A 72,089-nucleotide genomic window follows, 5' to 3' on the forward strand; every position below is an offset into this window, starting at 1 on the left:
TTCAGGTGTTTCACCAGATAGATAATGGAACTCGGCCCATCTGTTGCCGCCATGCTCGAGTCCTGAAGTTGCAATCATAGCAGCGCAATATAGGTGCCCCATACTGTCGCTCTTAATCATGGAACCATTTCCGAAAAAACAATTAAAAATAGAACCGCTATGCTATTCCATTATTCCTAGATGAAATATTCAAACGACCCCACCTGCTTTGAAAATTATAATTTTTTCAAAGTAAACGCTTCTGTCCCCCAGTCCCATTTTGGGTGGGGAGGAGCCGAGAGACAGGGGCTTGGACAGGCGAAAGCTCACCTGGCAGCGGACCGCCAGCTCCATCCCAAGATTAGGCAGCTTCAGAGGCATCCATGCATACTGCCCCTGCTGTTTCCTGTCTATTTAGCCTCCACAATCCTCCACAGTCTCCAATGTCTCCATGCGCAACTTTCAACTGTCTATACCCTAGACGCTGGAGCACGAGAGGAAATACAGCACATCTTCCCCTTATCAAACGAGCTGTGTCAGGCAGAATTTTCAGGTGTTTCACCAGATACATAATGGAACTCAGCCCATCTGTCGCTGCCATGCTGGAGACCTGAAGTTGCAATCATAGCAGCGGAATTTAGATGCCCCATACTGTCGCTCTTAATCAGGGAAGTCGTCTCCATGGCTTCCTCCACATGTCGTCCCCTTATCAAACGAGCTGTCAGGCTCATTTTTCGGGTGTTTCACCAGATACGTTATGGAACTTGGTCACTATGTCGCCACCATGCTGTGTTATTGACTATTTATACCGTCAACCTTTTGTTCACATAGGAAATCATTTCAGCGCTTCTTGCTCACCTCTTTTGGTTCCTCTCTGCCGCCTTAACCAGGCAAAATACTGATACATACAGTGCTACACGTTATCCTCGCCAAAAGGATTTTTTTAAATTGGTTTGAAGCCTGAGTCCATTTGTGGTATGTCGCCATGCCACTCTGTAGCCTGCCGCTGCTGCCGCTACCTCTGCATGCCGTCTTCTATAGTGTCAGGGTCAATTATTGGATGTTTTAGATGCTATCTAGCCTCATTCAGTCACTCTGTCATCGCCATGCTGTTGCCTATAATTTTGGCATAATGGTGCGATTAAGCAGCCTCAGAAGCATCCATGCATGCTGCCCCTGCTGTTTCCTGTCCATTTCGCCTCCACGATCCTCCACAGCGTCCACCAATGTCTCCATGCGCAACTTTCAACTGTCTATACCCTAGACGCTGGAGCACAAGATGAAATCCACCACATCATCCCCTTATCAAACGAGCTGTGTCAGGCAGAATTTTCAGGTGTTTCACCAGATACATAATGGAACTCAGCCCGTCTGTCGCTGCCATGCTGGAGACCTGAAGTTGCAATCATAGCAGCGGAATATGGATGCCCCATACTGTCGCTCTTAATCATGGAAGTCGTCTCCATGGCTTCCTCCACATGTCGTCCCCTTATCAAACGAGCTGTCAGGCTCATTTTTCAGGTGTTTCACCAGATACGTTATGGAACTTGGTCACTATGTCGCCCCTCAGCGTCCCTCCGAGGTTCCGCTCATCTTACCTACCCTGGCTACAGTGATGTCCTCTCCTACTCCTGCGGCTGGTAATTGGCGCTGGCCTGCTATAAGTTTCTGCCTCTTCCTGTGACCCTTGCCTGATCTTCAAGTCTTTCCCTTGAAGCTCTCCTGTGTTTCCCGTGATTCCTGCGTTCCTGTGATTCCTGTGTGCCAGTCCGTTCCTGTGTGCCAGTCCGTTTCTGTGATCCTGCATTCCTGTGTGTCAGTCCGTTCCTGTGTGCCAGTCCTTTCCTGTGATCCTGGGTTCCTGTGTTCCAGTCCTACTGTGCATCCATGCATGCTGCCCCTGCTGTTTCCTGTCCATTTCCGTGGTGTTTCCATCATTTTCTGAGGTTTTCAGGTGTTTGGCCAAGCTTCCCTGTGCAGACCCTTGGTCCCCTTGAAAAATGTTCGAGTCTCCCATTGACTTCAATGGGGTTCGTTATTCGAGACGAGCACTCGAGCATCTGGAAAAGTTAGTCTCGAATAGTGCTTGCTCATCTCTAATTGGCACCCTTCTTAGTGAGTGCCACGATGGAAGCCACGACAGTGGAGAAATGGGGAATAAACTGTCTATAGTAATTCGCAAAACCCCAGGAACCTCAGTATGGCTAGGAGACCTTCTGGACGTGGCCACTGAAGAACAGCAGACAGTTTCGCGGGATCCATCTCAAGGCCTCTGTCGGAAATTATTTACCCGAGGAATGTAAGACTGTGCTGGTGAAACTGGCCTTTCTCTAGTTTGGCAAAGAGATGGTTGGCACGAAGTCGTCCAAGAACTTGACGTACATGTGTCTGGTGGGATTCAAGGTCTGGAGAGTAAACCAAGATGTCTTCCAGGTAGAGCACGACACATGTATAGAGAAGGTCCCAGAAAATATCATTAACAAATTCCTGAAAGATAGCATGGGCATTTCAAAGTCCAAAAGGCGTTACTAGATATTCAATATGCCACGAGTAATAAATGCTGTCTTCCACTCGTCACCTTTGCGGATCCGGATGAGATTATATGCACCCCAAAGATCCAGCTTGGAGAATACCCTGGAACCGTGTAGGTGATCAAAGAGTTCCGTAATCAACGGTAGAGGGTATCGGTTTTTAACCGAGATCTTGTTCAGCCCTCGATAGTCGATACAGGGACGTAAGGAGACGTCCTTCTTTGTGACAAAGAAGAAACCTGCCAGAGAGTAGGACTTGCGTATGAAACCCCTCTGCAGGTTCTCCTTAATGTATTCAGACATGGCAGCCATCTCTGGAATGGAAAGCAGATAGACCTGACCTCTGGGAGGAGTGGCACCCGGAAGGAGATGCACTGGGCAATCATAGGGATGATGTGGTGGCAAGGTCTCCGCTTGTTTCTTAGAGAACACATCAGCAAAGTCCCGATAACAAGCTGGAAGACCCTTGAGGGTTGTGGAAGACGCAGAAGCGGTCATGACCTGAAGTGGTGCCACCATGAATCGAGATTCGCATTCCGGGCCCCAATGCAGGATCTCACTAGTTTTCCAATTGAGGACTGGAGCATAGAGTTGAAGCCAAGGAAGACCCAGAAGAATAGCTGATGTGGAGTGAGGCAGGACATAGAAGACCAGACTTTCTTGGACTCCAACTTGAAGATGGATGGGTTCCGTGTGGTAACGAACCGGATCGGAAATAAACTGTCTGCTTAAAGAGGAAATGACTAGCGGAGACCTGAGGGGAACAACCGGAATGTGGTGCCGGCAGACCAGAGCGGCATCCCTCAAAGTTCCCCGTGGAACAAGAGTCCAGGAATGCTGAGACTTGCATGGGAGGACCGGTACCGACACGGAGGAGCACGGGAACAGTCACGCGTGGAGAAGCTGAGTTCACACCTAGGGATGCCTCTCCCAGAAGCCCTAGGTGCTGGCATTTCCTAGACATTGGGGACGGACTGGACAAGCCCCGATGAAATGTTTGGGGCTGGCACAGTACAGACAATGGTTTTCTTGGAAACGTCTGGATCGTTCTGCAGGCGAAAGTCGAGCTCTGTCAACCTGCATAGGCTCTGGACCCTCTGGACCACCACGGGAGATGGAATGCACTGGAATGCACAGTAGGACTGACGTCAGGAATCGCAGGAGCTGGAACGGACTGGAACACAGGATCACAGGAAAGGACTGGCACACAGGAACGAACTGACACACAGGAATGCAGGATCACAGAAACGGACTGGCACACAGGAACGGACTGGCACACAGGAATCACAGGAACGCAGGAATCACAGGAAACACAGGAGAGCTTCAAGGGGAAGACTTGAAGATCAGGCAAGGGTCACAGGAAGAGGCAGAAACTTATAGCAGGCCAGCGCCAATTACCAGCCGCAGGAGTAGGAGAGGACATCACTGTAGCCAGGGTAGGTAAGATGAGCGGAACCTCGGAGGGACGCTGAGGGGGTGCCTGCGATCCGAGACAGGGATCGCGGGAGCATCCGTGACACATTATAGTATATTTTGTTAAAGAAAAATTCCTGTCCACATGAAACTTTTCTCCCACAGTCTTTAGTTTTTTTTGTCGGAAACGTCAAGCAGGCTTTCATATGTCATTAAAAGGCTTTTTCTTGCCACTCTGCCCAGAATAGTGAAATGCTACAGTAATGGTTGACCTGGACATTTCTGCTATCTGAAAACATAATATTTGGAGTCAGGAAGCCAGAAAGATCATTTATTTTATGGTCACCTTTCTTAACAAGGCTATTTTTCCCAACTATTTAGTTTGGTGGAATTGGCAGTTCTGCGAAGAGCCCTGGTGGTTCCAAACATCTTCAATTTATGAAATGTGGAGTACACAGAGCTCTTAAGCACTTTCAGAGCAGCAATTTTTTGTACCCCTTCTCCGTGTCTATGCCTCAATAGAATCACGTGTCTAAGCTTTACAAGTCTGGACCTTATGGTAGTATTCATGAATATAAGATTAAGGTCTTGGCAGGGTGATTGCTCATGAACAGTTAGAGATCACCAGAGAACCCTCAATCTGCAGCCATTTTATGGTCTGAAATGTCTGACTGATGATGTAAAAGACAGGAGACTTCACTTTACATATCAAGAAAGCGTAGCAGAACATTTGATAGATGTATATTGGTAAACTACCTAATATCCTGCTATCCACACATTACAAAAACATGAGGTAAAGTTGCCAAATCCTTAAAATTCTGCTATGACATCCTCATTATTAGGTATTGAGTGCAGATCTCAAGGTGTTTTTTTATTTTTCATTTTTGTGGCATTCATAAGGAGAATAATTATATATATTACTTATATAAAAATAAAATAATAGAAAATAACATTTTACAACAATGAATAGTTTGTTTTTCTGGTGCTTATGTAAACACAGATCATCTATCTTTATGAGAAGTAATGTGACTGTCATGATGTATTATTTGACAGGTGGTAAACAACGAGCATGCATTGTTATTATTTAGCCATTTCAGTTAGCAGTGAGTGTAGGCTGCAACAATTTTCAATATATTTATATTAAATGAATAATTAAATTAGACTTTCCCTGAGGTAATTCTAACATTCCATATTTTTCATACAACTCAGTAGTGTATTTTTCTTAGAGACATCTCTCGGTTTATTGATTAATGACAATTTACCCTGCGGTCTGTTCTAGACAAACAAAAATCCATTATTTAAGCAGCATTCTCTGTTAATCCCAGAAGATTCCTGCAGTATTTCTGATGTTTGCTATAATGCTGCTATATTATTTAGCCACATGAATGCTGGTTTTATTCCTATAACATAGTTGATCTACTGTACTTAATGTTAGCTCTTCTCTGGCAATAGGCTGCATTTGCTGTTATTGATTGGTTTAAATGAATAGTTCATGTAGGGTTAGTGCTATCTTTTATTCGATGCAGACATAAGCTAGCCTGGCACATTTGATTTATTAATCATAATTCATGTACCAGTAGCATATAACACAAACATGTACATCTATTTACTTATTCAAAGGATCATTCAATGTAAAGAAAGGAATGACCTCTTGCCAAGTCCAAAAATTTCTGGCAGCAAAGAAAGTGCTGTTTGTTTTACTTTTTATTCCGATGTATATTCAGGTGAAATTACAAATCTATACAAACCTAGTTCTGTTCCAGCTGATCAACATTCAGGCTAAACATTCCAACCAGCACACGCTGCGAGTTGGATAGATCCCACCCGCCAGTGTATAAGTAGTTAAAAATGTAAAGATAAAAAAAATGGTAAGCAGGTTTCATGCCGTTAAAGACAAACGCTGGTAAAATAAAATTATATTGTATTCACAGAGATATTTGGGCAACAGAAACAATAAGTACAATTATGTTCTAAACAGTAAACTACTTGGTAAAACTGCAGCAGAAAAAAGACTTGGGGGTATGAAGCAAATAAAATTATGGGATGTATCAAGAGAGAATTCCATTCTCTTTGAGATATATTTTACTATAAAAATTTTTAAAACTGAATATCAATAATACAATAATATTGTATAGTATAGACAAGGTAGGGTAATGACAGGTACTACTGACTACACAGAACACAAGTTCACTTGCATAACAGAGAAACTAGTATGTGGCAGCAGAAATGAAAAAAAAAAAAGTTTTCACCAACAAATGTAAGAAAAGCAGCTGCACTCACCTGGTTTAGTTTTTCAATGCTTTATTTGTTGCTGGTGATTGGTGCAGGAGGACTCCATCCACAACTAGGCTTGTAATAAAAACTACTCAGCTACTGCAGAACCTTATAATTACACATCTCAGCTGCTGCAGAACATCATAATTACACATCTTGACTGCTGCAGAACATCATAACACAGACCATAGCTGCTGAAGAACAACATAACACACACCCCAGCTGCTGCAGAACCTCACAATCACCCCTCTTCTGCTGGGGCCACCTTTTTTCACATGTAGTGAAACACATCTACTTGGTATGGACTGCATTCTCGCACAGCATTTAAATTGCATTTGAAAAACCAGTTCTAAGGCTGTCGGGCAGGAGCTTGGTCAGTTAACACAAGTGTTTACGATGAAATGCTTGCAATCTTGAACTAGGACCAAATGTTTTGCATATAGACAATAAAAAACTCATGGTCCGCAATGCATAGGCAGGTTGGTATTTGCAAATAGTGCCCTCTCCTGATCAGGAGCTGTTAGGGGGAGTCATGAACCCTCCAGAATGTTTCTGCCTGTCAAGGTAACAGTTAACATTATGATCTAATTGTCCAATGATGTGTCTGTAACAAAAGCTACAAGGTGATTGGAGAGGTGCTACCACCTCCATCTTGAAGTCAGTCTGTTCCACAGCCGCTGTCCTAATTCCAGGCCTACTGCCTAGCAAACAGGGCAAGTCTAGAGACTTGAGCCCAGAACTGAGCTCCACCACTCAGACTCAGTTTCATCTGCAACAGCCCAACCTGCACCTACTACCAGGCTGCTTGTAACCTTCCTGTGGACCGGCTCTCCATGACTCTTCCAGCTTGAGAATCTGCTGTTCATTGTTTTTGGCTGTTGCCTGCTGTTACTAAAGAACTATAAGTTGATTTGCACAATGTTGCCTCTGTGTGATCCCTGGATATGGTTGCTTACCACCACGGGCACCCATCCATCACCCAGGGACTCATCCTACAGACACCTCAGGGGTTGCCCCAGGGAGAAACCACTGCATCAGCCTCTCCCTTCTTATTTCTTGCACACACCACTTGCAGGAGACCTGCAGTCCCCATACCAAGCACCGTGACCACAGCCCGCCCAATGCCGCACTAGCCAGCCACTCCGTTATTCTGGGCCCTGGCTGCCTCCAGGCCACCGAGAAAAGGCTAGGCCCCGGTGGGGAAGTTGCACATGTAATTGTAAACGCATGTGTGATCAGGCCAAGTTCCACCCGCACAACCTTTGAACTGCTTTTCAAAAACAAATCTCATACTCTGTGGGAGATTGCCCCCTGCGCTAGCCGCACCTTGTTAATTATTGCAATTGCAATTATTAAAGCCCCAGTTCGAGGCGGAAACAACCCTTTGTGGAGACAGATGTTTGATCAGATCTGTACTGGGTCTGATCAGACCTAGAAATTCTGATTAACCCCTGCATATCCGGCGGACACCGCTGGCTCCTGCGTTCACTACATAGTGCTACTTTAGCACTATACAGTGAAGAAAGGAGAAGGCAGAAGCAGTTATAAACCAATGCTACCTTCTCCCTAGGGTCTACAGCTGTATCTGATTATTGGAGACCCGGTCCTGTTTCTGCAATTAGTGCTGGAGCAGGAGAAGCTACAAAAACGTCACACGTACACATATTACATGCAATATATATATATATATATATATATATATATATATATATATATATTACACTAATACTGCAGACATATGTCTGGTAATTGGTAATTAATTGTACAATGATCAGATGCAAAGTAACTAGAAGCTGATGGGCCCCAGTGCAATGTCTGTGCCAGTCCCCCGATTATAATGTATGCTTTATAATTATAATCTTTTCATATGGAACCCTAAACCTCTGAACAGTTATCAAAAGTCTCTGCAATGAAGCTTTATTGTTAATTCTGGTTCTTATCACAATCTAACATTTTTAAAATCCAATTGTCACATAGAACAAAAAAAAATTCTGTCTAGAGTTACGATTATAAAATATACAGTTATGACTTACATACAAATTCAACTTTGACTCTGGGACTGCCTGTACCTGGATATACAAACCTATGGGGAACACTGCACAAGAGCCAGTTCACACTAACATTCACAATAACAGTAATCCTACAGTATTAGATGCATATTTCAGAAGAAATGGAGCCACATTAATAAGCAAATTTCCCACTATTTGGAATCACTGCCCTGCAGAAAAGCTGCCACACTGAAAATATTGGTGGAGATTCATTAGAAGAGTCTGAGAACTGTTCTTGTTGCTCATGGCAACAAATCAGAGCTCAGCTTTCATTTTTTCACAGCTGTTTATAAATCTTATGTGCCTTCTGGACTGCAGCCATTAAAGGGGAATTCCATGAATAAGCATAATTCATATACAAATGTGTTCTTAAAATATAAGCTAATATATAATTAGGTGTTATTAAATTTTTTGCCCCCCTTAGCAGAAAAATGCTGTTGATATAGACTGTAATGAAGAACTAAAATGCTACTGGCTCTTTCATCAGTCCATTGATTTCCTTCTCGCGGAGCAGACATAAGAAAGAAGATGGCCGCTGGTCACATGTCCACATCACATGTCCTGCACCGGCCTGGGCAGGTCCTATGATCACCACTATCTTTGGCTGTAGCTGGTTGAATGGAGTCCATCCAGTATGGCCAGTGTTGTGGTGAGACATCATCTCAGTGAGGTAATGTGCAGTGATGGCAGTTACACATCATTACTATGGTAACAGAGCAGGACAGTCTGTAACATCACTGGGAGCAGAGCATAAGAGAGAGGAGGAGTTACTGAGAATTAAAGGCTCATGTGATTTGTAGTTTCCAGTGGTGGCCATCTTGGAGATAACTTTGCCTACTTTGGAAAGCCCATAACATATTGTGAAGCATATAATCAAACTATTTAACCTAGTTTTTTCATTCTTCGGATCTTGTGGTTTCTGACGGACCTTACCACTTTGTGTTCCTCTTTGTGCATTCGTAAAGATAATTTTTAAATTGTATTTATTCCTTTTGACTCTGCAATGCACCTGCTGTGTTTCAAGAGTTTATCAATGACTTTTTTAGAGACGTACTTTACAACTTGACACTATCCTGGTGTTCTCTACAGACCTGGAGTCCTATCAGGTCCTTGTACGACAAGTTTTCAGACGTCTAAGGGGCAATTGCCTACATGCCAAACTCGAGAAGTGCTAGTTTCACCAGAAGAGCCTTCTGTTCCTCGGGTATATCATCTCTGACAAGGTTCTACAGATGGATCCCACTAAGTTGTCTGCAGTTCTTCAGTGGCCTTGCCAAGTAGGACTTCGTGCAATACAGAGATTCCTGGGCTTCGCTAATTACTATTGGCAGTTTATACCGCATTTCTCCTCCCTTGTGTCTCATATTGTGGCCTTAACTAATAAGGACGCTGATCCTAAACTTTGACCTCCAGCGGCAGAAGAAGCCTTCTCTAAGCTGAAGTCTGCCTTTGCCTCTGCCCCTGTTTTCACATGGCCAGATACGGAGAAACCTTTCCTGCTAGAGGCTGACACTTCCCCAGTGGGAGCTGGAGCTTTTCACACCCAGAAGGGACCCAAAGGCTAGACTCTGACCTCTGACCTGTAACTCGCTTGGCTACCACCACAGACAAAGTCATGCCTCTGGAGCAACCTGGTGGTACCATACCACAGCAAGTCCAACCTGCTTTGTGGTGGGCTCTGGTGAAAACCTGGTACCACTCCCAGGTGTAGGCTAATGTCATCGTCCGCGGTGGTACAGTGGTTCCACTACCCCTGTATCCTGACAATGGGTACACTAAGCTTCCTGATGTATATTCTGAGCATATATTAAAAACGAGGTGTGAACCCAGCCTTGGGGTGAAAAATTTACAAAGATTAAATTGTGAGATATCAAAGGAGAACAAAGTTTTGTAGAGCGGCTTTTGTCCCAATCCCTGACTTTAAGCTCAGATGGAACTGAAACCAATGAATTATACCCAAGTGTCTTATCTGCATCCCCTAAAAGTCATGGTAAAATCATGGGATTACCAAATTTAATCTTTAGTAATTCTATACCAAAATCACATAGTCAGATATATTATCACCTTTCAAGAACACTGGTCCATTGTATTTATTGTAACTCATTAATTTCAATGCAAATGATTAATAAAAAAATATTCTCGAATAAATGCCATATACTCCATGCTGAGTGTTTTAATGGACATGAAGAAAATGTACACCTTTCCAATTTCTTGGAGATATTTGCCATTGAAACAGTAACATACCTGTTTTCTCTGCATTATTCCTTCTGCCAATCAAGTTTTTTTGTTAGTGTGCTCATGTCTTTTTGCAGAGAATCTGTTTCATTCTTTGGTATTATACTGTAATTTTAAGGATGCCACCTATAATGCCTGCTCTTCACAGCCATAATGGCTGCACCTGCGCTTTGCATACGCCTTAGAACTGGAGCAGCTGTGACTAGTAATTGCCAAGCATCATTTTATATTCCGCACTGAATGTATTGATGTTGGTGTGCCTATAGGAGCCATTTGTAATGAGTCTGGCCAAATGACCAATTACTGTGATCGCTACATAGCAAGATGTCATACAGTCTGAGGAGCTGTTAACCTCACAAGTACTGCACACATTCAAATAATGGTTATGTAATAATCGGCCTTTATCTCAGATATGCACAGCAAAAAAGCTTTAATTCACTCCACCTAGGACTCTTATTCTCACCAGCATTTGGTAGAGATTTAACAGGACTTTCAATGAGTTTTTACTGCACCTTACCGATGACTATATATGTATTCTTAATTTAAAGATATTTCTCAGTGCGGCTATGGCACAGATTCTCACAGCTGGGATTCAGGTATAAAGGGTGGAATTGTATATTGGGTTATTGTTTTCATTGGTAATAGCTTTTTAGAACATCCTATTATGTAAGTTCTTATGTTGTAACATAAAGGGATACAAAATTGTAAAAAGTCATCGTAAGAGTCATATGTCTCACACAAAAATGTGTTACAAATGAATATTCAGTATTAGTCTTCATATTATACATCAGCACACAGATTACCATGAAACCAGGCTGTCTTAAAGGGTCTATTTGGGATACATCTATCTTTAGATTAGTTTATCGATAACAGCCAGCGACCCCCTCCTGCCAGGTATTCCAACAGAGCTAGAAGCACAATTCCATTTTCTATTGTGACTAAGCTATTGAGTTACTTCCTTACACTAGAAAGGGAACTGAGCTTCCATAGACTTGAAAGAGAACTAAGCTGAAACCTTGGGCTGCATTTATTAAAGTGTTTGCGTCTGACTAAAAGGAACCTGCAAACTGCTTGCACATGTATTTATAAAGTGTCTGCGCTAGTTTTGTGTCGCGGCTGCACTTTGTCCAACAAGCCAGAAAAAATGTGCACCTAATAGGGTGTACCGTATTTTTCGGCCAGTGCGGCTTATATATGAGAGAGAGCACGGAGAGACCAGAGCTGCCATCGTGCCGACCACGAGGCAATCATCATCAGTAAACAATCCCCCATACCTGACAGCCCTGTAACAGGAGCCACAGGGAACCCCACAGTAATAACACCCTGGCTGAGGAGGGAAGGAGAAGGGGCAGAGGGAGACCGCTTAACCCCTGCTGCATCACCCTGCATTAACCCCCAGCAGCCATACCTCTGAGATCAGAGCTCTGTCACACGCTGAAGACAAGTTTCCCGGGAAGTGTAGCTGGCTTGAACTGTGCACAGGTCTGCCACCTGCCATTTGTAGGTATTGCATTTGATCCTGCGCCTTATACTCCAGTGCTCCTTATACATGAACCTAGATGTCTTAGCAGGCATTTATTAGAGGTGCGCCTTATACTCCAGTGCGCCTTATAGGCCGAATACGGTATTAGTGCTTAGTTAGAGTTTGCACCACATTTATTACTGCTGTGCACCACAATTCTGTCTGCGCCACAATTCTGCAGCATGAACAAAGTACACCCAAAAAAATTTTGCACACTTCCAGAACAGTGCAGGGGGTTCCAGTGTTCTAAAGACCTTGCACCAGTTATGATGAATCTGGCACACTATGCATTCCACAGGCAGACTGCACATAGTACAGGCTGAGCTAGTTTTGATAAATGTGGGCCGATGTTTGCAATTCATTATGTGAATTGGTTTTTAGCTATTAGTGGAGAACATCTGGTCGTGGGGGTGCCAGTTCCTGTTTCTTGTGTAAAATTTTCATATATTCCAGTCCATTGGAAATGTAAAAAGAAATTAAAGTGAAAATATTTGTTTTTATTTACCATTTAAGGTATTTGAAAATGTAAAAAAAATCTCTATTTCTTTTGAGCATTTTAATCTATCCACCCTCTAACAAAATGTGAGCTTGTGGCTCACCACTATGTTGTTGGTATTATTATTATTAAAGGGTTTCCCCAATGTTTTTAAAGGAAATCAATCATATGCATATACTACTGCTCACTTACAGGTTGGCGTGTTTCGGAAAATAACAGCCTGTATCAGGATAAAAAAGCCAACCTGTAAGTGAGCACAATATGAGACACCAGAGAGAAATTACATTTGAGACTCTGTGAGAGAGTTTTAGATGTGATATATTAAAAAGACCTACTCTTTTATGCACTGATTCTTTGTGGATATGATGGTGGATATTCTTTATGGTTTTATGACTCTTTTTTAGCTTATATATACTTTTAATTAGTGCATATTATTATATATAATTTTGTGCACATTGGCCCAGATATATGAAAACTGGTGCAATCTGCCTTAGTGCAGTTGCCTCACTAATGTGCAGTTTGCACCAGATATTGCAATAGTTTCACAGGCTCTTAGTAAATCTGGTCTGTTTTCAGGATGTGCACACAGTTACATTTTTTTGGTGCACTTTGCTTAATGGACATCTACCACCAGATATACAGATGGTAGACTCCTAAAATGTACTCATGGAGGTGTTGTCTTTGTGACAATGGTTTTATTAAATTCTGGAATGGGGTGATTTGGCCAAGAAAGCCTTTTATAAAATATGCTAATGAGCTAATGAGGCTTACGTCACCTGAACACCTCCTGGCTCTGGGGCCTGATAATTTATGCACCCCCCCCCCCACTGTTCTTTATACAGCAAGGTTATTACAATCATTCAGACTGCTGGTGATGTCAGCTGGCAGTCTGAAAATCTTGCGGAGGTTTTCCTTGCAAAGCTGGAATGTGAGTATGACGCAAACAGTACGACCACTGGTACTATAACACAATGCCCAGATATATGAAAATCTCATTAATAAATGTGGTACCAACTAGGAACACACTCTACTACTCCCCTTTAGCTTCAAAGTTTTCTAATGTGTTGGACAAAGTTCAACCACGACACAAAAGTTGCACATTTTATAATTACGTGTCCATAGACATTATTTTTTATGCACAATTAGACAGAAAACTGGCACAAGCACATTAACCCCGTAGTGCAATAAGACATACCTGTACGTTTTATTGCACATGGGGGAGTATGAAGAGGGCTAACGGGCTGAGCCCTCTTCATACTCACCAGGTGCTTGCTTCACAATGAAGCAAACACCCGTTGCTAACACCCACGATCGGTGCAAGCAAAGCTGCCGGCGGCATTAAAGAGCTGGCGGCGCATGGGCGCCGACATCTTGGCTCCGATCATTGATCCCCATGACGTCATCAGGGAGTGGCGATCCGTTGCCATGACAGCCTCGGATCACACAAAGATCGGAGGCTATCGTGTTTTAGGCAATCAATAACGATTTGCACATTGTAATAGATGGTGTGCAAAATCCCCATATACTGCCATACTGTAGTATGAAAATATATGATAGGATCAATCAGACATCCTAGGCTTAAAGTACCCTAGGGAGTCTGAAAAATAGTGAAAAATAAAAAAGAATAAAAAATAAAAAAATTACATAAAAAACCCCTAAAAATTAAAATCCCCCCCCTTTCCCTAGAAGTCATATAAATATAAATAAACAGTAAGAATCATAAACACATTAGGTATTGCCACGTCTGAAAATGCACAATCTATCAATAGATAATAACGTTTTTTCACTGCGTTTAACCCCGTGATGGAAATTAGCACCCAGAGTCGCAAATGACTTTTTTTGCCATTTTGAAATATATAAAAAATTCAATAAAAGTGATCAAAAGATCATACAATCCTAAAATTTTACTTTGTAAACGTCATCAAAAGTAAAAAAAAAAAATTACACCCTCCACAGCTCTGTACACCAAAGTATGAAAAAGTTATTAGCGCAAGAAGACAGCAAAGTGAAGAATTTTTTTTTGTACAAGAGGTTTAATTTTTGTATGAAAACATTATAAAACCTATACAAATTTGATATCCACTTGATGGTATTGACCAAATGAATGAAGTAGACAGCATTTAGGGCACAGTAAAAGACTGTAAAATCCAAGCCCACAAGAAACCGCACAAATGTGTTTTTTTCATCATTTTCACTGCATTCAGAATTTTTTCCCGGTATACAGCATAGAACATTAAATACCACCAGTATGAAGGGCAATTTGTTACACAGAAAAGCGGTCACACAGCTCTCTACATGGAAAATTAAAAAAAGTTATAGATTTTTGAAGGTGTGGATTGAGAAATAAAGACACAAAAACAAAAAAGGGCCTCGTCCTTAAGGGCTAGAGATGTTTATTATCATTATATATGCATTATATCTAGGTATTTAGTAGTTGAAAATGGCTACATAGAGATAGCTGAAACGTTGTATCTTGTCCACTGGTGAAATAAATATCACTATTCAACTTGGAGTGCTGCTTTCCTGTTGTTGGATTCCTGAACGAAAGGGTTTTTTGAGCCAGATTCCCTGAAGCGTGCACCCACACGGATCTCAATCCAGACTATCGCTGTGCCACTCCTTCAACTTCTTGTTACTTTGGACCTTTAGGTATTTAGTAGTAGAATAATTTTGTTTAGCAATTTGCACTTTAATTATGCAGTAATGTAAAATTATGAAGTGTTATATGTGTATATGGATATTATATTGCAATAAGAGTTGTACATTATTACATAGCTTCTAAATATAATTGGGATTATATTATAATGCATATAGCATTGTTTTATTGCTAATACAGTTGTATTCACATGCATTCCATGAATTAAGTTTATTTTTTTTTCGAAATAATGGGTGATGTTAGGTGTAGTCCTTTGTCCTTTGCAATACACTTTTTAAGGAAAAACAATTTGCATTCCAATTTATTAAGGGATGTTTTTCTCCTATAGTAAGCAGGGTTTCCGAAAGCCATCTTCAGTCCCTAAACAGCAGACAGATAAGGAGAGCAGGCTAAAGATCCCTCTTTACATACTAGAACACTTAATAATTCAGCTCTGTGTGAATATAACACTATCCGATGACTGTAATGGGTTAATTCAAGTTTCTTTTCTATCAGATGGCCATGTGCTTCACTAGGACTGGTACCCTAGCAAAGCACACTGTCAGGAGAGGATGGGAGGGGTAAAGAACTAACTCAACCCTCTTCTCTCAATAGGTTAGGTCACGGAATGGGGAGACATGGTTTGCTCACTGCACCGTGCCTGTGCTTCATAGGTCTCTATGGGGGTTATGAGCTGGCTGTATTTTGGGGAAAGTGAGGGTTAAAAGGACACAGGAACTAATCTACACAATCTAAGCAATTTGGTTAAAAATGTAGTTATACTTTAAGGGGTGCAGAGAAAGAATGTTATTTTGGATGAGATGTATAACATGCAGCATTATGCTGAATAGTAGGGCCTCTTTATTGCTTTTCCTCTAGCTTTCACATAACATGAAATGTAGCCCTTTATAAGCACCAGAAGTTCCTGTATGCTTTAATGTTCTTTCAAAGAACAACTGTCTAAAATTGCATAAATATGTTTATATGGTTATTTGGTTGTAAAGAAATAATGTGAGTGAACGTTAGGAAATGTGTATTGTTTATTTAACAGCATTTCTTCTAGCCACAGACAAAAATGTCACATTGAGTGGTAAAAAATAATGATAGTCAAATGCTGTGTCCATTGTGATCTGATATCATCATATAGGATACGTTATGTGGTGCAGCCATGACAGAAGGATAATTCATTGTAGGAAGATGGCCTTTTCATTGTCATTTTGTAAGGATTGTTGCCATGGCTGTCACACAACATGTGCATGCAGTAACAGCATGGGAATCCTGTGTTTTCATAACATGCAATTAGTCTATTGTCGTTAATATCATTGTATTGTAAAGAGAAGGCCATGCTATAATATATAGTGGTTTCAGATGAATAGGTCTCACATCTATTAAGTTACATTTTTGATTATGAAGTTTCCCTGTAAATAAGGAATATTATCATTCATACTAGGCAATTAATAGAATTTGAAAAATGAACTTTCTCTAGAAATATTGGGGCACATTTACTGAAAACAGTGCAAACTGCGCTATGTGCAGTTTGGCTGTGTAGTGTACAGAGGGCGCCAGATTTATGATTTCTGACGGCTGTTGGTCATGAATCTTAAGGCCCGGCACTGCCCTAACAGAGTGCACCACTTTTTGTTGGTTCACCTTCCACATATTTGCGACATATTTCATGATAAATGTGGCGCACTGTCCGACTGAGTACCAGAACGCTTATTTCAGTGCAGAAATTTGTGCCACACAAAGAATAGTGCATCCATGACACAAAACAATCACATGGGACACAAATGTGGCACAGACACTTCTTAAATACATGTGAAAGAACGTGCCAGAATTCTGCCAGAAAACTGGCGCACGGCCCTTAGTAAACGTGCCCCCTAATCTTAGCAATACGAATCTGTAAACTTAGAATTGGGGAGAGAATAGAGGACCTCTATTCATATTACTTTATACAAATAAAGAGACTGGGAGAAAAAAATAATTTACAACTATTCTACCATCTGGATGAGCATGAAGGCTCCCTATTATAGCAGACCCTAATGAGCTAAAACATAACATTCATTAATAAAAATACCACTATTTGTGGTCCAAAAGCTATAAAAGATCATAGTGTGATTGTTTGCCATTTGATAATTCATCTACTGGTTTTATCCATCAATTAAGGCAATTGGGACTATTGGATTATAACCCAGGAAAATATTTAGAGGCAGTGTGTCTTTTTTTCTGGCTTTTTTCTGGCTTCCTGTGAGGAAGGATCATAAGGGATAATGTATGTAGCATTTGCTAATACACCCATTATTTATAAAATAAGTTAGACATCAAGAGGGTTAGGCCTCCTTATGTATCCAGCAGTTGGTTGTGTTGGTGCAGCAGCTAGCTGACATAGCTTTTGCAAAAACCATGCAACGTTGCAGAGCATTTCATCATTTTATTCATTATGAAACTGTCAGTTTGGGGTAATTTATGGGGTTTTACTATTATTTAGGCCTTTCAAAGTCACTTGAAAGCTGAGTCTTACCTCAAAACTTATCACTTAAATTTTACAACTAACATGAAGTACAATGTGTCAAAAGAAAACAGTCTCAAAATCACTGGGATATGTTAAAGCATTCCGAAGTTATAACCAATTATCGTAACACATGTCAGATTCTAAAAAAATCGAGTCTGGTCATTAAGCTGAAAACTAGATTCGGTGAGAAGGGGTTAAAGGGAATCAGTGAGCTCAACATCAAACAAACACAGAGAATGCAGCAGTATACAGCAGAAAGTACCAAGCTACAAATATTAGACTGCTAAGAAACCAATCAAGCAGCTTTCAGCCCCTTAACAATCACAGAGCATTGCTGTGTTTGGCCCATTGGGACATGTGACAATGCTCCATAAGAGCTGTATAAGCTGTATATTGTGTCATACATACATGCAATCTTTATTGTACCAGTTTTATTGATATGTACATCATACCATAAGGCTTTATAGTACTGGTGTTATTAAAATCGGAATCTTAACATACTGGGGGTCATTTACTAAGGGCCCGATTCGCGTTTTCCCGACTTGTTACCCGAATATTTCCGATTTGCGCCGATTTCCCCTGAATTGCCCCGGGATTTTGGCGCACGCGATTGGATTGTGGTGCATCGCCGCTGACATGCACGTGATGGAAATCGGGGGCGTGGGCGAACGAAAACCTGACAGATTCAGAAAAACCACCGCATTTAAAAAAAGAAAAGTGTCGCGGAGCTTGCACTTACCTTCACTAGGAATAGGCCGGTGAACTTGAGTGCGTTCCGATGCTCTTCAGCGTAGCAGCGCCACCTGGTGGACGTCGGAGGAACTGCCTTAATGAATCCTGGCCGGACCTGAATCCACCACAGAGAACGCGCCACTGGATCGCGAATGGACCGGGTAAGTAAATCTGCCCCATTGGCTCAGATAAATTATTGTGCCTGTGCCAGTTTTTTGTCTAAGTTTGGACTAAAAAAAGTCTTTGGAGCTTGCACCTGTATTTATTAAGTGTTTGCGCTACTTTTGTGTTGTGGTTGCATTTTGTCAGACACTTTTGAAAACTGTGAACCTGAAGAGGAGTGGTAGAGTGTGTTCCTAGTGCGCCACTATTAGTGCATATTACTGAGGCAAACTGCACAAAAGCAGATTGCACCAGTTTCCATATATATAGGCATTCAACAATGTGTCTCAGGTTCTGCCAGTTTCTAGCTGGAAAACATTTGTCTTTCCCTGCGCCAGATTTATCACTGTAATAATGAATTCTGGTGCAGTATAAGACTGTCGGTTCCTACTTTAGACCTGCTTTTAGTTGGTCTAAACTGTGCGCCAGAATTTTGGGTGCACAACCGATTACCCGCAAGCCACTTCCATTTCTCGTGGGGCGTCGCCCATCTCACGGGGGCCACACCCCCTTAATCAGACAAGTCAGAAAACTGCCAAAAAACGCTCTAAAAGCCTTGATAACTGTGTTGCAAGGCATTTAAGACAGTGTTTTTGACGCAAAACCACCAGAATTGTGTGACAAGTGCGTTAATAAATCCCCCCCCCATTGTGTTAACGTACCAGTTTACATCACACTTACATTCCAGCTTTTCAGTACCAGTGTTATTAATATCTGCATCATACCATGCTGTTTTATAGTACCAGTGGTCATAATGTTTGCATCATACATACAGTGGGTACAGAAAGTAATCAGCCCCTTTAAATTTTTCACTCTTTGCTTCTTTGCAGGTTGTTTTTTTGCTCATTAATGTACACTCTGCACCCCAAGCTGCAGAAATTCTTTTGTAACCTTGGGCAGATCAGTACTTTGCCACAATTGCCACTGTCTTGAGCTCCTTGGATAGTTCCTTAGATCCTCTGATTCTCATGTGCAATGTGAGCTGTGAGCAGGGTCGGACTCGCCCACTGGTGATCCTCCTGTCCCGATAGTGAGCCATGGCAGAGGCCTCTGCACCAAAAGGAGGCCTCTGCTATTAATAGTGATCGATGCGTCCGAAAACGGACAATTGAGTACTATCCATGTGGCGAACAGACAATGATCTACACCTTTAAGATACAAATGCATTGTCAGTTGAGTGTGACACGGCCACGCATCCTGTTCCCTTTCGACCAGCTGCAGCGTGGAGAAGACGGGAGAAAACGCAGGAGGCGACTGAGGTGAGTAAATGTTTTTATTATTTTTAACAGGCACAGTTTGAGGGGGAGGAATGGGCCTCTTACTTTAGAAACTTGTACTGAAGGGGCCTAAATGTAAAATAACTAATTGGAGGGGCTACATGTAATTAAGTGATATGTGGTGGTTGGCTATGTATGCAATTTATTAACTTTGGGGGCTATATGTAATGTAACAAGTTTGGGGATCTTATTTGTATTGTAATAATTTGGGGGCCTATATGTAATTACTGTATATACTCGAGTATAAGCCGACCCGAGTATAAGCCGAGACCCCTAATTTTACCACCAAAAACTGGGAAAACCTATTGATTTGAGTATAAGCCGAGGGTGTAGTATACAGCCAGCCCCAAGTGGTATACAGCCAGCCTGCCACCCTAATGTATACAGCCAGCCTGCCCCCCTAATGTATACAGCTAGCTTGCCCCCCTAATGTATACAGCCCCCCTAATGTATACAGCCAGCCTGCCCCCCTAATGTATGCAGCCAGCCTGCCCCCCTAATGTATACAGCCAGCCTGTCCCCCTAATGTATACAGCCAGCCTGCCCCCCTAATGTATACAGCCAGCCTGTCCCTCTTAAGTATACAGCCAGCCTGCCCCTCTAATGTATACAGCCAGCCTGCCCCCCTAATGTATACAGCCAGCCTGTCCCTCTTAAGTATACAGCCAGCCTGCCCCTCTAATGTATACAGCCAGCCTGCCCCTCATGTATACAGCCTGCCCCCCTGTATGTTGAGCACATTAAAAAAATAAACTTAATTCTCACCTTCCGGCGATACTCACCCCTGATCCTCGGCGCCGGCCGTCATGGCCGCCGGCGCTCACTATGATGCGGCGGTGTCGCCGCTGATGATGTCACACCACCGCATCATAGAGGATCGGGGGTGAGTAACTAACTTTATTTATTTAATGTCCTGAACTTTGGGAGCCGCCGCTGGGTATCGGGAGCCGACGCCGGTGGATCCGGGCACCGGAGGATGAGTATTAAATTTTTTTTTTGTAATTCACTTGTGTATAAGCCGAGGTGAGGTTTTTTGTGCTGAAAAACTCGTCTTATACACGAGTATATACGGTAACTAACTTGGGCATGGACTACATGTTATGCCATGTATGTAATGTATTAAGTTTTGTGGGCTATATGTAATTGAACAATTTTGGGGGGTCTTATTTGTAATGTAACGATTTGGCGGGCCTATATGTAATGATTTATGTAATGCGGTTATTGCTCAGCGGTTATTGGTCATGGAAGTGTGCTCAGCTTGTTCTCTGACTGCTAGACACATTTCTGAAGCTCAGTTCAGATTTTGGTCCAGGGACAGAAAATGGTCTTGGTGCCAGAAATATATCTGCACAGCTCCACAATGATAAATATGTATCTTTCCGATAGCAAGTTGGTAACCCAGCCAGTGCAGACACCAACACTTTATGTAAATGTCCTCCATCTTTAGATGTATTTCCTGAATATGTCACAACAGGAAACTAAGAGGGTAAAAGATTTATCAAATTTCTCAGGAGCATATGTTAGTGGCTAACAGGGATTATTACACAGAAAATGGTAACAGATGCTGGTAAATAAATGCTACATTTGTTTCCAGACAGGAGTATCCACAATTAAACATGTTTTAGGTCAGTAATATGTGACATGACAAGAGTTGACAAAGGATCACTTAATACAGAAGGATAATTTTTAACCCCATGTGTACTATGAAGATAAATTTCAAAAATGTAAAGCATACTTGTGTGTTTGATCTGAAAATAATCTGAAGTTTATGAATGATCTCAGTGCTATGATAGAAGATTATTCGGTGCCATATGCTTGATTTTTTAGTGCTGACTACAGCAGTGAGAATTCTCAGGTGACAACTATAGAATTAAAAGTGAATAAATGTTAGGTATGGGACAGGCATTGGCAGATGGAGTGCTGACGAAAGAAAATACACTCTTTAATGATTGCCTTCTACTTTCTATCAATGTATTGTGAAGAATTTTTATATGATAATGAAAATCTGTAAAGAAAACATTTAAGAAATTATATCTATATAATATTGGACATATTGGCAGATTGGCGACCAAAGAGCCAATTCAGCAAATTAGCAACTAGCCATGGCTATGATTGGCCGGAGGATGCTATCATCAGGTCCATTCATCTCCAACTAAGACTAAGACACATATAAAGAGCAAAAAAATAAATACATTTAAAGTTATCCGCCAGATCAGAATGCATTATCATGCATGGGGGATGGGGGATGTCAAAAATTGTTGTTTTTCCATCAACATGCCACAATTTGATTTTTCCTATAATGTATTGGGAGACTATAAAAAATATTTGTGGCGTGAAATGAGAAAAATGACATTTCCACCATGGTTTTGGGGTGTGGTTTATCAGCATTCATTGTTGAGTAAAATGTCACTTGTATAGTTTTACTTCAGTTTTACAACTTCTAAAATTATAAAATGTTTAAAGGGGTTTGCCAATGAATAACCGTCATGCTGCTTATTTCATAGATCAGTGCTGCTTATTTCATACAGAATAGTGTATAGTTCATCTTAAAAATATTTATTGAATATTAGAGATGAGCGAGTATACTCGTCCGAGCTTGATGCTCGTTCGAGTATTAGCATACTCGGTATGGCTCGTTGCTGGGACGAGTATTTCCCCTGCTGTTTCTATATATCTGCAATGTGTTCTTCACACATATTGTTCTTCACATACTATTGTAAAGAACACCATTCTGCAAGTGTGTCTTCGGATAAGTTAGCAGATGTATGCGAACATCTGCAATGTGTTCTTCACTGTGTTCTTTCAATGTGTTCTTTCAGTGAAAACATCTACAAACATCTGCAATGTGTCCTTCAGTGTTCTTCTTTCAATGTGTTCTTTCAGTGAAAAATGCTTGAGTCTCCCATTGACTTCAATGGGGTTTGTTATTCCAGACGAGCACTCGAGCATCGGGAAAAGTTCATCTCAAATAACAAGCACTCGAGCATTTTAGTGCTTGCTCATCTCTATTAAATATACATAATAATTATCATAGAAAGTTTGGTAAAAGCATAGTCCTATTATTCACCCTAAAGCTTATCTCCGATAACTCAATGATGGTCATTGTAAAATTCCAGGGTGTGGGTGGGCACTCTAGAAGCAAGCACACTATGATCCCTGTGTGCTGAGAATGTGGTTAGAATATGAGTTTTCAGGTTTATATACATTTCATTTAGCTTCTGAACATTCACTAGTATCTGATACATATAGAGAGATGAGAGATGAAGAGATCCATGAGATGGATATAACACACAATGACACTCTCAGCTCTACCATCTCAACCATAACATACACGGTTAGCTCTGCTGTGGCTCCCTCCCCTGGATAAAGACATTATTTTGCCTGTAGCTTGTATAGTATGCCTCCTCACACTGTTGCTTCCCGGCAGGAAGTGTCTCTGTGTGAATGTGCTTATCTTGGAATGCAGGGGGGAGGGGCTGGTGCAGAGAAGAGCTCACGGCAGCGTCAGACAGGAGAAGAATCTGTCCTACTCGATCCTAGACTTCTTATTTATGGTAGGAACCCGGGGCAACTGAAATTATCTGCACTAGGTTGGAATTATATCTGTGAAATGCTGTGTATTTGCTAGTAACAGTGAAACAGAGAATGTGTCATTTTATTATCCTGAGTATATTTAAGAATCCAGGGACTGTATTTTGTGAAACAAACTGTAGGTTTTATTGGTAATATTGTGGTGTGTTGTCAGAGTACTGTTGCCTGACTCCTTTTTCACATTTCTCATTCCTGTGTTTTTGCAGAAAAAGGTTCTGCAGATCAGAAGATCTGGTGGGGTTCATAGCCAAGTGTGAATCCCTATGGGTGGCTGGTAAAGTGAAAGGTCAGCAGGCTTTCTGTACAGGGGGTGTGCTGGAATGCTGCACCATCAGTTTCTTGGAGCAATGTACGACCAATTCATTTAAACCTGCCAATTTAAAAAACCTCAGCCTTTAATTGTTTGTTTCCATAAGACGTGAATAATTGTGTTGCAGTGTATGATGTTTGTGGCAGAGCTGGAAAGTTCCAGAGATATGTCTATGGTATAGGTGGTTGCAGACTGCTTCAAAAACGTATGCTGTTGTTTCCAACATGTGCGTCATTTGAGAGCCTGTTAGTGCCCAAAGCATCATTTTCAAGGAAAATCAGAGTTTTGAAATTTGAAAGTACTGTAACGTCAGGCAAATTATCCCCAAAATGTATTGGTCTTTTTAAGATCTTATCATGTCACTTTCCATCTTCTTCTTCCTCAGTTACTTTCAGAACTCAAAGTACATTTCATTAATCTCTGTTAAAAATATACTGTATGTCTAGCTGATAGTACCTGAACGCACCCCTTGAGAAAGACCAGGCGGGTTGAAACGCGCGTTGGGGGCTAGAGGCACACCAGGTAGTATGTCCAACCATTATATATCATGCAATGTTTAACTTTGTAACCATTTACTAAGACACGATACTGCATCATGGAGTTTTAACTACAGGCCGATATAGGCAATATGTTGTCAATGGTATACATGTTGCATTGCAGTTTATCATTGTTTACACTGGTTGTTTACACTGTTTGTTAATATACTATTGTATGGACAGTATACTTGGTTGTGCCTCATATTTTACGTCTCTTCTGAGATGCTATTTTATACGATATTTTAATGAATTTTGCAATTAATAAAAATTACTTTTTATTATCATATTTGGCATGTCGTATCCTCTTTTTCTGTTTGTTTAAATTTTGAGTACCTGAACGCAGTCCGCCAGAACCAATTGTCATACGAGGTGAACTGGGACATTTCTGACATCTGGGAGGGTCCAAGGCTCTAGACCAGTGATGGCGAACCTTTTGGAGACAGAGTGCCCAAACTACACCAAAACATCCACTTATTTACTGTGAAGGGCCAACATGGCATTTTAAGCAGTAACTTATTGCTACCTGTTCTTCCAATCTTTCAATTGTATCGGCCCCTGAGGAAACCAATACAATTGAAAAAAGAAGGGTAAATTCAGACTCAGACATTGGGGCAGATTTATCAAGCTGTCTGAAAGTCAGAATATTTCGAGTTTCCCTTGGCTACCGATCACAGCTCAGCTTTAATTTTGCCAGTGCTTATGAATATTTTAAAGGGGAGCTGTGATTGGTTGCCATGGGCAACTAGAAATATTCTGACTTTCAGACAGCTTGATAAATCTGTCCCATTGTAGCTTCTCTCCAGGGTCTCCCAGTAGAGGAAGAATGGTGAGTCCAGCAGAAGGACCTCCAGAGATATTGCAGTTCTTTCAACACTTTCTCAATTTTCATTTTCATACTGGTCTCCAGTTGTGTGATGGGTACCAATGACTATTTTGAGCCTGTGTATAGATATGAGCAGTCCTGAACTTTAGGTTTGATGTCCTCCGAGCAGCCAATCAGGTATCTTTCCTCTCCAACACCTAGGCACAGCTGTGATTGGCCAGTCGGGCACCCATCAAGCAGCAAGTCTGGGTAAGGAAGACCAGCCGAACAGAGGACACTGAACCTTTACTCTTCTCTATCTGTGTACTGTCCATTTTAGAAACAGATGGCACATGGATCAAAACTACAATCATATAGGGGGTCATTTACTAAGGGCCCGATTCGCGTTTTCCCGACGTGTTACCCGAATATTTCCGATCTGCGACGATTGTACCTAAATTGCCCCGGGATTTTGGCGCACGCGATCGGATTGTGGCGCATCGGCGCTGGCTTGCGCGCGACAGAAATCGGGGGGCGTGGCCGAATGAAAATGAGATGATTTTCAGCGCAGCAGCGCCACCTGGTGGACGGCGGAGGAACTACCTTCATAAATCCCGGCCGGACCCGAATCCTGTGCAGAGAACGCGCCGCTGGATCGCGAATGGGCCGGGTAAGTAAATCTGCCCCATAATGTATGAATTAAAGGTTTCAATTTATGAAGACTTCAAATATTACATATTATGAATTAGAGATAAAAAAAAAAAAAATTTGAACTGAAAATTCTACTATCCCTGATAATCTGTTTATGCCTTACTCATGTTCGAAAATACTGAATACTACATTGTTATAATTCTGAAAGTTATTTGATTTAAAAAATATAATGCATATGTTATCAACTAAGTACGATGGTAATTACAAATGTGACATATCAGGGATACTGCTTAAGATAATATTTCATACTTTTTTTTCAGGCCTGTCATCTGAACGTCCTTGAGGTCGTTGTAGTTTACTCTATAAGCTTCATAGTCAGCTCAATGTCTTGCATTTTTATGCACAGTCATTTATGTTGCAATAATTAATCTCAATCAACTTAGTATTTGTTCCTTTTTGAAAAGCAGAGAAATAATATAGAACTGCAAAGTAATATTCATATTTTAAAGGAAAGCAAAGTAAAACCTAAATGAAAAAAAAAAACAATAAATGTACATACCGTATATACTCGAGTATAAGCAAAGTTTTTCAGCACAAAAACTCACCTCGGCTTATACTCGAGTCTATTAAAAAAAACCAAATCTGTACTCAACAAGGGGCTGACGTCATGGTGCGTACAACGCATGAGGGACCCGGAGACGAAGCTGGAGCATTGAAGGAACAAAGAGAAACTGCTTGGGGAGTCAGAAAGGTCTGACTGGCTATATACCGGGGTAGGGGCTCCTGGTTATATACTGAGGGAGGTGGCTGCAAGCTATATACTGGGAGCAGAGGCTGCAGGCTATATACTGAGGGCAGTGGCTGCAGGCTATATACTGGGGGGCAGTGGCTGCAGGCTACACACTGGGGACAGTGGCTGCTGGCTATACACTGGGGGCAGTGGCTGCAGGCTATATACTGGGGCTAGTGACTTCAGGCTATATACCGGGGTCAGAGGCTGGAGGCTATATACTGGGGGCTGTGGCTGCAGACTATAAGCTGGGGGCAGAGGCTGGAGGCTATATACTGGGGGGCAGTGGCTGCAGACTATAAACTGGGGGCAAGGGCTGCAGGCTATATACTGGGGGAAAGGGCTGGAGTCTATATACTGGGTCCAGAGGCTGGAGGCTATATACTGGGGGCAGTGGCTGCAGACTATAAATTGGGGGCAAGGACTGCAGGCTATAAACTAGTGGCAAGGGTTGCAGGCTATATACTGGGAGCAGTGGCTGCAGGATATATACTGGGAGAAGTGGCTGCAGGCTATACACTGGGGGTAGTGGCTGCTGGATATATACTGGGGCAGTGGCTGCAGGCTATATACTGAGAGCAGTGGCTGCAGGCTGTATACCTGGGTCAGTGGCTGCAGGCTGTATACTGGGGCTGGAGGCTATATACTGGGGGCAAGGGCTGCAGGCTATATACTGGGGCCAGGGGTTGCAGGCTATTTACTGGGAGCAGTAGATGAAGGCTATACACTGGGGGTAGTGGCTGCTGGCTATATACTGGGAGCAGTGGCTGTAGACTATATACTGGGGGTAGTGGCTGCTGGCTATATATTGGGGGCAGAGGCTGGAGGCTAAATACTGGGAGCAGAAGCTGCAGACTATAAACTGGGGTCAGTGGCTGTAGGCTATATACTGGGGGCAGTGGGTGCAGGCTATATAATGGGGCAGTGGCTGCAGGCTAAATACTGGGGACAGAGGCTGGAGGCTATATACTGGTTGCAGTGGCTGCAGACTATAAACTGGGGTCAAGGGTCAGGCTAAATACTGGGGACAGGGGGCTCGCTAGCTATATACTAGAGGGCATGGGCTGGATGGCTATATACTGGGGGCATGGGGGGGATGGCTAACTTTATACTGGTTGGAGGCTGTGACCAATGCATTTTCCACCCTAGGCTTATACTAGAGTCAATAGGTTTTCCCATTTTTTTGTATTAAAATTAGGTACCTCAGCTTACCTTCAGGTCAGATTATACTCGTATATACACTCACCGGCCACTTTATTAGGTACACCTGTCTAACTGCTCGTTAACACTTAATTTCTAATCAGCCAATCACATGGCGGCAACTCAGTGCATTTAGGCATGTAGACATGGTCAAGACAATCTCCTGCAGTTCAAACCGAGCATCAGTATGGGGAAGAAAGGTGATTTGAGTGCCTTTGAACGTGGCATGGTTGTTGGTGCCAGAAGGGCTGGTCTGAGTATTTCAGAAACTGCTGATCTACTGGGATTTTCACGCACAACCATCTCTAGGGTTTACAGAGAATGGTCCGAAAAAGAAAAAACATCCAGTGAGCGGCAGTTCTGTGGGCGGAAATGCCTCGTTGATGCCAGAGGTCAGAGGAGAATGGGCAGACTGGTTCGAGCTGATAGAAAGGCAACAGTGACTCAAATCGCCACCCGTTACAACCAAGGTAGGCAGAAGACCATCTCTGAACGCACAGTACGTCGAACTTTGAGGCAGATGGGTTACAGCAGCAGAAGACCACACCGGGTGCCACTCCTTTCAGCTAAGAACAGGAAACTGAGGCTACAATTTGCACAAGCTCATCGAAATTGGACAGTAGAAGATTGGAAAAACGTTACCTGGTCTGATGAGTCTCGATTTCTGCTGCGACATTCGGATGGAAGGGTCAGAATTTGGCGTCAACAACATGAAAGCATGGATCCATCCTGCCTTGTATCAACGGTTCAGGCTGGTGGTTGTGGTGTCATGGTGTGGGGAATATTTTCTTGGCACTCTTTGGGCCCCTTGGTACCAATTGAGCATCGTTGCAACGCCACAGCCTACCTGAGTATTGTTGCTGACCATGTCCATCCCTTTATGACCACAATGTACCCAACATCTGATGGCTACTTTCAGCAGTAAAATGCGCCATGTCATAAAGCTGGAATCATCTCAGACTGGTTTCTTGAACATGACAATGAGTTCACTGTACTCAAATGGCCTCCACAGTCACCAGATCTCAATCCAATAGAGCATCTTTGGGATGTGGTGGAACGGGAGATTCGCATCATGGATGTGCAGCCGACAAATCTGCGGCAACTGTGTGATGCCATCATGTCAATATGGACCAAAATCTCTGAGGATGCTTTCAGCACCTTGTTGAATCTATGCCACAAAGAATTGAGGCAGTTCTGAAGGCAAAAGGGGGTCCAACCCGTTACTAGCATGGTGTACCTAATAAAGTGGCCGGTGAGTGTATACAGTAAATATTCTTTACGTTTATATAATATTGTCATTGTTCTGCTTGCAATTTGCTGTTCCTGCATATTTTCTACAATGCAGCACAAAGTGGCTGTTATCTCCATCTCTAAAATGTTTCTAGGCCAGAAAATATGTCAGCTTTATGCTAATAAGATTTTTCTATGCAGGTGTCACTTGTCAGAAGTAAGCATCAAAACTCCAGTGGGAAAATTAAAACAAGAAACATGAAAGTGATGTGTCAGGGTCCAAACAAAACAGAAATTTATATTTACAGACATAAGCTGAAGGTGGTGGTGTGGCAGATAATGGAATACAGATAAAGATGAGTATAAAGTCCATTTTTATTTTTAGATATATAAAAAATGGATTAGAAACTGTATTTTGGACAACCTCTTTAAGTATGATATATGGAAACAAGCAATCTCTGGTGGCAACTATCTCAGAGGCTTTAATAGAAACAACATGCTAAAGCCAAAGAACAATTATTTGCAACATGGAGCAAATGGCAGTCTCTATCAACCACGCCTGGGCTAGGCATTTTGGTGCCCTACGCAGACCAGAAAAAATGTGCTCTTTCATCTCACAACCCATAGAAATAACCAATCAGCAATGACAGCAACAGTGGTAAAGAAGACTTTAATAAAAGTTAGCCGATTAAAAGTAGGATATGCTTCTCATATTATTTATGTTTAGGTCTTTCAAAGATAATGGGCATTTGGGGGAAAGCCCACAAAAGTCTGGTACCTGGTGTCTGGTAGTTAATTACCTCCTTCGCTCCAGTTCTGTCTGTTTCCCAAAATAGGTCCACAAGAAGGTGGTAGAAGCAAAGTATTGGGATCCTTGATATGGACAGCCAGAGTTGAAAGGTCAAACCCTGTATATGAACAGCAGTGTTCCAGAGAAGAGATGTAATAGATTTAATCCAATTGTTATTGAACACATAAACCTACTGTGGACCTCAGGGCATTCTGCATAGTAAGTATACCCCACACTATAAGTACAGGCACCCCTCAGAGTAACTGCGCCCCAAAATACAGGCCTTAGATCAGATTGCAAAGTACAGACCCTAGAATACAAACCCTTTAGATACAGACCTCTGAGGTACATACACAAGAAGAGAACCCACACAAACACATCCCTCAAAAAACAGCACCCCAAAAAAAAGACCCAAGACAAGACTTCAAAGTAAGTACAGACCCCAGAATAAAAAGATGTCCTTCAACAATTACCTTAGAACAACTGTACCCCCAAACACAGACTTTATTATATATGTATATACCCCAGGTTAAATAAAGAATCCAAATCAGGCCCCTCTAATTACAGACCCAAGATCAAAATTTCTGTAGATCAAAGGTCTTTATTGATTACATCATAAAAAGCCTGGGTGATAGCGTGTAGTTATAGATGCTATTTCCCATTGGTCTAAAAACATATGATGATGTCATCATGAAAGGAATTCAGTTACAGTAAATTGGGTTAACTAAACTGCAGATTTATTTAATTTGTAGTGGAAATAATGAGAGCAAGTCAAGTTAAGTCTCTTTAACACCCAGGGCCGACTCCAGAGTTCATTAGGCCCTCGGGCGACAGAGCCTCAGTGGGCCTCTTATCAGTACACTCACGTATTGCCATGTATTAATTGTATACAGCCCGGGACCCCTGACTGCTAATAGATTAATTTTATGCAGCCCCTCTCCCCCAGATGGATTATATGCAACCTCCCCCCATGGATTATATGTAGCCCTACCTCACCCTTCATGCATTATATGCAACCCCCACCTCACCCCCATGCATTATATTCAGCCCTCCTCTCCCCCACATGCATTATATGCAGCCCCACCTCAATATAAAATAGAAAAAAGAAGAAATAGTATGAATAACAAAGAAGAACCTTTCCAGCACTCCAGGAATGTTGTAAAAAAGTGGAAAAAATGTTTATTTAAGTACTATAATTGGTGTACATCCAAGTAAAAAAATAAAGTTGGCGGACCGCCCACCAACATTCCTGGAGTACTGGAAAGGTTCTTTCACAAAAAAAAAAAGGAATACTTCAGTCCTCCACTGGGCCTCCGCTCCACCTTTTTCCTCCTCCTGCTGGCAGCCGGATAGTGCAGAGACGTTGTGCCGGAAACCTGCCCGGCATGGAGAGCTGCTTTACAGTGCTTGCAGCACAACCATACTGTGGGGACGGAGATGTGGCCACGAGTGGGCCGAGCCCTTCAGCACTGGGCCCTGAAACTTGCCCAGGTAAGCCAGGTTCTGGTGCCGGCCCTGGTTACACCCAATGATATGTATAAAGAGATACCTAAACTGCATCTTTCTCATCACAGTCCCAGAGACAAGAAGATGGGAGGGGAAGCAGGATGAGTCGTAACTCTCCAGCCAGACATCCTCCTATTTAGCTGAGTTCAGACATGTGAACTAAGAAGGATGGAGCATCTGCTGGAGCACCGGTGGTGACTGCTGATGAACATTCAGGGATTATCCATGAGGCACATGGGCAACTTATGGGCAATGCAAAAACCCTCTTTAAGTAACTCACCCTCCCAATATTGTCACCCGCTCTAACAATGGCATAAAACACTATGCCAAACTCATAAGTGTTTTCAATTCTCTTGTCCTGAATTAAATGTCTTGAATTCTGTTACAAAGGCTGATGGTTGTCTGCCGCTTCTCAACTTAGTTCTAAATTGCTTGCACTTTGCTAAGCGAATTATCCGTCACTAAAAGTTGGTCTTCACTAGTAGTAACCCTTCAAGGTTGCACTGCAATGTTTGTGTAGCATGATAGACATGAAATGCAATCCCAGAAAGACAGATAGTTTTTGAAGTTACTCCACTGTTTGTTAACAATTTTTGAATGTAGATGGAAAGAAATAACCAATATGTTTGGCAGAAAGTTGGAGACAAAATCATTTTCTACAAGTACTGTGTTTCCCAATGCTTAGACTTCCTCCACTTTTACAAAGTGAAAACTCCTGTCCAGGCCGACAACTTTACCCATTGGTCAATAAAATGTAACTTTTATTGTTGTACATTAAAACAAGTACAGGCAGTCCCTGACTTAAGAACACCCGACTTACAAATGAACCCTAGTTACAAACGGACCTCTGATGTTTGTGAATTACTGTAATTTAGTCCCAGGCTATAATGATCAGTTGTAAGAGTTATCAATGGTGTTTGCAATGAAGATTTATTGTTAATCCTGGTTCTTAAGACAACCCAAAAGTTTTAAAATACAATTGTCACAGAGATCAAAACAATGGTTACAATGATAAAATATACAGTTTCCACTTACATACAAATTCAACTTAAGAACAAACCTATTACCACATTTTCACATATACAGACAGTGACAGGTTCCTATAGAGCCCTATTAATTAACTGACACCCTTCTGTTAGCTAAATATTATTTCGCTTACATCCACATAAATCACCTTTTATCTTATATTCCCTGGCATCAGAGGGGGCATGTCTTGCTCGGCCGGCCACTCCCATCTGTTCCTCCTCATGCCCTATGCCACCTTACTATTTAGCAGTTCAGGTCATATGACTAGGGTGACATCATCTCAGGTTCTTTAGCCTCTTAAAAATAGCAAACTGTTGCCATGAGTGCCCCTGAGACCCATGTCTTGGGTAACAGGCGCACCACTGAGCCTCCATGCGCCCCATCATGCGCGCGTCAGATCTGTGAGATTTAACCCCTTCCCGACATTTGACGTACTATTACTGAATGGCGGGAGGTGCGTTCCCGCAAAATGCAGTAATAGTACGTCATGCTTCTGGCGCCGGCTCCAGAAAGGAGCCCGCGCCAGAAGCTGCGGGTGTCGGCTATATATTATTGTCAGGGGCATTTGACTGCAATCGAACACCCCCGCGGCGCTTACCGGGGGGTGTAAGTGCCTCCGATCGCAGCCCCGGGACTGCCAGTGCCTGGGGCTGCGCGAACTCCTTCCGGGGAGCCGGGTCCTGCCAGAAGGCAGGACCCGGCTGTGACACACTGAGCATGCGCAGCATGCTCAGTGTGTCACATAATACAGTGTAATACATCTGTATTACACTGTATTAGGTGAAGAATAGCTTGAACAAGTGATCAGTGGATCACTTGTTCAAGCTAACCTGTAAAAGTAAAGAGAAAAAGTTAAAAACACAAAATAAACACACTTTTTAATAAAAAGAATTAATTAAATAAAGTTAAAGTCCCCTAAACACAAACATTCCCTATACACATCTAATAAAGTAAAAAAAACAGAAAATCACCAAAACCCCCCACATATTTGGTATCGCCGCGTCCGTAACAATCTTTACAATAAGTCAGAAATATTATTGGACCCATACGGTGAACGCCGTAAAAAAAACTGAAAAACTCGCCAAAAATTTAAATTTTCATAAAATCCCTAAACAAAAATGTTCCAAAAAGTGATCAAAAAAAAGTTATGTGCACCAAAATGGTACCAATGAAAACGACAACTCAACACGTAAAAAATAAGCCATAAACCAGCTTTGTCAACCAAAAAATATTAAAGTTACGTCTCCGAAACGATGGCGATGCAAAAACAAATGAAATTTTCTTTATATTCGTTTTTTCCTGTAAAATCGTAAAATATATAAAAAACTATATAAATGAGGTATCACCGTAATCGTAGTGATCTATAGAATAAAAATATTATAGTATGTTTAGTGTACGGTGTACGACCCCCAAAATATACAAAAAAAAGAAACCCAAAATTGACAATTTTGTTTTCCTCCATACATTAAAGAGTTAATAAAATCTCATCAAAAAGCTACAGACCCACTAAAATTTAGTATTTGTAAAGTGCATCTCATGTCGCAAAAAATAAGCCCTTATATGTCCAAATTGCCAAAAAAATAAAGATTGTATAGCCATTATAAAGTGACAATGCATAATCTGCTCTGAATGGCGCAGCTCCCCCCTCGATGCCCTGGCGTGTGCCCATACAGCAGGTTACCACATATGGGGGATTGTTATACGCAGGAGGGATTGGGTATCAAATTTTGTGGAGCATTTTGGTATTTTATCCACTGAGAATTTGTACATTTTATGAAAAACACATTCATTTAGCCCAAAAAAATTTAATTTCAAAATTGCATCCGATTTCGTTTTAACCCCTGTAAACCAATTAAAGGGCTAACAAACTTCATAAAAGTTGTTTTACGTACGTTGAGGGGTGTAGTTTCTATAATGGAGTAATTTATGGGATTTTACTTTTATTTAGGCCTTTCAAAGTGACTTCCAACCTGAGCAGGTCCCTCAATAGCAGGATTTAGCTTTTTTAATGAAAATATGAAAAATTGCACTTGACGTTCAAAGCCCCATAACATCCTACAAAAATAAGAGTATGCATAAAAAACCACTGAGGCATAAAGTAGACATTCGGTGAATGTTAGTTATTACGTTTTTTGGGGTTATGACTTATGTGTGGAAAAAGTAGAACATTTTGAATTTCGAAAATTCCAATTTTTTTCCAAATTTTCACCAAATATCTGATTTTCTCATAAATAAATGCAAAACATACCACCAAAATTTTTTAACTAACATGAAGTACAATGTGTCACGAGAAAACAATTTCAAAATCACTTGGATATGTTAAAGCATTCCGAAGTTATGACCACTTATAGTGACACAGGGCAGATTTTAAAAAATGGGCCATGTCAGGAAGGTGAAAAGTGGCTTCGGCGTTAAAGGGCCAGCACTCTGCTAATTGGCGCTGGCTGACTTGTTATATAGCCGGCCTCTTCCTGTGATCCCAGCTGGATATTTCAACCTCACAGCCCTAGAGAAAGCTTCCTAGTTTGCAATTCATGAGTATTATCCTTTGGACCTCTGCTTCCGTTCCTGACCTCGATTCCCTGCTTCCTGTCTTGACCTTCAGCTTCGTCCCTGATTCCGATCCTGTACCTCCTGCCTGACCTCAACTCTGTTGCTGCCTGCCATTTATGTACCTCGCCTTGACCACCACCTCAAGCAAAGTCCTGCCTGTGGAGTGACCTGGTGGTATCAAGTCCAACCCACTTTGAGGTGCGCTCTGGTGAATACCAGATGCCACTTAGATTCCGCTCCCAGGTGTTGGCTTACTTCATCACTAGCGGTGGTTCAGTGGTTCCACCACCTCAGACTCTGACAGCTGTACCCCATGCATGTATCTGATCATATGAAGTCACAGCTACCTCCATGTACATCTACTCATCTCCAATTTCCATGGAGGCTGCTGTGATTTCATGTGATCACGTACATGTATACATTTTGCTATTGTTAGAAGGCTAAAGCGATGATATCACTCCATCACATGACATGAATGTAATATAGTGCACTGCGTAAAAAAATGGACACAAGGGCCGATTCGCGTTTTTACGGCGGGTTACCCGAATTTTTCAGTTTTGCGCCGATTTTCCCTGGATTGCCCTTGGTTTTTGGTGCATGCGATCGGATTGTGGCGCATAGGCGCTGGCATGCACGCGACGGAAATCGGGGGCGTGGCCGAATGAAAACCCGACAGATTCGGAAAAACCGCCGCATTTAAAAAAAAATTGTTGCTGGACACACGCTTACCTTCACCTGGCAACGGATCGTGAACTCCGGCGGACCTCGGTGGACTTCAACACAGCAGCGACACCTGGTGGACGTCGGAGGAACTGCCTTAGTGAGTCGCCGGAACACCCGAATCCACCGCAGAGAACACGCCGCTGGATTGCGAATGGACCGGGTGAGTAAATCTGCCCCACTATTTCCTATAAGTAAACAGAGCTTTATATGTCTGTAGTTGAATATTGGAAGACAGTCCTTAAAGGACACCTGTCATCAGGTCTCTGCCACTAGTCCTGTCACTACTACCTGTTGGAGCAGCTCACAAGGATCCCATCCCAGCCTTTATCTAGTTATTTCATACATTAATTATTGTAAAATCATCATTTCTTTATTATGTAAATGAGGCTGGTCACATGGTCAGAGGCAGTGATGTCACCCCTGTTCCCCCTCCCCTCTGATCCCCCTGCTCATGTCTGTGTGTAATGTATAGTAAAGCATAGTTAGTGCATCTGCTGACATGCTGCATCCTCCTAATACATATGTGTGATACACAGACATCGGCTACACGAGTACCTGACATGGTCTGCTATAACATGGCTGCCTGGAGTTGTTGTATCTCTCCTACACACACATGCACACACAGGCTGCAGGAGGCGTGGCCACCAGCAAGCACATGGAGCAACCATTACATGGAGCGCTGTCAGTCAAGCACTGGGGGTGCGGCTGTACCTCCTACTCATGAATAAGCTGGACAGCTTGAATATGCTAATGACTCATTGGACATTTCACAGGTCATTTACATACAGCTTTAGGACCTCATTGCTTAGGTTTACAGGTTTATGTAGAGCAGGGGTCTCAAACTCGCGGCCCGCGGGCCAACTGCGGCCCGCGGGACAACATTTTGCGGCCCCCACCTGGAAAAGCACCGCCCGCCGTGTATTCACGGCGGCGGTCGGGTCGCGCTGCATGGAGAGGGCTCACGGGCTGAGCCCTCTCCATAGCCGGTAAGTCTTTGCTGCATATTGCAGCAAAGGCTTACTGGTAACACCCGCGATCGGTGCCAGCACCGATCGCGGGTGCTTTCACAGCGATGGCTGCCGGCAAAGCTGCCGGCAGCCTCAAAAAGATAGCGGCGCATGGGCGCCGCCATCTAACCTGGGATCGCCGCTCCCCCGGGGGCAGCGATCCATCTCCATGGTAGCCTCGGGTCTTCGGAAGACCCGAGGCTATTTCGTTTTAACCCCTTCATTACAATGTGCTGATAGCACATTGTAATGAATGAGGAGGAAAATCCCCTTATACTGCCATACTGTAGTATGGCAGTATATGGTAGGATCGATCAGACAACCTAGGGTTAAAGAACCCTAGGGAGTCTGAAAAATAGTATAAATAAAAATAAAAAAAAGTTTTTAAAAAAAAAATTAGAATAAAAAAAAATTAAATTTCAAATCACCCCCCTTTCCCTAGAACTGACATAAATATAAATAAACAGTAAAAATCATAAACACATTAGGTATCGACGCGTCCGAAAATGCCCGATCTATCAAAATATAATAACGTTTTTTACAATGCGTTTTACCCCGTTACGGAAAATAGCGCCCAAATTCGAAAATGGCACTTTTTTGCCATTTTGAAAAATATAAAAAAATCTATAAAAAGTGATCAAAAGGTCGTACAGTCCTAAAAATGATATCATTGAACATATTATCAAATTTCGCACTGAGCCCCTGACTGGGCTCAGTGCGGTAGGAGCTTGGGACCCCTCGGTGCACAGGACGCGTTCATAGAGAAAACACGTCTCCCAGCTCGGGGCTTTCCTTGCGCTGGGAGACGCCATGACATTTGAATCTGAATAATGATATTTTGTAAGCGCATTTTGTGTGGAAAACTTGATGCGGCCCAGCCTTACCCAGAATCTACCTCCAGCGGCCCCCAGGTAAATTGAGTTTGAGACCCCTGATGTAGAGGGACAATGAAGAGATAGAGGCAATGCTCTCTAATGGTAGTTTATGAAAATCTATTTATATTAGAGGGGTTATTTTGCATGACAGGTTCTCTTTAAGTACAAGGAGGCAGAAAAATGGCTGTAATTAAGCAACAGTGCCTCACTGAAAATTAATTTTAGGTGATATGGGGAGGACTTGTAACTCTTTATCAGCTGGTTTTGTTAGTCAGGGTGGTAAAACCTTGGTGACAGGTCTTCTTTAATCCTTTATTAGCACAATGGCAGAGGTCAAATTAACCACTTGCTGATATTTTTAACCTTGTATTGGATAGATAGTACTTATTTTAATGTACAACAATAAAAGTTATATTTTAGTGACCAATGAGTGAAGTTGTCCGTCTGGATAGTTTTTGATACATATCATGATTTGTAAAATGCAGTACTCACAGCACTTTCAGGAGGCGTCTTCTTGACTTAGGGTCTCCGTCCATGCACCAGGATACGTGAGTTGTTTTAAAGGACATTCACAAGGATATGTGAGTTGTTTTAAAGGACATTCAAAGGATGGACTGTGATTATGCTTATGCAAGTTTACAAATAAGTTTAGAAATATATTAACATACTCACGCTACCTTGTGGTCTGAAAATGCAAGCTCTTTGAACTTTATCATAGCGAATACCGTATATACTCGTGTATAAGGCGATTTTTTCAGCACAAAGAATGTGCTGAAAAACCTCATTTCGGCTTATACACGAGTCAAGAAAAACCTAAAAAACGTAATACTCACCCTCCAGTGTCCCGATCTTCAGCGCGGGTCCCGATCTTCTGCGCGAGGCTCCCGATCCTCGGCGCGGTACCAGGCGGTGGCGGCGGCTCCTCTTCTCTCTTCTGTAGCAGGCAGATCGCGTCCATGCGATCTCCCGGCGGGCGCACAATAAGATGCAGCGGTGTCGCGGCTGATGACGTCATCAGCCGCGACACCGCGGTATCATAGTGCGCGCCCGCCGGCAGATCGCATGGACGCGATCTGCCGGCTACAGAAGAGAGAAGAAGAGCCGCTGCCACCGCCTGGTACCGCGCCGAGGATCGGGAGCCTCGCGCAGAAGATCGGGACCCACGCTGAAGATCGGGACACCGGAGGGTGAGTATTAAGTTTTTTATTTTTTTATTCGCTTGGCAGGGGGCAGGCTGTATACTTTATAGGGGCAGGCTGTATACCTTATGGGGGCAGGCTGTATACTTTATGGGAGCAGGCTGTATACTTTATGGGGGCAGGCTGTATACTTTATAGGGGCAGGCTGTATACCTTATGCGGGCAGGCTGTATACTTTATAGGGGCAGGCAGTATACCTTATGCAGGCAGGCTGTATACCTCTTTGGGGCTGGCTGTATACCTCATGGGGGCTGGCTGTATACAACATGGGGGCTGGCTGTATACAACATGGGGGCTGGCTGTATACAACTTGGGGACTGGCTGTATACTACATGGGGACTGGCTGTATACTACACGGGGACTGGCTGTATACTACACCCTCGACTTATACTCGAGTCAATAGGTTTTCCCAGTTTTTGGTGGTAAAATGAGGGGTCTCGGCTTATACTCGGGTCGGCTTATACTCGAGTATATACGGTATATGGTCAGCACCAGGATACGTGAGTTGTTTAAAAGGACATTCAAAGGATGGACTGTGATTATGCTTATGAAAGTTTACAAATAAGTTTACAAATATGTTAACATACTAACGTTCCCTCGTGGTCTGAGGATGCAAGCCCTTTGAACTTCATCATAGTGAATATATGGTCAATTTATCAAAAAATGTGAATGTTTTACGAGAAATTATGAAGTAAAAGGAAGATTTTATTTAGAAAACTTGTGTGGTCAGTTTTGCTTTTGGACACTATTCATTTGATGCGTTTGGGGAGTGAAGGAGAGCTCCTAGTCCTAGACCACATCACAGATTAATATTAGCTCCACCGTTTACGTATTTGTTGTGTGATTTGCCCCATGTCCTCAGACATGACACACTAAAGAGTGGAGAATGTGCACCATTATATACTTATTATGCTGAACATTGTACATGTGTATATATGCTGTATCGTTTATGTGTATATAGTGTGTGGTGCACGTTTATATGCTGTACCTTTGTATATCATACAGTGTATGCTTTATATGTGTACGCATGAGTGGCTTAATATGTGATTGCAACTAGCATTTGTGAGGACAAAAACATGTATATTGTTTAAGTGGGAAGAAGGGCACATTCAGAGGTCTGCTATGGGGACCTGCCTCTCCTAGGTACGTTTTATAGAAAAGTGCATTTAACCCATTTACATGTAGGTGATAAATGACCCGAAAATCACTACAGTAGTAAACCTTTAGTAGCATTAATTTACAGCCCCTTAACTTGTTTTTAAGATTCCTTAACTTAATATTAATATATTAACTTAATATAAACTCAATATTCCTTATCCTTATTTCGGTGTTTGGGAAGTGAATGACAAATAATATAATGAATATGAAGAGCATTTCTTTGAGGGACATCCCGAAGGGTGATTCATGCTCCAACAACAAAAAAACACAAAATGTGAAGTGTCAAATCTAGTGCCAGTGTTGTGTTGTAAGATGTATTAATGTGGCTGCTAAGACAGTGTGTTTACTTATTCCTATCAATGGGAGACAGAACGCATTAATCCACTGTAACTGAAAGCAGCACTTTGTCTACATCTGACTCAACTATGCTCACAAGATTTTTTTCCCCAACATATTTCATGAATATCTTCAGAAAACAGAAGAAAACTTTTCACATCCTATTCTCCTAGAAGATAAGATGGAAAATTAACTTGTGGATGAGCATCTCGGGGGCACTTTATATTGTCACAATAAATAACCATCACTTGATGTCATTTTACTCCTTGAAGAAACATGCAGGCAAATATAGTTTATAATTTAGGACAAGTGGTTTAATTTATTTTTTTAATTAAAAAATGTCACTCCTTGATTAATTTTTTTCAACAGCTTTGGAATATGGAAATGAAGGTGGTAGAACACGGCGAGCAGTCTTTTGTTCGTCTCTCAAGACTCAGGAACTTTCTTTCAATAAGAAAAGTCCCTGTGAGAGGGAAAAAATGGGAGGAAAATAGTCAAAGCAGATTTCCTTTTTATGTTTAGAAATTGAAAGAAGAGGAAATCAATTATGAGGTCTACCTGAATTTTATTTTCACACCAAAAACCAAATTACTCAGCAAACTTATCACTTGCTAGTGCATGCCTTGGTATTAAAGAAAACAATCAGGCCGGTAGGATTAATCTCTGACAGCTGCCTTATCTTTAACTTGCACCTTTGTTATTTTCTGATGAGCTTCTTTTTTTCTATTGCTGCCACGTTGTTCCATACCTCACTGCCTTCTTTCATTTTATCATCAGGCTGAAGCCAAAGACCTTTCAGTTTATTAAAAACCTTATTTAGAAAGAACAAAGGAAGGCAGGCAGGATAGGGGTGGCAAACAATGAGGTCAGGCAGTGCATTCCGACAGAAGTCACTCACCTGTTCAGAAAAGTCTTATCAGTTTAAGGGGCACTTGCTTTCCTGCAAGTCAAACCTTGAAATGCCTTTGTGACACAGAAAAACAACAATAAAGTGACATCATTTTAATGTGTGATTGACATACGGCAAGCGATGGATAAGGTCATCTGTAAAAGTGCTTAACAGCTTGCATCCAGGTTTAGAAAGAATGAAAGGAGGGAAAGGAGTCATTTATTTCTCACACTGCAGTGTTAATCCATCGCTGGGCTCTGAAACATGTATTCAGTGAGATAGTCCAAATGTAGACCACCTTCTTCATACGAATGTACAGATATAATTAGGACACTTTCAAAGTGCAGAGCAGAATCCCCAAAGTCATCAGCATGCTGCTTTGTGGCTGCAATTATAGTAATCAGATAATGCATCCATAACTTAACTAATTACCCTAAATCAACTTGAAACATAATTTGTGGATTTGCAAAGCTTTGCTTTTCTCTTTTGCGATCTGAACAAGAGCTCTGATTGATTGCGCTTTAGACATTTTTTTTTACTTTCTTTTTCATTTCGTTTTTTGTAACACAACCAATCATGTTTGCAGTAAACAATAGAAGATCTGTATGTAGCAGCTTTTTTCTAAAATTTTAGTTTTTGTAACTTACTATTGTTACTTGTATATTCTAGGCTACAAATTATCATGCATTATTCATAGTACAGGTCACATCCTACTGGATTAAGGGACCTATTGGATCGCCTTATATTACATGTGCAGGTAGCCATTACACCCACTGCCCCACAAAATGATCTACCACATAAAACACCAGCATTATAAATGTCACATGGTAGGTGTAGGACACTTAACACATTTTTTATTGGGAACTCTCAAGTTATACTGCTATCATTATGCTATACAGGCGGTCCCCTACTTAAAAACACTCGACTTACATACGACCCCTAGTTACAAACGGACCTATGGATATTGTCAATTTATTGTACTTTAGCCCCAGGCTACAATGAGCAGCTGTAACAATTATCAAAGGAGTCTGTAATGAAGCTTTAGTGTTAATCCTGGTTTTTATGACAACCCAACATTTTTAAAATCCAATTGTCACAGAGACCAAAAAAGTTCTGGCTGGGATTACAATGATAAAAGATACAGTTCCGACTTACATACAAATTCAACTTAAGAACAAACCTACAGACCCTATCTTGTATGTAACCCGGGGACTGCCTGTACTGTGGTGTATACAGTATGTTCTCCTAGTGATTAATGGTGTCATATCAGCTAAAGGTGACTGTACATGTTAACAACTTTGACTATTAGATGGAACAATTATTAATTCTGTCTTACTTAGGTTAAGTAGTCAACCTAATAATGAACACTTTATAAGGTGGTTGACAGCCCTCAGGGCTGGATCTTTAGTCTGTTTGGTTGGAACTTGGGTCCATGAACTGTATTGGATGCTAAGGTGTCTCTTCCCCATTCAAATAAACTAGTGCTTTACAGTTGGGGTATCTTGACCTGATTAACGGATCTGGGAGCTTCAGATAACACTACTGGCAGCAGTATTCGACTACCAGGAATAAGCATCCTCATGATAAAATCTTTCGGTCTAATAGGGTCTTTAGTAACCAGAGAAATAAACTCTAAATAAATATCTTAATTGCAAACTATTCTTTACATACATATGTTTTATTTCTAGTACGATGAACATTCCAACTTTGAAACACTAAAGCATGTGAATGAATCTTTAAAATAGTTCATAGAAACCAATTTTTTTGATAATATCAACATTATACAAGGCTAAACTATATATGCCTATTTGCAGTCAATGGGAAACAGTGTGAAAATCTGTATTTTTTACATCAGTTATTTTACATAGATAGATAGAAAGAAGCACTCCAGATGATTGATTGAAAAAGGGTTTCAGTGGATTTTATTACATATGTAGAGCAACTTTTCACCTCAACAACTGCACATAGTTCTCATACTAAATATTAGTGAAAACATACAAGTAATGTATATACTGTATACGAAATGGAGGACATCACCTGAAAAATAAAGCTCCACCTAACGATGAGAAGAAAGGGCAAATTTGCAATAATATGTATCAATTTCATCAAAATCATAATCAAAGATAAAAATGCAGTGTATACATTAAAATCCATTATATTAAATTACATATAATTGTAGTAATATGAATTGTAATCTATCTACATGTACCAACCATTATGGGCATGAGTAGGCACCCACATACGTAGATATTTCATTGATATAAGTGATCAGAAAATATATTTCAATACAGATGTTAAAATCATACCCTAAAAGGGTAGTGGATTCTCTCCCCATTGTTTCACATGATTGCATCAGTATTAAATCAAATCGGCATGTAAACAGGTGCACGAAATATGCACGAAAAAAAGTTTGTGAAATCATAGAGTGATCTAATGATGATTTAGGTGGATTGTAATTAATATTGTGATTTTTTTTACACATTTTTTATATATCTTTCCTTTTATTTTAGAAATCGATGAAGTTATTGTTAAGCACATGGGCATATTCCCCCCTTCACCTCTTTAGCTATTTCCATTATTATTATGGTTTATGATGTGTATTTTTCTGTACATAAGAATTTTTATGGATCACATCAGCTACAATTCTGTCTGTCTCTTTTCTTTCTTCTTAGCCTTGGCATATTATTGTTCTATCTGGCACTTCATTATTGTCGCAGACATTATTTGGGTATAAATTATATTAGTTATTACTTTGTAGGGTTACTATAGGGCATGCCTGCTATTGGAAATTATGGTGGTGTTACCCTTCTGCCTACCCAGCTTGTTTTCTCCTTCCCCGAGTTGGGGGGGGGGGGGTGGTGGTTAGATTAGAATGGCTGAACACCTTATTTGGTATTATGCTGGCAATACATTCTATGTCCAATTTACTATTTACCATGTGTTTCACGCCTGTTTACATGCCATGTTTGTTTAATACTGATGCATCAATGGGGAGAGCATCCACAACCCTTTTAGGGTATGATTATAACATCTATATTGAAATATATATTGTCTGATCACTTATATCACTGAAATATGTATGTATATGCCAACTCACAACGTACTTCACTTTTAACTTTGATTGTGATTTTGATGCAATTGATGTATACTATTACACATTTGAACTTTCAACTCATCTGCAGGTGGAGCTTATTTGTATTATGTGATGTCCTCCGTTTTGTATATATAATAATATTTAGCTTGAGAAAGGCTCACATCTACTGAGACACATTTTTTCACTCAATCCTCTTGAGTGATGCTTTACTGGAATCATATAATAATAATAATAATAATAATCTTTATATAGCGCCATCAAATTCTGCTGCACTTTACAAATCATAGGAGACATATACAAATATAATATTACATTACAGAGTACAGATAGTCATGGAAGTGAGGGCCCTGCGCACAAGAGCTTACAGTATATGATGTGGAGAACCTGATGCCCAGTCCTATGCCACGTGCACCCACCATTTTTCCTTCTTTTGTTTGTCAAGCTACTTGAATAATCTTGTTGTAGATAGATACATAGATGATATATTGAAATTTAGATGCTCGTGTTGCTTGTGGTATACACTGCGGTCAGATAGATAGATGGGAGAGATGGAAAGAACAGATAGATGTTAACTGATAAACATTAACTGAAAGCAGTCGCACTATACCCCCCTGCAATTGCGCCTATGCCACCAAATACCTATTAGGAGACCAGAGCCAGAAACATCCCCCATGTATTTAGTTATGTTAAGTTTATTTCCATTTATTTATCATCTTTTTTAAATCGAGGTAAATAAATGGAAATACTGACAGTATTTCCTGTCAGTTTCCTGTCAGAACTGAGGCTCACGTATATATGCTAATATTTTTTTAAAATAAATGTGGTCTCAAGGCATTTTAATACTTCTAAAAGCAAAAAGGGAAACATGTTGTCTTTCCGTTCACAAAGAACATGGGTTACATTAGCATGGGGCTGATAATGAAGGAGCTCTCCAAGGTGCTGTGGAACTGAGTTCTGTATGCCATAAGTATGCTTGATTTCCCTGTATAATCTGTGAGAGCAATTTTTCAAAGTGCTTTTAAATAATGATGCAAATAAACTGCTGCAGGTATATTGAAGGGAAAATCCATTAGGAGCCATTGTTTTGCATCAAATATGCTGTTTGGAGACAGTGATAGAAGGCCGAGTGATACATATCATGCTGATTAAGTGTTATCTGCTCATTTGATGTGATGGCCTATCATTTTATTTCTGTCATGCAGATGTATTATATTTATTTGCTAAAAATTGGCACAGGCATAATTAAATCCAACAGTGCTACATGCAAAATGTGACTCATTTTAAAGAGATGGATTTCTTTCTAAGTAATTTGGATTTACTAAAATGCTTTTATTAAATGCAAAGTATACAACTTTATTCACTACTAGCTGTAGCTCCCAGCGTTACCTGGGAAAGTAAATAACTGCTCTTATCTATAACAAAATAGAATGGGTTAACAATTTTTTTTTTATTTGTATCTATCTCTCTCTCTTCAGAGTGTCTCTGACTGTCTCTGTGTCTATCTGCCTGTGTCTATCTGTCTCTACCTCCAACTGTTTCTGTCTCCAACGGCCTCCGTCGTCTCTGGCACTGACCATCTCAGTTTCAACTGTCTCTGACTGTTTCTGTCTCTGACCTTCTCAGACTGTCTCTGTCTCTCACTTTCTCAGACTGTCTTTGTCTCTGGCTGTGTCTGGCTGTGTCTGTCTCCAGCTATCTTTGACATGTCTGTGACTACAGGTTTCTCTGAATGTCTCTGACTTTCTCAGACTGTCTCTGTCTCTGACTGTCTTTGGTTTTCTCTTTATATCTCTGACTGTGATGGTCTCTGACCATCTCTGGAACAGTTTTACCTCAGACATTTCTGATAAATCTCCTCCTATCTCTGTATCCCTATCCATCTTACCCTTACACATAAACTGCCTTATACTCATTTCCTATAGTAACCAATCACAGCTCAGAGCTCATGTTAATGACCTGTGGCAAAACCACAACCAATCACAGATTAGCTTCTAACTGCCACAGCAGCAGCAGCAGATACTGGCTCCTGTATATGGTGGTTAATAACTGTATTTTGGAGAGCGCAGCGTTACAATTTCAGCTCCAAACCAAGTCTATGATGTTTCCTGAGTCCCAGTGAGCGGCTGTGCAAAATTTGGTGATTGTAAATGCGACGATGCAGATTCCTTTAGCTGATAGACATACATACACATACACTCAGCTTTATATATTAGATCATTGAAGATTGGTGCATGTCATTTTATCAAAGAACAATGTGACACAGCAGTGAATAATTTTATTGTTTACAATACTGATGTTTAAGGAAATGTCCAGAGATAAATTCTAGATAACCCCTTTATTAGCTATTAGTTATTGAGTTTTGCCTAAATAAGACAACTTTTTCAATGTCTCTCTTATGACCAAATGGACATGATTGTGTCCAGTGTCCTGTTGCTACTGTGTAAGCCATGCAGGAGAGATACAAATAAAACACGGCCACAATTTCTCTGGGCAACATAATTTTCACAAGGGTCCAGAAGTTGCACAGTAATTTTTATGTGATCATTGACTGCAGTCAGAGGGGTAGCTTAAATAACTTTTTTAGTATGGGGCTTACTGTTTAATTTCCTCCAAATTCCAATGACCTTGAGTATCCAGTAAAGACAGAAAGTACTGTTGACAGTATACTGACAAAAAGCAATGCAGCATATCTACTTACAAAGAAAGTATGTATACGAAGTGTCATTTACATAGTAATGTTAAAACTGATAGGGCATTTACAACTCATGCAACATTTTTGGTTTGATGAATCTGCATCAAATTTTATTATAGTTTGCAAATCTCTTGGAAAATGTAGCTTACTATACAAGCTACGTTGAAAAAGAAGTTAATATTCAATTCTACCGCTCCACCTGTCCAGTCATATTTTGGAAACCTCCACAATTTGGGAACAAATTTATTCAGGGGCCTCAGAGAAGCAATATCATTTACATTTCTTGTTCAACAGTAGCTCATCACCACCTTATGAACCAAAAGTTCACCTCTGCACCCCAGTGTGGCACTCACTGTGGCCTATCCATATCTTTCAGTTACATCATGTGACGCATCCATGCAACAAAAACTGACAGGTTTGTTGCTATGTTTTATACAATGGAGAGAACAATGTATGATCACAGCATACCGTGTGTATATAACAACAACAAGTCAGGTAGGATATATTGGCTAAACTATATGAATAGTAAACACCATAATACAGTATCAGTTAAAGAGCAAGATAATTATGCTTAAGTTATATACATGATATCGTTTTTGAATTTAGACCTAAGAATGGAGTATACACTATACTGTAGCCCAATAGTACCTGCCATGTACAAATGTGGCATCAGAATACTATAACCCATTGAGATTATTTGTGTGTATACTGATCTAATGCTGCTTTTTAGGACAAGGAGGGGGGGGGGCATGTCTGGCAAGCTGTCTTATCTTAATGCAGACAACTTGGTTGAAGGATTTGGAACACTCACCCAGGCAATAGGGGACTTTGGAAATCCACGTTGAGTTTCTTGAATACACGTTGAAAAAAATCTGCTATAAAAATTGGGCATGATAAACAAAGGACACTTACTAATAGATCCAGGCATCTTGACTGTGGTAATTTTCATATATGTGTTACCCCATAGCCTCATTACTTCTAAAATCAACCTTAAAGATCATGCTAATGAGTCTTAAGGTCTCCTGGTGGAGTTACCAGAGCACCAGCTTCACAGGTTGTTACACTTTCACCCTCCCCTGGTTCCTCAGCTCTTTCCCTGCACTCTTCCTCATGTAATCTCACTGTGGCAGAGGAGGTTTCAGCACATGGTGGAAAGTGCTCCTGCACACTGTAACAGTCTGTGAAGCTGCAGCACTGAGAGACTCTGGTAGCACTCCTAGGAGCCCTTCAGACACATTAGCATAAGGAAGGAGGCCATGGATAACAAATATAAGAAGATCACCACAGTCACAGTGCCTGGATCTGAGTAAGTGTCCCTGGTTTGTTATCTTTGATTTTTTATAATAGATTTACTTTAATAATCAGTGGATAGTTTATTTTGTGGTGGTAGTGATCATATAACTGATCCCAGGGTTTATCTAAGGTTTTCCTTTTTGAATTTGCTATGCATGCATATACCATTTTAAGCTACGTAATTTTCTGTGCTTTCCTATAAATAATCGACTAGTAATAAATTCAGCCAATCAACCAGCCTCAATATTATATTTCTCATTATTAAATGACTTCATGTTTCAGGGAAGGGACTCCCCATTTGTCTGGTCATATACACACAATATACAATTCTAGTATTGAAGACATAACTCCGAAGTTATAATGATTTTACCAAATTGTCAGATGTGATTCCCCTTTTAGAAACAAACAGAACAATGCCCATATTGTTGTACTTACCCTTTTCTTTTCAAAGCTATGGCATTTTTTTGTTCTGAATGTTTTTGACAAAGATTTTCAGTGGTGAAGTTACTATACATGCTACTAAAATGGACACTAACCTCTTCCTGTATCTACCCTAAAGCCAAGTCCAATTCACTCTGACCACAGATTCCATGGTATCTTGTGTTTTCTTATTCATCAATTTAGCAGCAAATCCAGTGTGATTTCTACAAGTAAATCCACTAAACACTGCACATGCACATACAGGATGTGTATAGTGACTAGCCATGTATATGGTGACTAGTCTTTCATCACCTGGAGAACCATAAATAAAATTAAATAAGTAGTCAAAAACAGATGTAAAACGGTTACATAAAGTGTATGGTTTGTGCTGTATGAGAATTAATGTTAATAGCTTCTTTGCAAGGTGTAGAAAGTGCAGAGTAAAGGTGGGGGAGGGGATCAGCATGAGGTGAATAGAGAGACAGAAAGTTCTGTCGAATCACAGACTGGATTGGAGGGACTGATAGGGAACTATGGAGATAGCAAAGAAACATCTGAATATAGTAAGCAGTATCTTAACAAAAAAAGTAGTAAGAGTAAAATTATAAGATTATCATTATAAATACACATTATAAGAATAATTTCAGCTGGCTATTATATTTCCCTTTTGTTATCCACAGAATGAAGTAACTGTGTGGGCAAAATACACTGCCCATGAGCTGTGGATTGGGATCCAGGAGCCCCTTATTGAGCACATTTTTGGTGTACACACCCTGCTTATGTTCACCTATCACTTTGATTCTAAATGCTCGGTGGCCACCCTGCTGGATCCAAACTACTAAGGATAGCATAACATCTTTCATTCCACCAGTAGATTATGATACAAAAATGACAGAGAACAAGTGCACTTTCGTGAAGGCATTACTTTCAGTCCCCAGTGGCAGTATGAGAAGGAGGAACTTGTTTGAGTAGCAGGAGCAGTGCCTGAGTGGTTAGAGAGCCCAAATAAGTAAAATTCCACATTTGCCGGATTCCAAATTTAAACTATTAAAAATTCTGCATTCTTTGCATTTAGAATTTCAACTTTTAAAAATTCTGCATTAGATGGATTAAAAATTTCACATTACCAGGATTCAAAATTTATACCATCAAATTCCACATTCGCTGGATTCAACATTTAGCTGTCAAATTCTGCATTTGCTGGATTCAAATTTAACCCCTTGCTGCTGAAGCTAGTTTTCACTTTCCTGACCAGGCCCAATTTTTAAAAATGTTTAACAATAAATGGTCATAACTTTGAAGTGCTTTAACATATCCAGATGATTTTGTGACACATAGTACTTTATGTTCATTTAAATATTCCACAATAACTAAATTGAAATTCATCAATTGAATACAGCAGTAGCTAGATTTAAACCTCTGTGAGCGGAAAGGTGTTTGGTTTTCCAATTTCCAACTTTCCCCCTTTTTTCTCTCCTGCCTTTGTGGTTTAACTCTTTACATTAAGTCCCTGGATAGTTCAATATATACGCAGTGGGGTGAATCATCACCTGAATGAGGTCTTCACTGCAGGACAAAGGAGTACAATAAAGGCACAGAGAAGTGAACTATATGACAATGTTTATTACCATCACCTGCACTATTCATTTTTGAGCTTAAAGGAAATCTACCATGAGAAATCTACCAACAGAAGTAGATCTGATGGTAGATTCCTCCTGCCTGCCTCTGCCCTTATCTGTAATTTAATAATCCTGGAACCTAACCTAACTTGTTGAAAACTTTATTTTACTAACATGTAAATTAGCTGAGGAGGCTACTGAGACTTGTACTAGCCTGACCAGACACTAGGAACTAAGGCTAGTACGCGCCGCAGTAGCATCTGCACAGGCCCGACGCCAGCACCCACCTAACGCGGGCAAGTGCCCGGGCCCCAGGGTACTGGAGGGGCCCACTCGGGCCCCCAGATCAATTGTGGCAGTGTCGGGCGTCTCTCATAGCAATCTGTTTCTTCCGGACACAGATCGCTATGAGAACATTTGCAGTCACTCACTGCTTTCCCCGGCAGGAGCTGCATCATCGGAGACTGAAGGACCTGGGATGACGTCATGGTCACATGACCTGCCAGGGAAAGCAGTGACCACACAGAGAGAGCTGCATCAGTGAGGTGAGGGGGTAGACAGGGGGGGGGGGGGGCTATGTGTATACAGGGGGAGGGCAGTGTGTATACAGGAGGAGGGGGGGTCAGTGTGTATACAGGAGGAGGAGGGGGGGCAGTGTGTATACAGGAGGAGGAGGGGGGGCTGTGTGTATACAGGAGGGGGGGCAGTGTGTATACAAGAGGAGGGGAGGGGGCAGTGTGTATACAGGAGGAGGGGGGTCAGTGTGTATACAGGAGGAGGGGGGTCAGTGTGTATACAGGGGGAGAGGGTGGCAGTGTGTATACAGGGAGAGAGGGTGGCAGTGTGTATACAGGGGGAGAGGGTGGCAGTGTGTATACAGGAAGAGGGGGGCAGTGTGTATACAGGGAGAGGGTGGCAGTGTGTATACAGGGGGAGAGGGTGGCAGTGTGTATACAGGGGGAGAGGGTGGCAGTGTGTATACAGTAGGGGCGGGCAGTGTGTATACAGGGGGAGGAGGGGAGGGGGCAGTGTGTATACAGGGGGAGAGGGTGGCAGTGTGTATACAGGGGGAGAGGGTGGCAATGTGTATACAGGAAGAGGGGGTAGTGTGTATACAGGGGGAGGAGGGGAGGGGGCAGTGTGTATACAGGGGGAGAGGGTGGCAGTGTGTATACAGGGGGAGAGGGTAGAAGTGTGTATACAGGGGGAGAGGGTGTGTCTACGCGGTGGAGGGGGGGGCAGTGTGACTACTGAAGGGGGGCCCATAAAGGGGCCCACTAGGGCTCTGTCGCCCTAGTAATCTACCAACAGGTCTACTTCTGATAGTAGATTCTTCATGGTAGGTTTCCTTTAAAAAAATGGCTCAATGGTTTAGTTACTATTTAAGATATCAGAGATTGGCAGATCAACTTGTGATTGGTAACTGCCAAACCAGTGGAAGGAAAACTGGATAGGGTCATTGAGCTTCTTTTATTTGTGTAAATAAAAAAAACATAAAACTTCAAATCATAAAACATAAAATTAAACAGTAAAAATCATGTTATCGTGTTATATTCACTGCGTTTAACCCTGCAACAGAAAATAGCGCCCAAAGGTCGAAATTGTCACTTTTTTGCCATTTTGAAAATTATGATTATTTATAAGAAATATCATGTGAACAATCATCTAATTTTTGTTTCTTGTTTATTTTCACACATATGTGTTTTCTGCCAATTTAGATGAAGGAAATGTCACACCATTCTTTTTAAAAATAGATTAAGGATTAAAAGTTTGACTGCGTTGACACGATTATTGGTGCAATCATTTAAGTCTCTTTCAGATTCATGCAATGAATTCCTGATGTCCTGAAAAAGTGTTTACAGGTGGTTTAATAGGCATGTCTTTTTGTCCATTTTACCTTTATATGTGCTTATATATTTGTCAGTTGCATTACCATTATGACTAAAGACTTGTAACCATCTGAAACATGTTAATGGCAGCCTCTTTGTTTTGTCAGGATTTTATATGTCATGCTGGAGAGAACCGCTTCTTTGTTTTCCTGCTACTGGCTACTTGAGCGGCCTGACTCTCAACTCTCTGTGCTTGATCCACCTGTTTCCACACCTGTATTCACTGTTTAGCTGGTTTTCAACCCTACATATTTTGCTTTTGTATGTGTCCAACTTTTAGCAGCAATAAATAAATGATGATAGTAATGATTTATTTATAGAACACCATTAATGACATGGCACTGTACAATCAAAAAGGGGTTACACATACATCACATTACAGGGGGAAATCCCACAAAGACAAAATTCTTAAATATACTCTGTATAACACATTCTCTAATTCTCTGTTTATAACAAAAATACAGCATTTCACAGATATAACTCCAACTTGTCTCCATCAGTCTTGGTGTATACAATTTAATTTGCCCCCGGATCAGACCATAAATCAGAAGTCTAGGGTCGGGCAGGACAGATTCTTCTCCTGTCTGATGCTGCAGTCAGCTCCTCTCTGCATTGGCCCCTCCCCTTGCATTCTGAGACAAGCACACAAACAGACACTTCCTGCCGGCAAGCAACAGTGCGAGCAGACTTACTCTATAAGCTACAGGCAAGATAAGGTCTTTATCCAGGGGAGGGAGACACATCAGAGCTGACAGTGTATGTTATGACTGAAATAGCAGCGCCAAAAATGTATTTGTGTGTAGTATGCATCTTATGGATCTCATCATCTCTCATCTCTACACTGTCTCATCCTTCTTTCTATGTGTCAGGTACTAGTGAATGTTCAGTTGCTAAAGTTGAGAGCAAGAAATAAGTGTCAAATCCTCCTAGTTCATAGAGTGATTTTCGCTCCAATTACAGGGTGTCCGTTGTGAGGTATCTGTATAATGCAAATTTCCATACTTCTTTGTTGCTAAAGTTGAGAGCAAGAAATAAGTGTCAAATCCACGTAGTTTATAAAGTAATTTTCGCTCCAATTACAGGGTGTCCGTTGTGGGGTAAATTTTTGTTGCTAAAGTTGAGAGCAAGAAATAAGTATCAAATCCAAGTAATTTATAGAGTGATTTTCACTCCAATTACAGGGTATCCATTGTGGGGTATCTGTATAATGCAAATTCCAATACTTTTTTGTTGCTAAAGTTGAGAGCAAGAAATAAGTATAAAATCCACGTAGTTTATAGAATGATTTTCACTCTAATTATAGGGTGTCCGTTGTGGGGTATCTGAATAATGCAAATTTCCATACATTTTTGTTGCTAAAGTTGAGAGCAAGAAATAAGTATCAAATCCACATAATTTATAGAGTGATTTTCACTCCAATTACAGGGTGTCCGTTGTGGGGTATCTGAATAATGCAAATTTCCATACATTTTTGTTGCTAAAGTTGAGAGCAAGAAATAAGTATCAAATCCACATAATTTATAGAGTGATTTTCACTCCAATTACAGGGTGTCCATTGTGGGGTATCTGTACAACGCAAATTCCAATACTTTATAGTTGCTAAAGTTGAGAGCAAGAAATACTTGTCAAATCTACGTAGTTTATAGAGTGATTTTCACTCCAATTACAGGGTGTCCGTAGTGGGGTATCTGTATAACGCACATTTCCATACTTCTTTATTGCTAAAGTTGAGAGCAAGAAATAAGTGTCAAATCCATCTAGTTGATTAACCACTATGTCAGACAGAAAGATGGCAGGTGGAGCAGGCAGAGGTCGCAGCACAGTAACCCAAACCCAAAGGTTGTTGATTGGTTGACTAGGTCATCCAATTCCTCAAATATAACATCTGACAACCCCAGCCAAGAGTCTGTAGGTTCGTCAGATACAACAATTAGTTGGCATGATCCAGGAGCAGGTCAGCGGCCCTCACCTGTCCTCAACCAGCCTCTGTCCTGTTCATTTCACTCAGCCAGAGAGCTAATAGGTGCACTGGGCTCAGCGCCACTATAGTGGGAGGACGAAGTGTTTGAGAACAGTCAGCAGCTGCTTGGCAGTGAAGAGGTGGGGCATACATCTGCTGCTTCGTGCAGTAGGCAGGCTGTGCATACAGACACCATTGAGGAGAATGGCAGTGACAGAGAAATGCAAAATGATGTAGCCAATCACACTTGGGAGCCAGGTCTAGTAAGGGATTCATCATTGTCGGGCAAAGAGAGTGTCAGCTTGCGCATCAGGCAGCGGAGCAGGAAGCAAGTCGCTACTGTGGCCGTGAGTCAGCAGGGTGGCAGCAGTGCAAGGATGGAGCCAAACAGCCGTGGGGTACAAATCCCAATTTGCTGGTCCAAGTAAGCAGTGGCACAGGGACTCATCGAGGCAGCGGGGGTAGTAGTCACTACTGCAAAGTGTTGGCGGTAAAATCACCATCTCGGCAGTGTGGCAGTGTTTTGTTAAGACATCAGAGGAGCCGAGTGTGTGTATATGTTGATTCTGCAGGCAGAAAGTGAAGCGTGGCCAGGGAGCTGACGTTGGCACCACGGCCCTACGGCCACCTAGTGGCACACAAAGCAAAAATACGAAATAGCCATGTGCTATGCCAAAATAACAATCTTTATTAAATATAAACAACAAAAAATGTATATACACCAGACCAAAAACCAATAAAAGCAGTTAAAAAGGAAAAAGAATCCTATATACTTAAACCCAAAGAAAAGTACACATTGTAGACATGCAACACTATTTTTTGTACACACTACGCTGGTTTCTATCCTTCTTTTACACTACTAAGTGCTAGCTATTACACATCCAATGAGACTATAAGGCGCTGGACGTCACTTCTTCTGTCACATGACTCTCCAGCTTACAAATCGCGGGCATGCGCACTTCACCCGGCGCCGGGCGCCACCATCTTGGTCACATGACCGGTGATCATGTGACTCACGGGCATGACGCGCACGCATGCGCACTACATCGGGGATGACGCTGAGCGCGATTATACCACCAAGGCGCTCCACACCTGATATTCCAAATTACACTAGCTCAGGTATATATATTGGTTTATCTATCCACACGAGTCACCCCTGAGGAAGCCACTGTGAGTGGCGATACGCGTGGGGCTCTCCCAGCCCCTCCCCTATCTGTCTGGCCTGCCTGGTAACTATTATGTTTATCTACATTGCATTGTCATTCGCTGCACGGTTGCATTATTGATGGTATTTATTTTACTTACATTGTCATCATTTTTGCTGGACAGGTTCAGGGTGTGGGGCTGGGTAGGGAGGTGTTCTTTTCTAGGGGCCTTATCATGTGCCCAAACCTCCCTTGTGTTTATGTATATAGGATTCTTTTTCCTTTTTAACTGCTTTTATTGGTTTTTGGTCTGGTGTATATACATTTTTTGTTGTTTATATTTAATAAAGATTGTTATTTTGGCATAGCACATGGCTATTTCGTATTTTTGCTTAGTTTGCCTTTTACATGTGCCCAATTCCCTACACATGCCATTTCAGCCAGTCAAGGCTGAAGGGAGCTGTTTGTCTTTGACATCATCTCCCGGTCACTGTGGCACTCTCTGACCTCCTGCTGCTGCTGCCACTGCCACGTCCATGCTCTAACATTGTGCCACACTGTGGCCTACCATGTTGCTGCTAGCTCCAGAATTTGTCATTGAGCCACTCTCTGACCTCCCTGGTGCTGCCACTGACGTCTACATGCTCTCACAGTGTGTCACAGTGTGGCCTACCATGTTGCTGCCACCTAAAGAATTTGTCATTGGGCCACAGCTGCTGCTGCCACCGCCACCGTTGAAGTTCTTTTTTGGCAGACATAATATTTTCAGAGAAATTGTAATGGATGATGCATGTGGCATCTCTAATCTTCAAATTTAAATAAAAAATTTCAGGTTCACATTCATTTCAAACTTCAAATTCATTTCAAACTTCTAATTCATTGTGCCACTCTATGGCCTACGATGTTGCTACCACCTCCATAATTTGTCAATGTGCCACTCTGTGGCCTACTCATGCTGCTGCTAACTGATCGCTGTCTCCCCTGAACACTCTGTGATTTCCATAATGCTGTTTTCACCCTCCAACTATGACGTGGTCACTATGTTTGGTTTTCCCCTTCATTTCGTCTGTCAGGAGGAATGATAAGCTTCAGGATTGAAAGCCAAAAGCAGGAGTGAATCCAGAACACAGAGGGCATGCAAATATCGCATTTACTGGTCATCTCTATTCTGGATCCACTGCTGTTTGTTTTTGGCTTTAGCAATACTGATGGATTAATGAGCGATTTAAAGCGGACACTGACGGATGAAAAGAAGGGCAAAATGATCAGTGACGTTGTTGCAAAATTACTGTCAACACCCTTTGCGCTCTTTGGGGGGGTTTCTAAATTTATCCGCATTTAACAGAACAGGTTCTGTCGTCATCTATGGAATCATCTGATGTCAGTGTAAAAAGAGTGCACTCTTTGATGTTTATAGTGGGATCTTGGCCCTCAGCTCAGTCCTTTCAAGCTGGAACAGATGTTACCTTGTCAGGCTGCATTCCAGCTTCACTTATTTGGTGAAGTTGGCCTCTGTAAGTGCACATGGAATTGAAGAGTGAAGCGATTCTAAGAGCAGCGGCTGTCATATTCGGCTGTCAAAACACAGCATTGTTTGAAGACCAAACCAAGCTCCCTATGCATATTTAAGCATGGCCCAACGTTCTACAACACAATATGGGCTCTCTGCAGCCAGGAAATACCTGTTTTTTAATGTGATTCGTCATGATTCCATTTGTGCCGAATAAAATTTTTTCAAAAAATTCGGCTAATCGGGTCAAATCGAATTTCAACAAATTCGCCCATCTCTCATTATAAACCAAACACACTTACATGCAAGTATGTGCCCCCACTGGCAGGAGAAGCTCTTCTTTTAGCTTCTTATGCCCTTGTTTTTAACAAAAAAAAAGCTTTAAAAAGTATGCAAATGAAACCTGGAGGGCTATGGGTTCCATAGATGTTAATGGAACCTGAAGCCCTTCAGGCTCATTTGCGTAATTTTCAAAGCCTTTTTAAGTAAAAGCAAGGCCATAAGAAGCTAAAAGAAGAGCAGATCCTGACAGAGTTAGCTGTGAGACCCCAGTGAATATTGCAGTAGCCCAAGCGGTGAATGATGAGAGCATGGACTAGCAATTTTGTAGACTCTGGGTGGCGGAAGGATACCACCATATGTCTATAGTTCATGGGTATGTAGGTTATAGTAGCTCTTGTAATGTGTATGCTATGAAAATCATGAGAATATGGACATATGCTAGCCAAAACTGATGAATAAAGAATAAAAACAAGGACATATCAAGGCAGAAATTATTGAAATCTGGAAAATGAATAGCTATTTAGAGTCAAATAAAAGGAAATGGTGAACAATGGTGTATTATTCACATATGCCATTTTTCTTTCCTAGCATTTTCAGACAATACCATGTAAATAATAGGATAGTGCATTTTTAGTACACAGTAAGCTTTCTTTGCATCTCTTTGGTAGCTACAGTATACATGAAATAAACATAGTGAGATAGGTCAAGGACAAGGCCTTTCTGTGTTGTATGGTACATCATGAGCGGATCTGTCCTCCCCTCCTTTCTCCCTTTTGCTCCTTCAAATCAAGTCCACCATCTGCTGTGACAAGTGTTCTCATTCACCTTTTCCTTCTTATCAGTTCTCATGCAGGGAAGTGCTCTGGAGGCTGACAGCCTAATCTGGCTGCTGATACTGCATTTCTGTATTCATCTCTCTGCCCCTCGGGCTGATGCTGAGTCCATTCTTTTATCAGGAAGAGAAAGCGAACAAAAAGAAAAGTGCATTCAGGAAAGAAAGCAAAAGGAAGGCATCATCACACACTCTTTTGCTCTTCTTTTAAAGGAGGTGACCCTATTATTTTCCACTGTGTTCGACCTATCTGTTATTATTAGATGATCTTGTCTTTTTATTATCTGCAGTGTGGTCTCAGTCCTTGGTAGTCTCCATTTCTTACTGTAAGCAGGCTAAAATTAATTAGAAGTGAAATTTTTTTTATCTGCTTTGAATGATGAAACTGAAGTAAAAGAATTGACACTGATTGTCATTGTTAATTGTTCTTAAACTTGATCCATAAGAACAAGAAATACAAAAGTATTAAACATGCAAATACATATTAAAGGCATATGACAAATAACTAGAGATGAGCGAGCACTAAAATGCTCGGGTACTCGTTATTCGAGACGAACTTTTCCCGATGCTCGAGTGCTCGTCTCGAATAACGAGCCCCATTGAAGTCAATGGGAGACTCGAGCATTTTTCAAGGGGACCAAGGCTCTGCACAGGGAAGCTTGGCCAAACACCTGGGAACCTCAGAAAAGGATGGAAACACCAGGGAAATGGACAGGAAACAGCAGGGGCAGCATGCATGGATGCCTCTGAGGCTGCTCAAATGCACCATTATGCCAAAATTATGGGCAACAGCATGGCCATGACAGAGTGACAGAATGAAGCTAGATAGCATCTAAAACATCCAATAATTGACCCTGACACTATAGGGGACGGCATGCAGAGGCAGCGGCAGCAGCGGCAGGCTAGAGAGTGGCATGGCGACATACCCTAAATGGACTCAGGCTTCAAACCAATGGGTGGCAGAGAGGAACCAAAGGAGGTGAGCAAGAAGCGCTCAAATAATATCGGTACATGATAAAAGTTTGCCAGTATATTTTGTGGATTACACAGCAGGGTGGCGACAAAGTTAACAAGTTTGATGTGGAAGCCATGAAAACAACCCAAAATTCTGCCTGACACAGCTCGTTTGATAAGGGGACCATGTATGGAGGCAGTGAACTAGTAGTAGATTAAAGGTGCTGCAGTTAAAACTATGTTAGTTGGATCTTGGCATGGAGCTGGCGCTCCGCTGCCAGGCGAGCTTTCGCCAATCCAAGCCCATGTCTCTAGGCTACTCCCCAAACAGCACTTCTAAGAACCTTTTGTATAAGATCAAGTGTAGTAGCGTTCTTATAAGTTTAGGATATGGCGGGTGAGGGGAATGTAAACAGATGCGCAAGAAGCGCTGAAATAATATCGGTAAATGATAAAAGTTTGCCAGTATATTTTGTGGATTACAAAGCGGGGTGACGACAAAGTTAACAAGTTTGATGTGAAATGCCCTGTAATAGCTCTTGGGCGGTGTGCCTTTTATCGCCTAGGCTCAGCAGTTTGAGCACCGCCTGCTGTCGCTTAGCGACGGCACTGCTGCTGTGCCTAGAGCTACCGACTGATGGCGCCATGCCCACGGATGGTAATTCGGAGGAGGAGGAGGTGGAGGAGGGGTGGGAGGAGGAGGAGGTATAATAGGCCTTTGAGACCTGGACCGAGGTAGGCCCCGCAATCCTCTGCGTCGGCAGTATATGACCAGCCCCAGGGTCAGACTCGGTCCCAGCCTGCACCAAGTTAAGTGTAGTAGCGTTCTTATAAGTTTGGGATATGGCGGGTGAGGGGAATGTAAACAGATGCGCAAGAAGCACTGAAATAATATCCGTAAATGGTAAAAGTTTGCCAGTATATTTTGTGGATAACACAGCAGGGTGGCGACAAAGTTAACAACTTTGATGTGGAATCCATGAAAACAACCCAAATTTCTGCCTGACACACCTCGTTTGATAAGGGGACGATGTATGGAGGCAGCTATATGGATGACTTTTGGAGGTAGCAATGGAGACAACGTGTGGAGGCTGCTATGGAGACAATTTAATTTGGATAGTGCCTGTATGTGGCAGTCCAAAAAAGTTTTCAAACCAGAGGAGCAGGTAGGTGGCCCTCCAGAAAAATGGAATAGATTGAGTGCCTGTATGTGGCAGTCCAAAAAAGTTTTCAAACCAGAGGAGCAGGTAGGTGGCCCTCCAGAAAAATGAAATAGATCGAGTGCCTGTATGTGGCAGTCCAAAAAATTGTTTAAAACAGAGGACCGGGTAGGTGGCCCTCCAGAAAAATTAAATGCATAAAGTACTATAGCTAGAGCCAGTGGGCCCTGTCAAAAAATAGCCAGTTTCCTCTGCTTTAGTGTACAAAGAGGAAGAGAAGGAGGAAAATGAGGAGGAGGAGGAGTGCATAAATTATTCAGGTTGAGCTTCCTTCACCTGGTGGAGATTGGAAATTAGGAGAAATCCAGGCTTTATTCATCTTAATAAGCGTCAGCCTGTCAGCGCTGTCAGTCGACATGCGTGTACGCTTATCGGTGATGATGCCACCAGCTGCACTGAAAACCCGCTCGGACAACACGCTAGCGGCAGGGCAGGCAGGAACCTCCAAGGCGTACAGCGCCAGTTCGTGCCACATGTCCAGCTTTGAAACCCAGTAGTTTTAGGGAGCTGTGTGATCATTTAGGACAATGGTATGGTCAGCTACGTACTCCCTCACCATCTTTCTGTAAAGATCAGCCCTACTCTGCCGAGACTGGGGACAGGTGACAGTGTCTTGCTGGGGTGACATAAAGCTGGCAAAAGCCTTGTAAAGCGTACCCTTGCCAGTGCTGGACAAGCTGCCTGCTCGCCTACTCTCCCTCGCTACTTGTCCCGCAGAACTACGCACTCTGCCGCTAGCGCTGTCAGAAGGGAAATAGTGTTTCAGCTTGTGCACCAGGGCCTGCTGGTATTCATGCATTCTCACACTCCTTTCCTCTCCAGGGATGAGAGTGGAAAGATTTTGCTTGTACCGTGGGTCCAGGAGAGTGAATACCCAGTAATCGGTGCTGGAATAAATTCTTTGAATGCGAGGGTCACGGGATAGGCAGCCTAGCATGAAATCTGCCATATGCGCCAGAGTACCAACGCGTAAGAATTCACTCCCCTCACTGGCCTGACTGTCCATTTCCTCCTCCTCCAACTCCTCCAACTCCTCTTCTTCTGCCCATACACGCTGAACAGTGAAGGACTGAACAATGGTCCCCTCTTGTGTCTCGCCAACATTCTCCTCCTCTTCCTCCTTATCCTCCTCCACCTCCTCCGATATGCGCTGAGAAACAGACCTAAGGGTGCTTTGGCTATCAACAAGGGAATCTTCTTCCCCCGTCTCTTGTGACGAGCGCAAAGCTTCCGACTTCATGCTGATCAGAGAGTTTTTCAACAGGCCAAGCAGCAGGATGGTGAGGCTGATGATGGCGGCATCGCCACTGACCATCTGTGTTGACTCCTCAAAGTTACTCAGCACCTGACAGATATCAGACATCCACGTCCACTCCTCATTGTAGACTTGAGGAAGCTGACTGACCTGACTACCAGTTCTGGTGGAAGTTGACATCTGGCAGTCTACAATCGCTCTGCGCTGCTGGTAAACTCTGGATAACATGGTTAATGTTGAATTCCACCTCTTGGGCACGTCGCACAACAGTCGGTGAGCGGGCAGTTGGAGGCGGCGCTGCGCTGCCCTGAGAGTGGCAGCATCTGTGCTGGACTTCCTGAAATGCGCACAGATGTGGCGCACCTTTGTGAGCAGATCAGACAGATTGGGGTATGTCTTGAGGAAACGCTGAACTATCAGATTTAACACATGGGCCAGGCATGGCACTTGTGTCAGTCTGCCGAGTTGCAGAGCCGCCACCAGGTTACGGCCGCTGTCACACACAACCATGCCTGGCTTCAGGTTCAGCGGTGCCAGCCACAGATCAGTCTGCGCCGTGATGCCCTGTAATAGTTCTTGGGCGGTGTGCCTTTTATCGCCTAGGCTCAGCAGTTTGAGCACCGCCTGCTGTCGCTTAGCGACGGCACTGCTGCTGTGCCTAGAGCTAGCGACTGATGGCGCCATGCCCACGGATGGTAGTTCCGAGGAGGAGGTGGAGGAGGGGTGGGAGCAGGAGGAGGCATAGTAGGCCTGAAAGACCTGGACCGAGGTAGGCCCCGCAATCCTCGGCGTCGGCAGTATATGACCAGCCGCAGGGTCAGACTCGGTCCCAGCCTCCACCAAGTTAACCCAATGTGCCGTCAGCGATATATAGTGGCCCTGCCCGGCAGCACTCGTCCACGTGTCCGTGCTCAGGTGGACCTTGTCAGAAACGGCGTTGGTCAGGGCACGGATGATGTTGTCTGACACGTGCTGGTGCAGGCCTGGGACGGCACATCGGGAAAAGTAGTGGCGGCTGGGGACCGAATACCGAGGGGCGGCCGCCGCCATGAGGTTGCGAAAGGCCTCGGTCTCTACTAGCCTATAGGGCAGCATCTCCAGGCTAAGCAATCTGGAGATGTGGACATTAAGGGCTTGGGCGTGCGGGTGGGTTGCACTATATTTCCGTTTCCGCTCCAGCGTCTGGGGTATGGAGAGCTGAACGCTGGTGGATGCTGTGGAGGATCGTGGAGGCGACGATGGGGTTTTTTGTGCCAGGGTCCTGGGCAGGGGGCTGACTATCAGCTGACACAGGGGAAGGAGCAGTGGTGTGCACGGCCGGAGGTGAATGGGCTTGGTGCCACTGAGTGGGGTGTTTAGCATTCATATGCCTGCGCATACTGGTGGTAGTTAAGCTAGTAGTGGTGGAACCCCTGCTGATCCTGGTTTGGCAAAGGTTGCACACCACAGTCCGTCGGTCATCCGGTGTTTCCTTAAAGAACCTCCAGATTTCTGAAAATCTAGCCCTCGCCACGGGAGCCCTCGCCACGGGAGCTTCACTACGTGACACATTTGGCGCTGATGCACCTGCTCTGGCCCTGCCTCTCCGTCTGGCCCACCACTGCCTCTTCCAACCTGTTCTGGTCGAGGACTCTCCTCCGTCTCAGAAGCACTGTGTTCACCCGGCCTCTCAACCCAGCTTGGGTCTGTCACCTCATCATCCTCCGATCCCTCAGTCTGCTCCCCCCTCGGACTTCCTGCCCTGACAACAACTTCACCACTGTCTGACAACCGTGTCTCCTCATTGTCGGACACCTCTTTACACACTTCTTCCACTACGTCAAGAAGTTCATCATCACCCACAGACTCCGACTGGTGGAAAACCTGGGCATCGGAAAATTGCTCAGCAGCAACCGGACAAGTGGTTTGTGACTGTGGGAAGGGTCCAGAAAACAGTTCCTCAGAGTATGCCGGTTCAAATGGCAAATTTTCCTGGGAGGGGGCAGACTGGGGGGGAGGAGGCTGAGGTGCAGGAGCTGGAGGAGTGCCGATTTCGGTGACATGGGTGGACTGCGTGGAAGACTGACTGGTGGACAAATTGCTCGAAGTATTGTCGGCAATCCACGACATCACCTCTTCGCACTGTTCTGGCCTCAACAGTGCTCTACCACGAGTCCCAGTAACTTCAGACATGAACCTAGGGAGTGTAGCTCTGCGGCGTTCCCCTGCTCCCTCATCAGCAGGTGGTGTCTCACCCCACCCAGGACCACGGCCTCTGACCCCTGCAGTAGTTGGACGCCCACGTCCCTGCCCTCGTCCTCTACCCCTAGCCCTCGGATTAAACATTTTGAAAATGAAAGTTATAACTTTAATTTTTTTTTAACTTTTTTTTGTGTTTTTTTGTGCTTTTTAGTTTTTAAAACCAAACGATGCTATCCTATTGCTATGGCTATTTTCTAGCCAAGTATGAAAGCACACTGCTATGCCAGATGAGATGACGCTGAGTTATGAAAAATAAACGTAAAATAAAAAGGAAATGTCAGACTGTGCCTAATTGAAATCAAACCCCTAATAAATTTTCCCACTTCGGTCTTTGCGATGGATATGTGCGTCACTAAGCGCTAAACACAAAGGTCGCAAGTCTCACTACAAATTCCTCACAATTTGGTAGTAGATGCACTGCAGCAAGGACAGCCACCAGCAGATCAACCAGAAATAAAATATATATAACGCTATTGTAGGCGTAAGTAAGCCGTTTGGATTCTCCTATGGCTATTTTCTAGCCAAGTATGAAAGCACACTGCTATGCCAGATGAGATGACGCTGAGTTATGAAAAAATAAACGTAAAATAAAAGGAAATGGCAGACTGTGCCTAATTGAAATCCAACCCCTAATAAAATTTCCAACTTCGGTCTTTGCGATGGATATGTGCGTCACTAAGCGCTAAACACAAAGGTCGCAAGTCTCACTACAAATTCCTCACAATTTGGTAGTAGATGCACTGCAGCAAGGACAGCCACCAGCAGATCAACCAGAAATAAAATATATATAACGCTATTGTAGGCGTAAGTAAGCCGTTTGGATTCTCCTATGGCTATTTTCTAGCCAAGTATGAAAGCACACTGCTATGCCAGATGAGATGACGCTGAGTTATTAAAAAAATAAACGTAAAATAAAAAGAAACTGGCAGACTGTGCCTAATTGAAATCAAACCCCTAATAAATTTTCCCACTTCGGTCTTTGCGATGGATATGTGAGTCACTAAGCGCTAAACACAAAGGTCGCAAGTCTCACTACAAATTCCTCACAATTTGGTAGTAGATGCACTGCAGCAAGGACAGCCACCAGCAGATCAACCAGAAATAAAATATATATAACGCTATTGTAGGCGTAAGTAAGCCTTTGGATTCTCCTATGGCTATTTTCTAGCCAAGTATGAAAGCACACTGCTATGCCAGATGAGATGACGCTGAGTTATGAAAAAATAAACGTAGAATAAAAAGTAAATGGCAGACTGTGCCTAATTGAAATCAAACCCCTAATAAATTTTCCCACTTTGGTGTTTGAGGTGGATATGTGTGTCACTAAGAGCTAAACACAACGGTAGCAAGTCCCCCTGCAAATTCCTCACAATATGGTACTAGCTGCAAATAAAAAAAAAAAAAAGTATAACGTTATTGTAGCCCTAAGAAGGGCTGTTGGGTTCTTGTAGAATCACTCCTGCCTAACACTATTCTAATTGAACAGCCTAACGCTTTCCCTGACCAGCAGCAGCTCTCTCCCTAGCGGCATCCAGACACAGAATGATCCGAGCAGCGCAGGCAGGGGCTAGTCTATTCCAGGGTCACCTGATATGGCCAGCCAACCACTGCTATCGACGTGTAAGGGTACCACGTCATGCTGGGTGGAGTGCAGAGTCTCCTGGCTTGTGATTGGCTCTGTTTCTGGCCGCCAAAAAGCAAAACGGCGGGAGCTGCCATTTTCTCGAGCGGGCGAAGTATTCGTCCGAGCAACGAGCAGTTTCGAGTACGCTAATGCTCGAACGAGCATCAAGCTCGGACGAGTATGTTCGCTCATCTCTACAAATAACTTAATTAAAAGTACAATTAAATGATTCTATCTATCTATAAAACAAAGGAGCAGCACTGTATGTTGAACATCTACATGCAGGAAAATTATGTAAATCTCCAGAACTAGGCAAACAAGTTTTCTGTAATTCAGGACACAATATAGCTAACCCTCCAAAATTCAAAATGACAATACAGCTTAAATTTTTGGAAAATGCATCACTTAACATTTCTACACATTTGATGCGCTTCTTTAGCTGTTGCACAAGCTTATAATCTCAGAGAAAATGGTTCTTGGCCCAAGGTGAATGAATGACCCCGTCATGCCTCCCCGTCTAGAATTCTAGATTGTTACTTTATTTATTCACCCTACATGCCGTTCAACCCCAAATTTGTGTGTCATCATTTACTCCTTCTGTCTCCCCATCTATCCTTTTTATTTAACTGCACATAATTAAATATTGAATAAACATCAACACTACAACAAGGTAATATAAGCATCAGTAAATACTTAACAAGGATTATACTCAGCATGCTTCTGGGGATGAGCCACCTGGAAGGCAGCAGGATCTTCTGCTCTGAATATAGACCTAACTTTGACAGCACAAATTACATAAGACTAATTTAGCCTAGGGCTTTTATGCCAACATGCATTCCGAATTTCTGCTACATAGATATTTTGCATTGCACATAAAAATCACTGTTGGTAGTACCCATCAGGTGCAATAGGGCAGATTGCAGAGGGGGTCTATGAAGGGGCACTCAGCAGAAACAAATTCCTTCTGCATTTTCTCCACTACTGTGCCTTTGTCACTGCTGTGTGGTTGAGGCTAGTGAACTCCATGTAATGATGTGGGAGTCATTGCAGAAAGTGCTGCAAAGCAGGAGGCATAAGGGGGATACAGATAGTGGGCAGATGAAGAAGTGGGAGACTATGAATAGGGGGTGTTTCATAGAGGTAATTAAGCATTTCAGTAATGCGATATATTTCACAGATTCTTCAGAAGGCTACTACATTCTTAGGAACCCATCAGCAACACTTTCATACTCACACCACTGATCTCTCGATTGGACAAGATATGTGCGGGTCCGGAAAGAGATTTTACCCTAACATCCATGCCCACTGCCTTCCATTGAAGAGGTGATCCAAATAAGATGATCATATAGAGATTTTCCAGCAGAGCCTTTCCAGTTTTAAACTATTTTTTAATATAAATAAAGACACTGTTCACACTGGGACAAGGTTAGGCTACATGCACATGATGTATGCCCGCCGTACCGTAAGGGGGGGGGGCACCCTGAGGCCATTGTGATGTTTGGGGGATGTATATACGCCGTATATACACTGGCTGTATATACTTTCCCCATACTTTAATGTGAATGTAGCCTTACACTGCAATAATGCAAACCTACACTGACCCAGTATGAACACATATTGGAAAATAAATGCAATAGCATAAACGAGAACGAGAACGAGACATATAATTAAAATGAAATAAAATGTGATTAAATAAAGTATAATAATATATGATATATCACTGTACAAAAATTTACAAACAAATACAAATGGCCCACATTTATCAAAAACAGTGCAAACGATACCAAGTGCAGTTTGCTTGTGGAGTGTGCAGGACGTGCCAGATTCATGAATTATGGACACTTTATAAATACCTGTGCAAGCAGTTTGCACTGAAAAGAACATGCAAAGTCATACAAAAAAACTGGTGCAGGGGCTTTAATAAATATGGGCCTTTGTATAACTAGGCTGGGGCAACAGTAATATAATGGGGCTCATTTACAAAGGGTCCGCGGACCGCACTATCATCAGAATATCCGACGATTTCCAATGTGCGCTGCATTTAGAAGGGCCTTTTGTCGCACGTGATTGGATTTTGGCACATTGGTGCCAGCTTTCACGCGACACAAATCAGGGGGCGGGCCATCGGCCGTCAGATTCGGACAACGCGCGGGATTTAACATTCAAAATTGTGTCACAAGCCAAGCACTCACATGCACCGGGAGGACAAAGGTGAACTCCGGCAGACCTCAGCAGGGAAGCGACGCATGCAGGAAATTGGACACACAATCTTAGTGAATCGCGGCAGCTCCAAATCCTCGTCGGACAACGCACCTTGGGGATCGCGGCGGGAAGGGTAAGTTAATGTGCCCCAATGTATTTACTATTATGCTGGTGTCCAGGGTCCTGAAAAAACTTCGTCCAACTGGGCTTGATAATCCAGACATATGGGCTTACACGGCTGCGGAGTTCACAGAAAGTGCATTGTCCAACGATAATGCACTGTGCATTAACTAACATTGTGCGCCCGATATCGTGCATGTGTCGCTTCCCCGTTCAAGTCCGACAGAGTCCACCATCTTTTTCGTTGTGCATGTAAGTGCTTGGGCTTGTGACACAATTTGAATGTTAAATCCTGGTCTCAGTCCGAATCAGTCAGATCACCCGACAGTACACCCCAAATTTGTGTCGCATGGAAGCCAGTGCAGCTGCACCAAAAATCGATCACGTGCACCAAAATCCCAGACACTTGCTAAATACCTGTCACAGCCATGCAGAAAACGCCGCACAGTCTGACGAAAGTGAGCAGCACAATCCTTAGTAAATGAGCCCCATAAAGTGACAAGTAAGTTGGTATTCAGCAAGTTACCATAGAATGTCTTGTTCATAAAATGTTTATAGTTTAGTCCGCTCCAAGCCTTACATTGGAATGTACAGGATGTAGTACACTTTAAAGTAGAAAAGCTGTATAGTTGTTGTGGATAGAGCATATTTTTTTATACATTTTTTTTTTATTCCACTATTTTTAGTCCAAGCTGGTTTGATCACTCCTAAAATATTGCTATTATACAGATTTTCTACTACACCCTTCCTCTGGCCTGGAGCCTCTTAGATTATGTCACTGGGGTTCGGCTTGCGGGTTTGGAACTGAACAAAGATTGTGGCAGTTACTGCAACATCTGTCGTGTGAGCCCTCCAGAGGTCAAATAGTAAAAGGGTCTTTTTATTTTATAAATGCATTCTTGGATTATGTCCAGTATTGTACATTAGGCTTATTTATAACTGGGGATACACTTCCATACCAGACATAGCCCATGGACAAAAGTGGAAATGTTATGAACACATATTTAGGTCCATTTAGAAATGTTGGACATGGTCACAGTTTTGGGGGTGGAAAGAGAAGCAAATTAAGCATATTCTATCTTTTGCACCTGTTCTTTTTATTATAAACAATTCATCTTTTTGACCTTCTCAAACATCTGTGCATCATCAAACACCTGTCTCTTTCTCAAAACCCATATGCTTTGTTAGGATTGTAGGTGAAATTTAACTCTTTCCACTGCTCACTTCTTTTACATTTGTTACTAATTTTCTTTGTTGGATGTTGTTTTCCTTTTATATAATATAACAAAAATGTTTATGATTTTTATCGCTACTATTAGACAATCATCTTTTAGAACCTTAAGGACAGCCAGTGATACTGCAGAGTGAAATATTAGTCTTTCAGGTGAACAAAACAGGTGTCTTTATTTAGACATAAAAATAACAGGGAAAAGGGCTGGCTCCAGCCGGCAAAACAAAATAGTCCATATGATAAATCTCAGTCCATGTTATCAAGCACAGTTCACATTCAAAGGCACAGTACCGTACTTCACCCTCCTGGGTTAGGAGCACCTTTTCAGTCCTCAGACTTCCCCACACAGCAAGGCTCAGCTCTGGCTCTGCTATTCCATGTGTTCCACTCAGCTACACACAGGTAGGGAACCACCCACCTTCTCCTGACACAGGTGGCTTTACATAGGGCTGCAAGCCCTGGCCTGGAACGTGGGGGCAGCCATCCCACCCAGCACTGTGACTGCTCCAGAAAAACCCGTCCCGGATCAGTTGCATTGCAGCTATGCTAAAATAACAAAAGTGTCAGTGGCCGAACGCCGCTGACACCAGCAATACTGGTTTTTACTTCACCGAGGCCAGGCACCACGGTGACACGTATCTACCATCCACCACAACACCTTGTGCCTTTCTACATACCACCCCCCCTGCCCAACACAGGGGGTCTGGGCACCTTCAGCCAGCATGCAATAAACCCTAGACAACGCATCTGCGTTACCTTGTAATTTGCCAGGCCTATGCTCCACTGTAAAATTAAAGCCTTGCAGAGCCAAGAACCAATGGGTCACATGGGTCACATGGGCATTGTTACCCCTTTTCTCTCTTAGCCATTTCAGAGAAGCGTGAACTTTCGACCCAGGAGGTAGTACTGAAACGAATCTAGGGCCCACTTGATGGCCAAGCATTCTCTCTCGATTATTGAATAGTTACGTTCCACTGGGGACAGCTTTCTACTGAGATAGCACACTGGATGTTCCTCCCCATTTACCACCTGCGACATTACAGTCCCTAGGCCCACCTCTGATGCATCTGTTTGCACCACAAACTCACAAGAAAAATCAGGGGCTATCAACACTGGCTGTCTACAGAGAGCAACCTTAAGCTTCTGGAAAGCCCCCTCAGCCTCTGGGGACCACTTGATCATGGCCATTTTTTTCCCTTTGTAAGGTCGGTAAGGGGTACTGCTATTTCAGCAAAGTTTTGGATAAATCTCATATAATAACCCACAATACCGAGAAATGCCCTCACTTGTTTCTTTGTAAGTGGGCGTGGCCAGTCCTGGATGGCTTCTACCTTATTTATCTGGGGCTTAATCTCACCTCTCCCTACAACATACCCAAGTATTTGGCTTCTTCCATCCCAATGGCACACTTATTTGGATTTATAGTAAAACCGGCCTTTCTGAGCACATTCAGGACTGCTTGGATTTTACCAAGATGACTCTCCCAATCCCGGCTAAAGATCACTATGTCATCCAAGTAAGCAGCTGATTATTCTCTGTGAGGTCTTAATACCCGATCCATAGCCCTTTGGAAGGTGGCTGGGGCCCCCTGCAAACCGAACGGCATCCTGACATACTGGAAGGATCCCTCAGGTGTGGAAAAGGCTGTCTTCTCCCTGGCTTCCTTAGATAAGGGAATTTGCCAATACCCCTTGGTGAGGTCTAAGGTAGTGATATACCGGGCTGGCCCTAGCCTCTCAATAAGCTCATCTACCTGAGGCATGGGGTATTCATCTACCTTTGACACCTCATTTAATTTGCTACAATCATTACAGAATCGCCACTCTCCATTGGGCTTTGGGACTAGCACTATGGGACTGGACCACCCACTTTTAGATTCCTCAATGACCCCTAGTTTCAGCATTCTGTGCACTTCCTTGGTGATGACTGCCCTCCTGGCCTCTGGAATCCGATATGGTTTTAGGTTCACTCTCACATGAGGCTCAGTAACTATCTCGTGTTCAATTACATTAGTTATCCCTGGTGCTTCTGTGAATAGATCTCTATTTTTCTCCAACAATTGTCTGCATTGGTGTTTTTGAGAAGAGGACAGGGTCTCTGCTATCTTCACATTCTCTGTGTTGACCTCTGATTGGGCCAGAAGGCAAGAGGCCTCTGGGGCATCTCTATGTTTCCAGGGCTTAAAGGGGTATTCCAGGAATCAGCATAATTCATATACAAGTGGGCACTCAAAATATAAGCGAATATGTAATTGGTTGTTATTTAAAATTTTGCTCCGCTTAGCAGAAAATGCTGATGACATAGACTGTAATGAAGAATTAAAATGCTACCGGCCCTTTAATCAGTCCGTTAATTTCCTCCGCGCGGTCCGTCGCAGAAAAGAAGATGGCCGCTGGTCACATGTCCACATCACATGTCCTGTACCTGCCTGGGCAGGGTCATGTGATCACCACTATGTTTGGCTGTAGTCGGTTGGTTGCAGTGCATCCAGTATGGTCAGTGTTGTGGTGATGGCAGTTACACATCATTACTATGGTAACAGAGCAAGAAAACCTGTTACATCATCGCAGGGAGTAGCGCATAACAGGGAGGAGGAGTTACTGAGAACTAAAGGATCATGGAACTTGTAGTTTCCAGTGGCGGCCATTTAGTGATAACTCCACCTACTTTAGAGAGGCCATAAATTTTGTAAATCACAAAATCATATTATTTTAGCTCCGTTTTGTGACTAATGACATTGAGTATTGTTGTATTCATTTATTTATATCATCAAGGGTTTTGTGTCAGACGTTCATATTCCCGGAATACCCCTTTAAGCAAGTTAATATGATAGACCTGATAGGGTTTTCTTCTGCCTGGCTGATGAACTCGATAGTTAACTTCGCCCACCCTCTCGACAACCTCATAAGGCCCTTGCCATCTCGCCAAGAATTTACTCTCCGCCGTAGGTACTAACACCAAAACTCGATCCCCCGGACTAAACTGTCTAATACGAGCCGATCTGTTATAGACTCTAGCCTGTGCTTCTTGAGCCTGCAGGATATACTCTTTGACAATAGGAGTGACCTGAGCTATTCGATCCTGTAATTGGGCAACATGTTCAATGACACTTTTGTAGGGTGTAACTTCGCTCTCCCATGTCTCTTTTGCTATGTCTAACAGACCACATGGGTGTCGGGCATACAACAGCTCAAATGGAGAGAACCCTGTGGAGGCTTAAAGGGTACCTCCCTAATGGAAAACAACAGGTAAGGTAAAAGGTAATCCCAGTCCCTGCCATCTTTCTGAACTAACTTCTTTAACATAGCCTTCAAGGTCTTGTTGAAACATTCCACCAACCCATCTGTCTGTGGGTGGTAAACAGAGGTGCGTAGTTGAGTAACCTTCAGAACCTTACAGAGATCCTGCATGACCCTGGACATGAATGGAGTCCCTTGGTCAGTCAGAATCTCCTTAGGTAGCCCTGTTCTAGAAAATATCTGAAACAATTCTCTGCCAATAACCTTGGAGGAGGCCTT

General features: G+C 42.4%; 1 long non-coding RNA gene across 2 annotated transcripts; it reads left to right on the plus strand.

Annotated features, from left to right (window-relative positions):
- Window positions 1-46,111: 46,111 nt before the first annotated feature.
- Window positions 46,112-58,019, plus strand: LOC140134057 (uncharacterized). 2 transcript variants are annotated; one of them, XR_011856053.1, is made up of 3 exons: window positions 46,112-46,219; window positions 47,151-47,269; window positions 57,735-58,019. It is a non-coding gene; the product is annotated as an uncharacterized lncRNA (long non-coding RNA). The 2 variants fall into 2 exon arrangements; XR_011856052.1 differs by lacking the exon at window positions 57,735-58,019 and adding an exon at window positions 52,103-52,284.
- The last annotated feature ends 14,070 nt before the right edge of the window (window positions 58,020-72,089 follow it).

Source organism: Engystomops pustulosus, chromosome 5 (assembly GCF_040894005.1).
Source record: "Engystomops pustulosus chromosome 5, aEngPut4.maternal, whole genome shotgun sequence".
NCBI lineage: Eukaryota > Metazoa > Chordata > Amphibia > Anura > Leptodactylidae > Engystomops > Engystomops pustulosus.